The 60,911-nt window shown below is 35.6% G+C and overlaps 5 protein-coding genes across 10 annotated transcripts; 3 read left to right on the top strand and 2 right to left on the bottom strand.

Annotated features, from left to right (window-relative positions):
• The first annotated feature begins 9,009 nt into the window (after positions 1-9,009).
• On the top strand, positions 9,010-17,691 carry LOC108986180 (hydroxyproline O-galactosyltransferase GALT3). 4 transcript variants are annotated; one of them, XM_018958705.2, is made up of 8 exons: positions 9,010-9,364; positions 10,004-10,927; positions 11,272-11,507; positions 11,629-11,907; positions 12,403-12,531; positions 16,192-16,352; positions 16,452-16,559; positions 17,071-17,180. In XM_018958705.2, exons 2-8 carry the CDS (start codon positions 10,156-10,158, stop codon positions 17,081-17,083), a joined length of 1,698 nt encoding a protein of 565 aa, XP_018814250.2. In that variant the 5' UTR covers positions 9,010-9,364; positions 10,004-10,155; the 3' UTR covers positions 17,084-17,180. The 4 variants fall into 4 exon arrangements, with proteins under 4 accessions (XP_018814250.2, XP_018814249.2, XP_018814247.2 ...); XM_018958704.2 differs by having other exon boundaries at positions 9,012-9,364; positions 10,126-10,927; positions 16,192-16,368; positions 17,071-17,691; XM_018958702.2 differs by having other exon boundaries at positions 9,012-9,364; positions 10,038-10,927; positions 16,192-16,368; positions 17,071-17,691.
• A 3,729-nt stretch (positions 17,692-21,420) lies between these two features.
• On the top strand, positions 21,421-24,265 carry LOC108986182 (probable protein phosphatase 2C 47). The gene is made up of 2 exons (XM_018958709.2): positions 21,421-21,880; positions 22,943-24,265. The coding sequence occupies exons 1-2, from the start codon at positions 21,701-21,703 to the stop codon at positions 23,921-23,923; spliced, it is 1,161 nt and encodes a 386-aa protein (XP_018814254.2). The 5' UTR covers positions 21,421-21,700; the 3' UTR covers positions 23,924-24,265.
• A 258-nt stretch (positions 24,266-24,523) lies between these two features.
• On the top strand, positions 24,524-28,646 carry LOC108986181 (dihydrolipoyl dehydrogenase 1, mitochondrial). Of its 2 annotated transcripts, XM_035692619.1 has the most exons (3): positions 24,524-24,593; positions 25,715-26,128; positions 27,098-28,646. In XM_035692619.1, the coding sequence occupies exons 2-3, from the start codon at positions 25,847-25,849 to the stop codon at positions 28,346-28,348; spliced, it is 1,533 nt and encodes a 510-aa protein (XP_035548512.1). In that variant the 5' UTR covers positions 24,524-24,593; positions 25,715-25,846; the 3' UTR covers positions 28,349-28,646. The 2 variants fall into 2 exon arrangements, with proteins under 2 accessions (XP_035548512.1, XP_018814251.1); XM_018958706.2 differs by lacking the exon at positions 24,524-24,593 and having other exon boundaries at positions 25,709-26,128.
• A 991-nt stretch (positions 28,647-29,637) lies between these two features.
• LOC108986183 (craniofacial development protein 1) lies at positions 29,638-33,113 on the bottom strand. Of its 2 annotated transcripts, none has more exons than XM_018958712.2 (5): positions 33,022-33,113; positions 31,631-31,720; positions 31,426-31,550; positions 30,938-31,120; positions 29,638-30,467 (listed from the first exon to the last, which is right to left on the bottom strand). In XM_018958712.2, the coding sequence occupies exons 1-5, from the start codon at positions 33,056-33,058 to the stop codon at positions 30,102-30,104; spliced, it is 801 nt and encodes a 266-aa protein (XP_018814257.1). In that variant the 5' UTR covers positions 33,059-33,113; the 3' UTR covers positions 29,638-30,101. The 2 variants fall into 2 exon arrangements, with proteins under 2 accessions (XP_018814257.1, XP_035548611.1); XM_035692718.1 differs by having other exon boundaries at positions 31,631-32,293; positions 33,022-33,082.
• A 2,102-nt stretch (positions 33,114-35,215) lies between these two features.
• Positions 35,216-36,693, bottom strand: LOC108986184 (stress-response A/B barrel domain-containing protein HS1-like). Its single transcript, XM_018958713.2, has 2 exons — positions 36,394-36,693; positions 35,216-35,832 (listed from the first exon to the last, which is right to left on the bottom strand). The coding sequence occupies exons 1-2, from the start codon at positions 36,531-36,533 to the stop codon at positions 35,643-35,645; spliced, it is 330 nt and encodes a 109-aa protein (XP_018814258.1). The 5' UTR covers positions 36,534-36,693; the 3' UTR covers positions 35,216-35,642.
• Positions 36,694-60,911: the final 24,218 nt, after the last annotated feature.

Below are 60,911 nucleotides of genomic sequence, written 5' to 3'. Positions count from 1 at the left end.
TAATATGCCCAAGATTATTTTTGTTCCAGACTTTTAGAGTTTCTTTGGTTGATTTGATTTTCTTGCATAGAATGTAGGACGGATTGCCCTAGTGGCGTTTGCTCCATGCTTCTTCTATTATCTATTATTTGATGGCTTAAGGGCTCACGGATCCAGAAATCTTCAAACTTGAAAGATGGGGCTTGACGATTATTAGCCGTAGTATGCAATAAGATTGGATGGTGGTCTAATGCTGATGATGCTAGGTGCTGAAGTGTTGCATCTGAGAAAAGTAGTCTCCATTCTTGCTTTGCTATGACTTGGTCTAATCTCTCTCTTATGAGCGCTTTCCCATGTCTATTATTAGTCCATGTGAATTTTGGACCAATGTAACCAATGTCAATTAGGCCATTTCTATCCATCCGTAAGGGCCTCGTAAGGGCCTTGAGGCCCTTATTCGGGTTATAAAAGATAGGTCATCCTACAAATTTTTCAGACTGATCAATGAAGTCGTTGAAATCTCCCATACATACCCAAGGCCCCGGGAAAGCTTGATATAATGAGTCCAAATGACTCCAAAAGTTAGTTTTGTTGTTCCATTGGACCGGTGCAAAATCATAAGTAATTAACCGTGGTTGGTGTAAAGGAACAGAGTAGACTAAAATTGACATAGCATTCATATTTATATCAATAGGTTCTATTTCTACACTCGATCTCCACAAAAATAATAGGCCCATTTTTTTACAAATAGTTGGATAATGAACAAAATGGTAGAAACCTATGCTATTTACAATAGATATGGTGCGATCATCCATACCAAGGTTTCCAACAAAAAGAATACAACTGGGTTATACTTCCTAATATTCAACCTTAAGTTTCTAATTGTTTTGGGTCGGGCTAGACCCTTGCAATTCCATGCCAGTGTTTTCATTTGGCTGGTGGAGGCATTTTGAAGCTTGTCTTGCTAGCTGATTTGGACTTGCCTTGAGAGTATGAAGGTGGCCTACTATAAGGATTTAATCTTGCTTTCCCTTTTGATTTTTTTTCCTCACCCATTGTGTCTGAATGCATTTCTAAGAGAGTAAGAGCCAGTGATGATTCCTCTGATTGTGGCTCTTTATCTGTACATTCATTGGACTCTTTTTGCTCCAATTTTAGAAGACGTTGGGATTTCCTTTTTGGAGCTTCAAGAAGCTCTACATCCTTTTGCCTCTTAGAAGGGAGAATTTCTTGAGGCAGTTGATGCATTTGTGTACTATGTGCCGTTGGAATCAAATTGGAGTTGATTTCACTTTGAGTGGTTTGTAATGCTTTTATGGGTTCAGTTGGTGCTTTTGTTGGTTCTACTTGCATAGGATTGATCTAATCCTGAGGGCTTGATTCTTCGAGCAGTTGGAAGGTCAACTGAGGTTGAGTCAGTTCTGCGATGTTAATGGGTGGTGGGCTTGGAGCAAGCAATATATATGGACTACCTGGAGCAAGCGACTCAAATGGATTGCTATCCTGGACCAGTTTGGGGCTACACTCAACTGAATAATTATGTTGCTTTGGGCCAACTAAGGTTTGTATAGGCTTGTGGATGATTTCAGCCTTTTTTTTCAAATGGGTACTGATGAGATTGGGTTGGACACATGATAATGGGCCTATTAGTATGAAAATCCTGAGGGTCCATAAATAGAGGCCTTGTCTCAGTTGGGGATGAAGAATTAATAATGGGCTCACCTTGAGGGGCCTGATGGAGTCCAGTTTCGTATTTTTGCTGATGTGTCTTATAACCTTGCATTGCCGAATAAATCTGTCTCCATTGAGACTTCCATGGAGAGTGTTTTCTAGCAGCCTAGATCTATGATGTGATATCTTGAGAGCTCTAGACCGATGACTTTATTCCTTTTGCTACCTGTGCATCTGGACTAGAAGACAAAATTGAGATCTAGCTGTGGGATGAGGTAAGGTTGCTAGATTCAATTCTTGGCTCAACAGTGAATATATTTACTCTTCTTGGTGGAGAATTAAATGAGCTTGGGTCACTGTAGCTGAATAGTGCTTGGGAGCTTGTAGGAGTTGTTCGCATGGAGTTTTTGCCTAACTTCTAGGAATTCGATGGAGAAGGGAAGAAATGCAGCAATTCTGGTTTATTGGCAGAGATAGTCTTGAAATGACACCACTAGTAAGATTTTGTTGGCCTCTCAGTGTGATTTGGTTGATTTCGTTTTGTTTACTGGCAAAGCTTGCTTGTTTCCCTTTGTTGAATTTGTTGTAAGACAATGTCGTTGGATTGAAGTTTTCCATTTGCTCTACTTTTTCATATTGCCCACTGCCCGTTTGTTGAAATGACTGAGTGTTTTCTTGGTTGCTATTATATTCAGCTATGATCCATGGACTATATTTGAGTTTTGTGAGGGGTGAGCTTTGGTAACCACAGAATATTTGGGAGTGACCAAGCCTTCCACATGCATAGCAGAAATCTGACAGTTTTTCATACTTGATAACCACCCATGTTTCATGGTTTCATAGCCTTGGCATCATGAAGACTTGCTGAAGAGGTTTAGTGATGTCTAATTCAACTTTAATTTTTATGAATTTTCTAAAAGCCAAACCGTAGAGAGGGTCTTCTTCCACCTTGATCAAAGTACCAAGCGCTTTCCCAATCTCAACTGCATTGTTAAGAGTTATATGATCTAGAGGTAGACCATGTATTTGCACGTTGAAAGTTGCATGATTTAGACTGATTTCATGAAGCATAGCACCAGGAGACCAAGGTTTTAGAATTAGCATATGCCATTAAGGGGCTTGGTTAAGAACTCTAAACTTATCCGGGGAGGATCTAAAAGTGAATATGAACTTGTTTGTATCCATATCTTTAATGAGAAAGTTTTGAATGAAGTTCCATGAAGCTTTAATACTAGAGTGAATAGCAAACTTGTTCAAAGGTCCATCTGCTACCAACGTTCCTATCAAGATTCTGTCTGAAGTAGCGTTTACTAACTCTGGTGTAGGGTGGAGGTTGAGATCATGCCACGACAAAACTTCAGTTTGGGTGATAAGAGAGTCCATATCCATCGATGATAGTTTGCTGCAAAAACTTTACTAATCTATGATTGAAGCTATTGTTGGGATGGTTGATGACCGAAGTGTTGTAGAAGAGATTATGAGCAACAATGAGTGCAGTTAGCTTGAGATCTGTTATGTGTATGTGATGACTAATTTCATAAGTGAGCAAGAATATGTGCATAGAGTTGTTTTCCACCTCCTAGAAAGAGAAGTTTTAACTTCTCTCTAGCCGATATCCCTAGATTTGGGATAGGTATTGTTAGGAAGGCTCAAAGGATTTGTACCTGATTTGCAAACATTGAGCTTGCAAATAAGAAAAAAAAAAGTATTCAGCACATGACATTTGTCTTCCATTATTAGTCCTCAAAAAACTTACACAAGAGTTGTCCAATTTGCACAAGAGGACCAAATTCCAAACAAGACAAGATAACCCCACTCTAGCTAACCCAGACCGCCAAAGAAGAACCCATTTGGCAAGGTATTCTTTTCCTCTACAGAGAGAGAGAGAGTGCTAAGGTTGCATATCGATTAAGTTAAAGTCAATATAAGTTGGTATCCAGGAAATCTAACTCCAACTATGACTTTGTCGAAGTTCAAATCCAAAATCTGACTCCAACTCCTACTTACATAGGCTCCAATCTGACTCCGACTCAGATCGGAGTTGGAGTGAAGTCGGATTTAAACTTTTTTTAGCTTTATATTCAACCCATTTTAAATAAGACTTTACATATAGTAGATCATTTTTTGTGGGCTTTCAAGGTTTAAATTTACTAAAAACATTTTAAAAAAACATATTTTAGATATGAAAAAATTAAAAATATTCCATATGCTATGCAAACCTAAAAAATAAAAATATAAAAGTTAAAGAAATTAAAAATATACAATGCCCTTTAGACTATTCTTGGATATACTATCATTTCGTATTAGAGTCTCAAACTCTCAAGTCAACTAAAAACAATAAAATGATTGTTCAACCATCTAGCCAAGGTCCAAGCTAACACCCAATGCCCCAAATAAGAACTAACAAGTAAGAGCAACATGAGCCATCATGGTCCAATGGCACTTGATGCAGGGGAATCCGAGTCAGATGTTATTGAGCTATCAGATTGCATGTTGATGGCACTGAACTACCTTGAGACGACAGTTCAGCACAAGTCAAGCAGGAAACAATGATTTTTCCTTAATTTGGGGCAGCTTTGAGCACGTGTCAAAAATTTTGATCATAACTTTAGCTACGGGTGTCGGATTCGTGCATATGACCCCAATTCGAAAAGATCTTTTTGGCGCGCGCACCATGGTCACTGAGCTAACCTCTGTGTGCATAATTTTTTAGTTCAAAATCAGTTGTTTTCCCCTTCAAATCCTTAATATTAGATCTTTGTTACCTTTTCTGGTAATATTTCGTTTCTTGGTTAGGAAGTGATTTTGAACTCGATTTTAACCATATTTTTGATAGATTTCTTCTTTAATTACGTATTTATTTTTTGTGTGTTTATTGTAATTTTTCTATTTTTAGTAAAATTATGATATTTTTTGATTTACAGCTATTTCGGCCCGGCTTGTGAGTTGGTTGGAGGATTCTTGACTTTTGATAATTTTCAATTCAAAACAAAGTTGTTTTTCTATGTTGTGGGTGAATCTCTTGTCTTCTCTGCTTTGATTATCTGTTGAAACTAGCTGCCAAAATTAATCTCAATTTTGTTCGGTGTCATACTGTCCATCATCTAATCATTCATTGCTGAATAAATTACAAATAGGAAACACAACCAACCACTCAAATACAAGTCAGATATTATATTAGAATCTAGTTACACACTACTATATTAGAATTTGGATAATAAATTAATAGTTTTACGATATATATTATACACAGTACATGACTCAATATTAGCTAGTCAAGTCTCATCTATCCTAATATATGTAATATGTATGATAGTGATACTATAATGTGTAGTGTGTACATATAATTGATTATTAGTCTATTAATATTCATGAATTTAATTGTATAAGTTCTATCATTTTATATGAGTAAATAATACATATTTTTATTAAAGTTGGAGTAGCTAGAGGTCAAAGTCAGATTCAAAGTTGGAGGTAATGTCAAAGTCGGGTAGAGTCGGTCAGATATCAAATCCAACTCCGACTTTAAATGCAAAAAGAAAAAAAGAACTTTGACTCCGACTCCAACGGTGCTAAGTCAGAGTCGAATTTTCGGATTTTTGTACAACCCAAGAGAGAACGTAGGATTTATTTGTTGTTCTAAATTTGGTTCATTTTTGTTTTTTGTTTTCTTTTCATTCTAGTTGTTGATATTGTTGTTCTTTGATATTGCTAATTTGTTAGTTGTTGATTTGTTGTTTACTTCAAGATTTATTTGTTGTTATGTGTGTGTATATTTGTGTATATTTGTGAATATTGGTTCATTTCGGTTTATTTTTCTTTTCAATCTAGTTGCTATATTGTTTTTTGAGATTTATTTGTTCAGTTTTCACTAATTTCAAACGGGCAAGCTTTACATCCCAACTAGAGTTTGCTCAATTATGGATGCAAACTTTGCAGTTGTTGGCTGGAAAACTTGTTTGATGGGGAAAGAGGGAGATGAAAGGTCACCCAAACCTTGTACGTGAATGTCATTGTTGCAGATATCATAGTTGTTCCCATTAAACCGCATTACTTTTTATGTTCATATTTTAACAATTCCATCTTTATATTTTTTGTCATTATATTTTTCATTTAATTTTCCTATTGTTTACTTGTCATGAATTATAGGGATATTATGGACTCGTACCTCCATTGTACCCACCATTTATTATTCTTCCAAATACATACCCAAGTCTATATCTCTACCATATCCCTACCCTTGGGGAAGCTAGGTAAAAGCCATTTATTTTCCTCTTTTTTTTTTTTTTTTTTTTTTTGCAGTATTAATCGTTTGACACATTTATAGTTGCCGCATCTATTATTGCCAACTCTTGGACCAACTATGCCCTAGCTTTCGTCAAGTAAGCCTGAAACATTGAGAAGTAATAAGAAACCGTACAACACGTAAGTGATACGTTGGGTAGAAGTGTTGAATGGACCATACAATGAGTAAGTTATTCATCCACCGTGCCTAATAGTACAAAAAGTGAGAATATTGAGGGTGCAACACATGGAAAGGATAAAGAAATAGCATTCAACATACAAGTAGTACACAAGTAGTACAGGCTGATGGTGCTAATGATGGTGATGATGAGGAACAAGTTGAAGAGCCAAAATCTGGTATGACTTTTACCACTTAAAAAGAGTTTTTGGCTTATTACAAACAATATGCAAAGCAATAGAGATTTAGTGTAAGGACACATATGACGAAGTGAGAGGCAGATGAGAGTGTAAAGTATGTCACAAGTAGGTGTGCACATGGTGACAAGTATAAAGCTAGCCATAGTAACATTTCAAGACCACACCCAATAATTAAAACAGATTGTAAGACGAAAGTAAATGCTTATTTGGTGAATGAGTTATGGGTTTTGACGACCGTTGAGATTGCTCATTGTAGATGCAAGAGTTTGGCTAGGTATAGGTGACTAAATTGATAAGTTTAGATAGGACTAGATGATTAAGATGATAGACTTCATCTTATGTTATGTTTTATAATTTGGATGAATGCTTTGAGTTTATCTAAAGTTATTTTGATTTTATCTAGAGGTTGTTAAAAAATGTTTTAGATAAGTTAAAAGTGTAGAGGTCGAGTTCCAAGAGTTTTTGTCTTTTCAAGAGAAGAGTTTGAAAGAGCAACTTGAAAACTGCTTCCAAAAATATATTTAAACTTTCCCACTCATTAGAAACAGTAGAGATTCAACTCTAGAGGTTTTTTAGAGCACTTTTCAGTGCTTATTTTGGTGAGATTTTCACATTGTTTCTCTCATCAAGGGTGATCATGCTCTATGTTCGAGACTTACTTGTACTTATATTTTTAAATAATAAAATTGATTTTTATTTTTTGGTTGTCCTGTAGGGTTTTACTTTTAAATAGTTCTTTAAAAGGTTTCTTTTTGTTACCAAGATTGGTGTTATGTTATTAATTTATTTTAAGTTATTGTTTGGTTATTAGATAATTGCATGATTGACGACTAACAAATTTGTTGAGTGAATTAGTAGATCTTTGTATTACTATACAAGGATATTTGAATAGTTTCACTCATAATCATTCGTAAGCCCACAATAGTCTAGATTTTTTAGATATAATAAGTATTTTGATGAATGTAGTCAAAGTTTGCATGAGTTGAATGATAAAATAGATATTTGAATGAACACAAATTTCAATGCTCTTGTTATTGACGCATGGGTATAAGAATCTTGAGTTTGTAGAGAAAGGAGGTGCCGAAGCACTTAGTAACAAATGTTTCTCTACAAATAGGACCCCAAGAAAGAACTATAAATGCAACTATCCCTCGTGCTTCCAGACTAGCTTTAATCACAACTCGGGTTTGATTTGTGGCGTAGAGCTTCTTTGAGGAGGGTGATAAAATAAGTTTTGGAAGTCAATATTCCTTTAAGATTTCAAAATTCTAATCTCATAATACACACGTTTCGAGATTTTGCATGTTTCTTGAGACACCACCTTCTAAGATGCATAAGAAGAAATTGGCAGTGGCAAACTAGTTTTGCATCATATTGAAGGATAATACTTCCTTGACATATTTGTCTCGCTTTGGCATCAACAGGCAGAGAGAAGAGGCATTTTCTCAAAACTTTCAACCATCTACAACAATTTTGATGAGTAACTCTTACCTAAAATGACTCCATTGTTTGACTACTACCATTTTAATTTCCCACTTTTAAAATAGTCTTGTGTTTTCATCTCACTTGTGCTGAGTATTTAAATACATCGATGATAAACAATTGCGTATAAATCACAAGCTAATAAGTAGAGGCCGTTATCACAACAAGAAATCAAAGAGGCTATAGGTGAAGGCAAAAATAAGAAATCAAACATAAACCACAATAAATCATCCCCAAATCACATTAAGTCACCTAAATATCACAACAATGACAAGAAATCACCTCTCCAAGTAGGGTTCCTCTTTCGTGCTCAAATCAAAAATCTAAAGAGATTACTCTATTGAATATGCAATCTATGGATTCGAATGGAGAGTACAATCTAGATAAAGAAAATATAAATATACAGTCTCTGAGTAACCTTGTGAAGATGAGTGTGATGTTTGACCAGAAAGTGAAGCAAACGAAAAATCGAGTGAGAGAGAAAGAGAGAGAGTCGACTTGACAAGGAGGAGATAACATAGTTACTCTTTTCTTGATTGTCTTATGGTCGGCTTGGATTCTTAGAATATTTTAAAATATCTGTAAATAATAGTGAAATAGTTTAAATTAAGGTATTTTATTAAATTTTAAAAAATAAGAGAAACAAAGTTGAATAAAAATATTATAAAATTAAAGATTATTTGAAAATAATTTTTAATATTATTTTTATTTTGAAATTTGAAAAAATAATATTATGTTTTGTATTTTATTTGAGAGTTTAGAAAAATTATACTGATTAGATGAAAAAATTGAAATTTTGAGTTGAAAGATATTTTATATTTAATTGATATTTGGAAAGAAAAAATCTAAAAATATTTAAGATATATTACGTTGCCGAACCAGATAGGATTATTCTCATAGTCTTTAGACCCATAATTAAGGTGTGGTGTGTTATCTTAAACCGATTTTGTAGAATAATTTTTTTAGGTTCTATTTGGATGCAAGAAATATTTCATTTCATCTTATTATTATAAATTTTTTAAATTTTTACATAAAATATAATAAATAATTAAATTTTTTAAAATTTTAAAATAATAATAATATTAAAAAATAATATTTTAAAAATATTTTATCTAATTTTTAATTTTAATTTTAATTCGCTATTAAACGACGTCTAAAGGAAAAGCTGTTCAAAATTTTCTTTCAAGAAAAGGAAAATCTAACAGTCACTCACTTCCATACGTACGCATCCACAGCACTTGAATGCTGCTCCTTCACCTTTTCAACCTCCAAGTTCCGACAAAAGCAGTGATCATGAGACTTCGACCTGACAAGCCAACCGTCCAAGTTGATAACAAGCTGGAAGCTCGAACTGGAGTGGTTCTAGAAACCTGAAAGTTGAAAGACCTCCAAACCCACGCCCCCACCCTCAATTCCCAAGACAAATAATCTGAGAAAAACAAAGAGCTCGGTTTCCTTATTTTTTTCTTTTATTTTATTTTGGGTTGGAGATTCGGTTTCTTCATTTGAGTTCGGATCTCAGATCCCTGGGTTCTTTACTGTTGCACGCGAGCTGGAGGATCCATGTCAGGTATGCATGCATGATTCTGTACTGTTGAAAAGGGTTTTTAAACTTCGTAGTATACACTTATTTCTGACCACACTTTCACGGATTGCTTTGCTTCGTCTAATATTAACTAAACATGGACTTGGATGCTTTTTTTTTTTTTTATTCGGGTGGTTCAATGGTTGATGAACGTAAGTTTTGACCGTGCAATGTTGCCGCTAATGTTCCTACTTACCTAATATGGAAGTTTGTCGAATTTTGGTAGATGGAAGCTAAGCTGTTTTCCTAGTTTAAGTTTCTTTATTAGCTCTGAGATTATTAAGACCATATGAGCACCTATTGTTTGGTTATTGAGAACACGAGAGGAAAGAAAACTGAAAATTAAATTTTATGTACTCCATTTCCTTTTATGTTTCAATCAAATACGCAAATTTAACTCAACTAACTCAAGTAGCTTTCCCAATCTTAGTTGAGGAAATCTTGAGTTTTGATAACATTTTAAATCAAATTTAGGATGTCTTTTTGGCTTTCTACACTTCCCCAGCAATTAAACAGAGCTTCGTTAGTTTTCTCAGCCATTTTACCGCCTGAGACAAGTCCTTGGGGCTTTTGGTTTTGTAAGTTCCTGACAGTTTGTTTTAACAATTTGAAACTGTTTCATAGCTCCATTATGATCGAGAATATATCATGATAACAGAAGATGGCAATCCAAGAAGTGGAATACATACTATTTGCATTTATTCCTTACAACATGGATAAAAGAAGAGTTAAAATGGTTTGTGCAGCTAGTTATCTAGTTTAGCTGTAAGTTGGAAATGAAGAAGTGGTTTGGAGGCATGTTTGTCCTGGCTCTTGTTATGATCTTGGTTCTCCGTTACAGCCTCATGGGAATCCAGCCAAAGAAGCAGTCGGCATATAGTTTTTTTAAAAACCATCCGGCCAATGAGTCTCAGAAAAAGGACAGTGGCTCCATTAGGTCTTCAGAAATGCAAGTGAAGAAAGTTGCAAAGCCATCAATAAAGACCCCACTTGTAAATATTGAAGGACTCAGTGATCTCTATTCTTCCAAGAATCTTTCTGAAAAAGAGTCAAAGGCCTTGCTTGTATGGGCTCACTTGCGTACACTACTGTCCAGATCTGACGCTCTGCCTGGAACAGCGGAAGGGGTTAAAGAGGCTTCCATAGCATGGAATGATTTGTCCTCAACAATTGAGAAGGAAAAATCCTCCAAGTATAGCAACACTAACGGCTCCAAAGATAGAAATTGTCCTTACTCTGTGAGTATACTTGATCAGACAGCGCTGAATGGTGTAGTCATTCTCGAGATCCCATGCGGTTTAGTTGAGGATTCTTCCATTACTTTAGTTGGCATTCCTGATGGGCACCATGGAAGCTTTCAAATTGAACTTGTAGGCTCACAACTTTCTGCGGAGCCCACGCCTCCTATTATCTTACATTTCAATGTCAGTCTGCCTGGAGATAATATGACAGAAGAGCCGTTTATCGTTCAGAATACATGGACTAGTGAAGCTGGGTGGGGAAAAGAGGAAAAGTGTCCTGCTCGTAGGTCTGTTAACATTGTCAAAGGTATGTTCCATTACACATTTTTGTCAAACAGATTTGCATCATATGAGAGCGTAGTTAATATAACGTGATTAGTCCAAATCAATTCTCTGGCAGCTTGCAGGTGCTTTAGACTGTAATTAGTTTTATTGGTGATGGAGCCATACTGTCATCATTTAATTTGGCACAGAACGAACACATAAGTCACATATACAAACTTACTCAACTCATGTATTTTCAATAATTGTATAATGTTTAAGCCATATATTTTCAAGACCATGAGCTTGTTATTTAGCTCTTTTTTATCTTTAACAAATTCGAAGTAGTTCCTGTGGTTAGTATCTAAAATATCTTAGCATATTTTACAGTTGATGGACTCGTTCTTTGCAATGAGCAAATTGTCAGGAACGCTGTGGAAGAGAATTCAAATGCGAGTCATCCTAGTAGTGACATGTTGAACAGTGTTTCCCGGGGAGTTGCCCATGGAAGTGCTAGTTTCCCTTTTGTTGAAGGGAATCCTTTTACTGCCACATTGTGGGTTGGTATAGAGGGGTTTCACATGACTGTGAGTGGAAGGCATGAAACGTCCTTTGCGTATAGGGAGGTAATGTGCTAGATTATGTCTATGATACATAATAAAATGTGAAGCTGGGTAATACTGTGGAATTATGCATTTTTTATAGGAGTGATCAATCCTACCCTGGATGCAATTTCTACCAATGCAGAAACTTGAGCCATGGTCAGTTAGCAGAGTCAATGTAGCAGGTGGCTTGGATCTCTTATCTGCCTTTGCTAAAGGCTTGCCTGTTTCTGAAGATAATGATTTAGTTATTGATGTGGAGCATCTCAAGGCTCCATCAGTTTCCAGAAAAAGATGTGTAATGTTGGTTGGTGTGTTCTCAACTGGAAATAATTTTGAGCGTCGAATGGCACTGAGGCGGTCTTGGATGCAATATGAGGCCGTACGTTCAGGGGATGTGGCTGTTCGATTTTTTGTTGGCCTTGTAAGTGATAAAACACATTCTGGATCGTGTTACTTTGTTCATATCAAGATGGCATTCATGCTATTACTTTGCTTTGGCCATTCACAAAAAGTAATCCTAGGCTGTAAATTTGTTTTTCTATTTCTTGCTTGTCTGTTGAATGAGGAGGGTAATTATCATAAGTTATTGTTTATTATTGTTCAGATGGTTTTAGAAATTCTCACAGGTGGTGCCATTATTGTGTTTATGCTACCATACTTGGGAATTTAGACTAAAATGTATCCCATAGGACCAAGCTCCTCCAGTCAGTCAGCTTGGCAAGATTCCTTTGAAAATTGTATATATGATATATTAGTCTTCTTTTAACATGTATAATATCTGATTCTAGCCTATTTCAGTACCCCTTGTCATTAGAGTTATGCTATCTATTGAAATGGTCAGCTGGTGAGAAGGATGGTGTGCTAACTTTGATTCCTTTTCTTTTTTTTTTTTTTTGGGGGGGGGGGGTACCTGCAGCACAAGAACAACCAAGTCAATTTTGAGCTATGGAGAGAAGCTCAAGCATATGGGGATGTCCAGCTGATGCCCTTTGTTGACTATTACAGCTTGATCGCTTTGAAAACAATAGCAATTTGCATCATGGGGGTGAGTTAATCTGATTTAAATATTAAACAGAGATAATCATGTTATTGCAGCCATTTATTGCTACAAGAAAAATTATTCTCCTAAAACTTCCCTTATTTCTGTGCTCGTTCATATTCAGGTTACCTTAGAGAATTTTGTTTTCCTTAATTGCAGAAGTTTACATCGTTGCATATGATGCTTTATTACTTTGAATAAAAAATAAATAAAGCAGCCTTATCTTTGGAAGATTACCGAATACCATACAAAGAAAACATGCAACATATGACTTCATTGCCTAATCTATGAACCAAAAAGGCTTGAAAATAATAGTTTTAGGCTCTGTTTGGTAAGTGAAGTAGTCTCAGATTACTTTATTACTATCCACTACTATTTATAAATAGAACCCCAAGGGGTTGGCCCAAGTGGTGAAGGCCTTGGTCTTGGGGTATCACTCCCTTCAAGATCCAAGGTTCAACACTTCATGGGTGTAAACAATCATTTGGGGTCATACCTCCTGGTGAAAAGTCAACGATTTAACCAGTTCTGTATAGGGAAACTTCCGAGGGTGCGGTGTGCGGAACCGGGGTTTTCTCTGCAGGGATGGGTACAAAGGGCCTTGTCTTGTGAATATAGTAGTGAAGTAGTTTGAGAATATTTGAGAACAGTTGTGTTCCCAAATAGCCTTGTCTTGTGAATGTATTTAAGTGATATTTGGGAAAGAAATTGTGAGAAGTTTTGAGAATTTCTCATCTCATTTCATTTCATTACTCAAACGTACCTTTAAACTAGTTTATCTTTATATACTTCTAAATGTAGCCTTTTTGTACAATTGGCTTTCCCCCCTTTTTTCTCGCCCTTTTCTTTCTGCCATCCCTCAAAATAGGTTAGCAGGGCCCTGTACATAGAACTAGGGGTGCTACCTGCACCCCCCGAGGCGGGGGAGACTGCATCCCACACCCGCCCTAGCAGGGGGTGTGGTTTCCCCCTGGGATCTGGCTCCTCACCCTAGGGGGCCCCCATTTGGGGCAAATGGGCCCAGGGCCAACTGAGCTCAGAACCTCTTTCTGGGCCATTTTGGGCCCAGTTTTTATTTTTTTTATTTATTTATTTTTTTAAGTCCTAAAAAAATTATATTTTACAATTTACATATAACATCAAATTAAACAAAGGTTTTTTAAAGCATAAAACATAAAATCTAAGTATTCTAAACTATTACAATAATACAAATTAATCTAAAAATATTACAAATTGTCAAATAATTGACATGAATAATATTACAATATTAGAAAGTGTATCTGGCTGACTAACAAGATGACTTTGAGTATTGAGATTGGAATTTGGGGGTGGTGGGCAAGTGAGACCGAGAGAATATAAAACCTAAAACATTAATAGGAAAACAAATTAGAAATACAAATAATGTAATGATATATACATATCTTAAAAAAGTTAAAAACATAAAACTACAAGTACAAACCAAGTGAGACTATAAAGGATTGTAGATTAGATCATTGGGAATTTGCGATTAGGGTTGGAACTTGGGCAAGTGCGGGTGTGAGACTATAAAACTTGAAAACAATTTCAATTGTTTTCTTACTTGGTGGGCCTATGGGTGTAGGGTTAGGGGTAGGGGTAGTGGTAGGGGGGTCAGTAGGGTCAGGAAAGCTAGTACTAAGGCTAGTGGTTGGATTTGCCTCTCTATCCATTCCCGTTGGCTAACAAAAACTTGACATACATGATGACACGATGCAAAAACTACAACACAATTTCATAAAATCATATAGTGATAAACATCACGGGGTTTCAATATTGAAAATTTGAAACCCCATTCTATTTTGGGGTTTCAATATTGAAACCCCAAAATTAACAGATTTGGGGTTTCAATATTGAAACCCCCAAAACAGATTGCTAAATTAAATTAGGGGGGTTTCAAAATTGAAACCCGAAACTGTTTCAAAATTGAAACCCCTAATAGTTTGGGGTTTCAATTTTGAAACCCCCTTAATTTAATTTAGGGTTTCGGATTGAAATCCTAGATTTACAATTTTACATCCCAAATTCCACCAAACATCATCACAATTCACACGAATATCTCCATAAATCACAACCCCATCCTCCAAATCCATTTATGAATCCCATCCTCCATAGTCCATAGTCCAATGAGTCCAATCCAAAAACTAAAAATTAATTTAGGGTCCTCGAGATACTTACAAGATGAAGACGTTGGAGACACAGACTCGGCAAGGGCGTCAGCGTGAGGTGATGGTGACAACAACGGCAACAAGTGAGAGAGAGAGGTTTGTGTGTGGGTCGTGAGGCAAGAGAGAGCTGAAGGAGTCTAAGAGAGTGTAGTCGAGAAGGGGGGGGGGGATTTATGCATTAAACAAAACGGCGTTGTTTTAATTAATGTATAAGTTTATATATATTTATGTATATATATATAAAGGTGCGGGGCCGGGTAAATGCGGATTGGGGCCAAGCTCGGCCCATCCCCGCACCAGCAGGGGTGCCCGGATGTGGGTGGATTGCCCCGCCACCCACATCCAGCTGATGGGGCCACCGCCCCTCCCAGGCAGGGGCAGGGCGGGGTGGGGTGGGGTAGCAGGGGACAGGGCCCCGCTGCCCTCCCCTGCATAGAAGCCGAGCATACATCTAAAGCATAGCATTACTGTACCTTCCCTTTTCTTTGCGGGTTGGTTATTCATCTAGCTTACGATGTATTTGGAAGCCCGCGTCCAAACGAGTATCTTACACAGAGTCGACAAGAAATTCTATTAATAACTGGCCGTTTTGATCTTTTGGAACAACTCAATGAATTTAGTAGATCTTTTTAGGAGGCCCCAATGACCATAGATGGAAACTATTTAATTTTCACAGTGCGATGGTTGCCTACATTCTAGTGCTAAACTATAACAGAAAAATGTCAGTTCAGCATCTCATATATACCTACATGGATGTTGGTCTTAATTCATAGGTTCAGGAGTTAAAATAAGTACTGGATCAGTTTGGAAACCTGAGCATTGTTTTCTCTATTATTCTTTCTAGATGGTGCGGAGGAAGAGAACCTAACGTTGGTTGCTGTTACATGGAGTAATCAGATTTTTTTTTATGTCATAGGCTGCATGGAGCGATTAAAGATCACTCATATGTCAGGAACGGCCCTTTAACTGATGGTACCACACATCTGACTTTTTCAGGATCATGCATATCTATGTCAATTTTTACTGCAGAAATTTGTTCGAAGACAAAAAAGCCAAGTAAACTATTTTTTAAATGAGACACTATTCAAACTAATACAAATACAGCCATTAAGCTGAGGAATGGAAGGAGCTTCAAATATTGTGAGTGGTCAATGGACTGGCTTAGAATGTTTTTCTTTAATACTTTATTCCATTAATCAATTGTAATAAATTATAATGGCCTGAACATTCAATCTTTAGACATCATGCATAGGTGTTGCTCCTATATATGTCCCATGTACTTGGGTTATGTCTATTTCTTTCATCAATAAAATGCTTCTTTACTGATGAAAAAAATGGTCTGCTTTAGGGCTTTTCACTAATTTATGCTATGGCTTATCTGATGTTACCTATATGCTCTTTAGAATTTACTATTAGCTGTGGCACTCCAGCAAATGAAGATTTCATATTTGCTTATCAAATGTCTTATTTTCTAAATATGCAGACCAAAGTTCTTCCTGCCAAATATATTATGAAAACAGATGATGATGCTTTTGTTAGGATTGATGAAGTTCTCTCTAGTCTCAAGGGAAAGGCAGTGAATGGCCTCTTGTATGGTCTTATTTCTTTTGAATCAGCACCCCATAGGGACAAAGACAGCAAATGGTATATTAGTACTGAGGTATCCATCTTTGTAAAGTTTCTATTTTATATGAATTATATTGTGCTTTTTTACTTGAATTTGATAATTCTCTCTCATTGAAGGAATGGCCCCATGCTTCATATCCACCATGGGCCCATGGGCCAGGATATATTATCTCTCGAGACATTGCAAAATTCATTGTCCGTGGGCACCAGGAAAGAGGCCTTAAGGTAAAATGTACTTAAAATTGTTCTATTTGTAAAGAACAATTAGATAGAGACACGGGCAGATATGAAGGTTGAGAAAGAAGAAACACGGGCAGATAGATAGAGACAGTGTTTAGGGAGTTGTTGGAACAATCAATGATTTGCAAATCCCATTCATATTGATAGGTTTTGAACTTCATCACAAGGACTGCTGAAGTCTGTAGCTTCATTTATGCTATACACGTGCGCGAGGATTGAAAATTTTGCAAAGCCTGTAGTTGTACCTGTCTGACAGGGGAAGCTGCTCTAGTTTGTTACCAAGATGCATCAAGATAGCCCTGTTCTTAAACAAACCTTTGAGTCATCAGTGTTGCTATGATACATGTCCCCCAGGAATAAACAAATTGTCATAGAACCTACATTTTTGTGCTAGTTGCTATGTTATTCTCACAGTTATGGTAGTTTCTTTTCTGTCTTATAAAAAAAAAGTTATGGTAATTTCTTCTTCTTGACACTTGTCATTACACTTTTTCAGCTTTTTAAACTAGAAGATGTGGCGATGGGCATATGGATTGAACAATATAAGAATAGCGGTCAAGAAGTGCATTACATAAATGATGATAGGTTTTTCAATGCCGGATGCGAGCAGGATTATGTTCTCGCACATTATCAAGGCCCAAGGAAAGTGTTGTGCCTTTGGGAGATGCTTCAGAAAGAGCACCGGGCCATTTGCTGCGAGTAAACATCAAGTTTAATGACCGCATGAATGATGAGCAACTCAACTCTTTGATGTCAGAGTCAAGTCAAAAGCAGTTTGGTAACTGGAATTTGAATTGCTTTTCTTGAAACTTTTGGAATTCTATTCTTTGTTGCATGCCCCTGGTGGCATGCAATGCCTAGATATTCCCCAGTTTGGCAATGAGTTCCGTACTCTTTCTTCGTGTTATTTTCTACTGATATTTTTGTTCATTTATTATTTTGTTCATTTGTGCCAATTTTTGACCGTTGTGAAGAGGTCAAAGTTTAGCATCTAAGAGAAAAAAAGAAAAAGGGTGACGAGCTTTTTGGTTGTACTCTTGTAAGAAAGGATGAATAGATAGAACCCCCGCTTGATTCTTTTTTCCTCGAATAAAGCACAACAAAGTGGGTTTATTTCTGCTGATTACACCTTTGTATTCCCATATTGGGCTGGCTCAGCCCATTATATCAAGAGTTATAACATCCTTTGCTTTTACAACCATGGCCCAACAAGATTTACATTCTAATATTTTATATTAAAATTACGTTATATACAGTTATTTTTATATATTTTTTATGTATTTTATTAATATGATTGGTCAAAATAGTTATTTTATATTAAAAAAATAATATAATCAATCACATTAATAGAGTGTGTAAGGAGTACACAAAAGTGACTGAAATATCTATAGACGTCTGTCTCTCGCTTCATATATAATTTGTTTCCCTTCCAGAAATGTGTACAAGGACTGTAGGGTGGTGGGTCACGTGGCTCTATATATTTCATTATTTATTTTCCTGCCGTGTACACTAATAGACCACGTTTGCTTAAATCTAGTGGCATCGCCAAGACCCCAACCACCCTACAATATTATTCTATTATATATCACTGTAAATGTGATAGCTGCACTCCAAATTCCAAAATGTCTTCACTTTTCTGTTGTTCCAACAAGGAAAATGTGATTATGTCAAGACAAAACCAAGGAAAATGTGATCATTTTCCCATTTACAGTAACTTTAGGAGTGATAAATGCCTCTTAAATATTATTGCCAACCAGACCCCACACTGAACGTAGCTTGCCATCCCATTCACATTTGCGATATAGCGCATGTACCTGCTTGCTTCACATGCATTCTACCCTTCCATCTCTTTATATTATATCCTATTTGGCACTTTCATAGATGTTATAATTTATTGGAAACCTTACTTGTAATTAATGCTAGAAGTAAATGATATTATCATCCAATCAAATTCCACGAATTCAAGTATATTTTTTTAGAATAATACTAAATACAATTTTAAGGTATACAAGTCTCGCGTATTCATTTCAAAAAAAATGAGTAAATTTGGAATTCATGTGAAAAAATATTCTTTTAACAGTAGATCCCATTTTTTTCAAATTAAGTATACGGGAGGGACTTGCACAACTTAAAATTGTATATAACATTACTTTCTCATTTTGTTTTCATCCAGTGTGATAAAACAAATATATATATTAATCTCATGAATATTCTCTCTCTCTCCAAACTCCTCTTTTTGCACAGATATAAGGAGGGAGCGAGCTTTGTCTCTTAAATAATATTATACATCATATTCTTATTTTATTTTTATCTAACTATATAAAATATGGCACATATATCATCATTAAATGATAAAGAATCATCTAATAAAAAATTATTAAATAATGATAAATATATCACATTTTATATAATAAGATAAAAATAAAATAATAGTATAGTATATAGAATTTTCCGTAACTCCTACCTCTCATATTTCCTTCCCTATCCCATTCCAAGGTTTAGAAGTTAAAAACTACTTTTATAAAGGTTTTATTTGTATATTTTTCTCATATACACTCGAGTCTCACGTGCCATTCAAGAGGCACGAGGGCCTTACCTGGCGGCATCTCCAACTCTCAAATCTTTAAACGTTTCGGAATCAAACCGTGATTACCCCTCCCTAATTTACATGCCAGAGTAGATTTTTTTGTGTTGGGTCTACTCACCTCTCTTTTATTGTTATTAATTTATCAATTCTTCTAGGGAAGTCGGCACTTGCAAATGCATATGGAAAATGGTTGTATTTGACTAACGTGTTACCTACGCTTCACCCTTTAAATTTTATTTTATTTTACTTTCATTGGTTAATATCTTTCTCAAAGCATCTACTTCCAGAACAAAAAAGGAAAGAAAACTTGAGAGGTAAGCTAATATGATTGGTCTTTGTCTTAAACAAATTAATTGCGACAAGTGTAGCACGAGACGGCCCGATAAGGGAATAAAAGCTTTTCTTTTTTAAATTATTCATTTTTTATACCTTTTTAAATATATATATATTTTAAAAATATCTACAACATCATTAAAAAACATTTCTTTAATTATTAAGTTAAAAATTTTTTTATCGAAATCCAGAACCCAACCGTCGGTTAGAGTAGATTTTTCTTAATTGAGTCTGGATCTGATTGCAATTGGAACCCTACTGTCGGTTAGGATAGATTTTTGTTAATTGAGTCTGGATCTGATTGCATTAGTTTGGATCTGGCGACGGCCACTTTATAAAAGTCCCCACCAACTACAAGCACACGTACGTAACCCCCATCTTGAGTATTAATGCACGTCACCGAGAAACAAAAAAATAAAAAACAAAAGGAACTTTAATCATTTTGTTTTCCATAAAAAAAAATTGTAATTAATTCTGATACGGGATATATAAGTTTCAGACACTCATTTTGATATGAGTTGAGTGTACTATAAAATAAAAAATAAAAAATTTATATAAATATTAATTTTGTTTTTTTTTTAAATATACGAGATTTTCGTACTCTAAAATTATATAAATTATTTCATTTTTATAAAGCTGTTATTTTCAAGTGAATGCACATATAACTGCCATTGAAAAATAAGGTGTAATAGAAAAAGGGAGAGCAATTGCGTCTACGTTTTGTTTCGAACTTTCTTCTCCCATTATAGAGATTAGGAACTACATTTCTAACTTTATTGCCTTGAGGGTTACGTCATTTTACTGGGTTGCATGCGGGACAAAACATAGTACTTCCTTTTAGGATTTCCACCAAACCACTGTTTTCTTTTGAAAAGTTATCCAATTAGGATCGCTTTTGAACGAATTAGAGATTAGTATTAAACTTTTATTGCATTTAAAGTGTTGGATAAAACTTTTATTGCAGTACTCGCGTGAGTTTCCCAGCAAAACATTTCAAACTGTATTTTCAGATTGAGTTAGTTACATATAATCTATATACAGTCTGACTGCATGAACAGTATATTTTCTTGATGTAATTTTATATAATTATATTTAAAAAAAAATTATGATAATATTTTTTTTAAATAATATTTTTTTTTTCATTTATCTTTATTCGTTAATAGAACTGTATACACAATCTCTTATTTAAAATTATAAATAAATTTTTTTTTTCAGACTTTTTTATTATTATTTTTTATAAATTATTTTATTACTATTTATAGATAATATAAAATATTATTAACATCCAATCAGAGACTTATAGTGCCCAATCCAACCTTATCGTGCATTCTCACTATCGTAAATCATTTCCTTTCGTTAAATAACATCCATAATTTGTTATCCAACGTATTTTTTATAATTTAAGAAGATTAACATCATCAAATATATCTACGGGGAATAAAAATCTCATATTAAATATTAGAAAAATATTTTATTTATAAAAAAATTTTGTAAAAGTAAACTTAATAACTTATAAAGTGATATAATTTGATGTGATAGGTCAGATTGTAAAATTATTTATATTATAAAATACATTTAACATATTCACATCTATTTATAAGCTTACTATAAATTAACATGATTTGATATGATAAAACAGACAATAAATTTTTTTTTACTATAAAATAAATTTAATATATAATGTAAAATTACTTTTATTTGTAATTTTGTCTTTAAAGAAATGATAATTACAATCGTAAGTATGTAAGCGTCGTGTAATTATTTAAAAAAAAATCAATAAATTCAAATTTGCATGAAAAAAATTAATTTCTTAATATTAGACTCTATTCTTTTTTAAAATAATTACTTGATATATACGCACTTTATGATTATATATAATATTACGTTTTTTTTATAAAATCTTTTTTATCCCGTAGCAATTGCGTCATTCGTGACATTCTCCAGGCCGGTTCACGCGGTTCTATTTGAGCTGGCAAGTGTCGGTTACAAAACCGGTTGTGCCGGCCCAACCGGTGTTTACCTCTCCCAAGTCGACCTGATTATAATCTCCACAACCCAATCCAAAAACCAAAACAATCCAATCCAAACCCTCGCAATATAGCACGTAAAAATTCCTTGACAGAGCAAACAGAAAACGCTACTAATTCAGTTCGCAGAAAATCCCAAACTCGTGCAATTCTCTGAGTCGCAGATCACCCTAGCTGAGATGATCGCTAGCCAGAACATGGTGGCTGAGGCTGAGGTTATCTGCCAACCGAGCCTCCCCGTGCTGGACGTGAAGTATGATCTGCGCGTGGCTACCACCCAAGAACACAACCTTCCGATCGACATGTTGGCCTCCCCTTCTTCTTCTTCGATCTCCGCCGACATGTCACGCTTCGATTCCGTACGTTTCTTGAATTCCAAAAAGCTGTTCTTGTTTTTTGATGTTATGGTTGTCTTGGTTTTATATTTATTTTTTTATCACGGGTCCATTAATCCCTGTAGTTGAAGCCTTATACTTGTGTGCTGGTTTAAGGTTTAAGCACGATTCGTTGCTCGCATACTTTTTATTGGGGGACGATTACAAGATGTCTTATATTCATGGAGCTTGGAGTTCCAAAGTTTTTGGGGTTTTATTTGATGGTTGAGAGAATTGAATTACTTGATTTTATGTTCTAGATTCTGATCCTTTCTCCAAAAATCGAAGCAATCAACTGAGGTTAATTGCAGAAAAAGTTTCAAATTCTTGTTGGTTTTCCGTTGCAGTAACCCGACACAAACTTTTCTTGATCTGCATGATTCTTGATTTGAATCACGATACGGTATCTGGTTCTGTACTTAATTATTTATTTTTGGCCTTGTTTGCTAATCTAAGTTATACATATATAGTTTTTGTAGATTTATGGAAAAAGAACTTTGCCTTCCTAGAAGTTTTAGCATTGGGGAATCCGTTGAATGGTATTAGTACTTTTATGATATCAGGCATCGTTTGTATTCGTAACCCATCTCAACACATCTCAACTCATCTCATCATTACAACTTTTTCAAATTCCTACAAAATATAATAAACAATTCAACTTTTTCAAATTTTAAAACAACTCTTCTAAATTTTCACACAAAATATAATAAATAATTCAACTTTTATTCTACTATTCACAAACCATCTCAACTCATCTCTGAATCCAAACCACTCCTAGCGTCTTTTCCTGCACATTTGGTAACATAAGTGCAGGAAAAGAACAAGGCAATATTTTTATAGCCTTGAAAGAGAATTGTTACAATTGGTGAAATCAGATCAATTTATGTTTCTTTCAATGGATTTGATATGGGGCACTTCTGTTTATGCTTTCTTGTTCAAAGTTATGTCATTTCCTTAACCTTTTTTTTTTTGTTCTTTTACAATTTCCTTGCAATGCATTAAGTAGATACCTTTGTGATTGGCTAACCTTTGTAATTCTTCGATCAGGTGGTTAATTGCTCAGACGCCATTAAAGATGCCGTCATCATAGAAGCTTCTGCCGCAAAGTTTGTTCCAAATATTCGTTCTGGTAGCTATGCTGATATTGGAACAAGGATATCCATGGATGATGAACACATTCGAATTGATGATCTATCTTCCTACATGGGTTCCTTGTTCAGGTGCCATATGCCTAGTGCTTTTTATGCAGTATTTGATGGTCATGGAGGGCCTGATGCAGCTACTTATATTAAGAAAAATGCTATGAGATTATTGTTTGAAGATGCTGATTTGCCACAAACATCTGATATAGATGCCATCTACTTAAAAGAGTTGGAGAATTCTCATCGAAAAGCATTTTTATTGGCAGATCTTGCCTTGGCCAATGAATGCAGTGTTAGCAATTCCTGTGGAACAACAGCACTGACTGCACTAATACTTGGAAGGCATTTACTGGTTGCAAATGCTGGTGACTGTCGAGCGGTACTCTGCCGGAAAGGACTAGCAGTTGAGATGTCTCAAGATCATAAGCCTTCTTATCTTCCAGAACTAAAGCGAGTTGAGGCATTAGGTGGCAAAATCAATGGCGGGTTTCTCAACGGTCTCAGTGTTACCCGAGCCCTTGGAGACTGGGACTTGAAATTTCCACCTGGTTCTGCATCACCTCTCATCGCTGAACCAGATGTTCAGCAGGTTGTGTTAACAGCTGATGATGAGTTCTTGATTATAGGTTGTGATGGGATCTGGGATGTCATGTCTAGCCAGTATGCAGTCAGTTTTGTCCGCCAAGGATTGAGGAAGTATGATGATCCACAGCAGTGTGCCAGGGAACTGGTCATGGAAGCATTACGCTTAAATACAATCGATAATCTCACCGTGATTGTTATCTGCTTATCTTGCCCTTCTCGTCCTAGACGACAACGGTGGAGGCCTTGTTGTCTTTCTGAGGAGGCACTACATAAATTGAAGAGCTTGCTAGAAGGGAACTGAATTTAAAGAATCCATTTTATTTACTGATATTTTAATGAGAAAGGATTTTTTTTCCCCCAGTATCGGCTGTTTCAGATTGTTCAGAAAAAGCGGCCAGCAATTTTGCCGGGGTTGAAAGAGAATTTGGGTTTTGTCCGAACCCTTCAATTGGAAGCTGTGTTTGCCATTGCCAAACATTTTGAATTGGACTCATTAGATGAGGTATATGTCTCATAACAGGATCTCTTATGCAAGAGATTCAGTTTCACAGTTCTAAGCAAATGGACACATGTCAAGTACAAATGTGATAGAAGTGTCATTGATTGTATATTTGTGATATATGTATGTTTCACTGTATATTTAGGTCTCTCTCTCTCTCTCTCTCTCTCTCTATATATATATATATATAGGTTATTTCTCAATAATGCCTTGCTTGCATATCAGCGTATGTGATATATGGATAAAATGTGAGTGGGGCCATCAGTGTGGGTTAAAATATAGCTGAAGTGAAAGTTGCTTTTGGAGGCAAGAGGTTCGTCCATTTGTGATAACGTACTATAACGTTATCTTCCCAAGCTCACCGGATAGAATGAACCCCTGGAATTGGATATGAGCCAAGCTCATCATGTTTCTAGGGAAGCAATCGTAATCGTCGTCCTCCACCAAACATCCAGATGATGATGATGATAAGGTGTGTAAGGCTAACATTCTCTACCATTTCTATATATATATATATTTGTTCCAACATCTCTTAAATAAGAAGAAAATAAAGTTATATTCTTTGAGAAGGAAATGAGAAATTCCCAAAATACATTGCGCTTTCCTTCGTATCTTAATTATTTGGTAACACCGCAGATTTAAACATGTAAGCACACACAATACGACCATTTCTGTATATCATGTCTCGTGCTTACATGTTCCCCAATCCTCATGATCTCATCAGTGGGATATTTATCAACGCTTCAGATTCTTCTCTTCTGTACTGTTTTTTTCAGTCAACGACCCAGATGGAATGCCATTTTTTCACGATTCTCATTCGCTGTAAAGTCAAAAATGGCAAGCGACAGCCCAACATTAGAATGAGCTAATTCTAATTATCATTTCCTTAAAACTTTTCATATATTTATGCAATATGTCTTCAAATAAGGAACATTAACTTATTATACGGACCATAAATTTAATACATACATGCAAATATACTATCACTATGCCAAAGATAAAAAGTAAAATAATATATATTTTTTTTAATTTTAATTCTTATTCTCATTTGACACATAAAAAAGACTTACGTTTAAATGCTAATTAGTTACAAATCAGTGTGTAAAAATACTATTTATTGTAACATTACATTAATCATAATTTTTTTTAAACATACTAATATTTTCTATCAGTATCTGACAATAGATTTCTATCTCAAAGAGTATTATTATATATTAATTAATAATTTGTATAAATTCTAAGTATACAAGTCTCGCATAAGATTTTTATAAAAAAAATCCTATTATAAGAAAAGTGTAAAAAAATATTTTTATTTTCTTCTAATTTTTTATAAAAAAATTAAGTGGGACTTTAACTTTTAAAATTTAGCATTACTCTTTTTATATTTTATATTGAAGTAATATAGCATTAAATCCTTTAATGTATTTTATATCTGTTTGTACGTAGATCAGTTATCCACAAACCGAAGGTGCACCAGATAAAGATCATGCGGAGTGGTATTTATTTTGTTAAAACTGGGTTTTAGAATACTTATTTCTTTTAAGAAAAAAACCGATAAATAATATTAATAATTCGTATTTCGTCGTCCCACAGGCGCATTAGCCAGCCAGAGCCATTGTATTTGGAAGACCCAACAAAGCAAAAGCAGAGCAGACCATACCATACTATATTATACCAAACCCACACCACCTGGCTTCTTGACCGAAAGTTCTCTGAGAGAGAGAGATGGCTCTGGCAAGCTTTGCGAGACGGAGGGCGTACTTGCTCTCAAGGAACCTCTCGAATTCCACCTCCGATGTGTTCAAGTACTCCCACTCCCTCACTGCCTTCTCCAGAGGATTCGCGTCCTCGGGATCTGATGATAACGACGTCGTCGTTATCGGAGGTGGGCCTGGTGGCTACGTCGCCGCCATCAAAGCCGCCCAGCTTGGCCTCAAGACCACCTGTATTGAGAAGCGTGGGACTCTTGGCGGCACCTGCCTCAACGTCGGCTGCATCCCTTCCAAGGTAGGGTTTTTCTTTCTTATTTTCTATTCCTTTTATGTTTTACAATCCTTTCCTTTTGTAATCTCTTTTAACTGCTTCTTTCCCCTCCCCCTTCCCTTTTTCTTTCTCAATTTTATGTATAACGATTGTGTTGTTCGGTTGAATTTAGTGTTTCTGAGATGATGTGGCATCAATATATCTATGTAACCTGAAAACTATAAAGAGAAGTTTTTTAAAATTTAGTGTAATCACATCAACTGTAATTACTTACAAAAAGAAATTAGATAAACCATAATTTATCCTACATTTCTTTGTGCCCTTGTTTTAGTGGATCCACTAAATGATATTGGATATGATGTTTTTGGAAATAGTGTCTAAATAATATTGATTTCCGATTGGAGTGGTTGGGCATTGAAAGTGCTGCAATTTGTAAGCCCCAAAAAACTCCAAAAGGAGGTTCTTCATGGCTTGGGAGAGGCTGTTTTTATATGGTGTAACTTCTTAACATATTAAACAAGTCGTTCTTACTTCCGTTTTCAAGTCCTCTGTTGGTTTTCCAAAAATGGATAACCTACCTGTGCAATCAAGTGCACTATTCAATTAAGCTTACTAAGCGTGCTGTTGAGTGGTAGATATTGTGTTGGACACTCTTACGTTTGCAAGTGTCCACTATAGTGAGAGAGTTTGGTGTCAGAACTTTGCTCAAATAAGGTGTTCCCGCAAGATTCATGGTGGTATAGTTGAATTAATCACACTACTAATTTGTTCCCTGGAAATTGGATTGCTAAGGTTGCTTATTGTACAGTAGGCAGGTCTCTATTCATATTATCTAAGTTACTTATTGCCCAGTAAGGTTTCTTTTTACCTATAAAAAGAACTTATTGCCCAGTAGGGAGTTCTTTATTCATCTCTTTCAGGTAAATAAAACCTTTCTTTTTTGTTTAAAAACCTTTCTTTATTCATCTTCCTATTTTATTTTCTTATTTTCAGGCTCTTCTGCATTCCTCCCACATGTATCATGAAGCCACACATGCATTTGCCAACCATGGAGTGAAGTTTTCTTCTGTTGAGGTTGATTTACCTGCCATGATGGCCCAAAAAGATAAAGCTGTGGCTAATCTTACTCGAGGTATTGAAGGCTTGTTCAAGAAGAACAAGGTGAACTATGTCAAAGGTTATGGCAAGTTCATTTCCCCCTCTGAAGTTTCTGTGGATACCCCTGATGGTGCTACCACCATTGTTAAAGGCAAGAATATCATAGTTGCTACTGGTTCTGATGTCAAATCTTTACCTGGTATCACCATTGATGAGAAGAGAATTGTATCATCAACGGGCGCTTTAGCTTTGTCTGAAATCCCAAAGAAACTTGTGGTCATTGGAGCAGGCTACATCGGCCTAGAGATGGGTTCAGTCTGGGGCCGTATAGGCTCAGAGATAACTGTTGTTGAGTTTGCCCCAGATATTGTCCCAACCATGGATGGGGAAGTTCGTAAGCAATTTCAGCGTTCCCTTGAGAAGCAAGGGATGAAATTCATGCTCAAGACTAAGGTGGTAGGAGTTGATACTTCTGAAAATGGTGTGAAGCTGACCCTTGAACCAGCTGCAGGTGGTGACCAGACCACACTTGAAGCTGATGTTGTTCTTGTCTCTGCTGGCAGAACTCCATTCACAGCTGGACTTGGACTGGACAAAATAGGTGTGGAAACAGATAAGATTGGACGGATTTTAGTCAATGAAAGATTTTCTACAAATGTGCCAGGTGTTTTTGCAATTGGTGATGTAATTCCTGGACCAATGTTAGCCCACAAGGCAGAAGAAGATGGGGTTGCTTGTGTAGAGTTTATAGCTGGTAAGGTAGGTCATGTGGATTATGACAAGGTCCCGGGGGTTGTCTACACTCACCCTGAGGTTGCTTCTGTTGGAAAGACCGAGGAGCAGGTGAAGGCACTTGGTGTTGATTACCGTGTTGGAAAGTTCCCTTTCATGGCGAATAGCAGGGCCAAAGCAATTGATGATGCAGAGGGGTTGGTCAAGATACTGGCTGAAAAGGAGACAGACAAGATATTGGGAGTCCATATTATGGCGCCCAATGCAGGTGAGCTCATTCATGAGGCAGCGATAGCCTTACAGTATGATGCATCAAGTGAGGATATAGCGCGTGTTTGCCATGCGCATCCAACAATGAGCGAGGCATTGAAGGAAGCTGCCATGGCCACTTATGACAAGCCCATTCACATTTAGAAAGTTGTTTATTGTTTTTCTTTTATTTTTTGTTTCAAAGATTTTGGAATGACTGTGAAGACTTTCCATTTTCTGAATCTTCTGCTCGTGGAAGTAGATGAAGTCTCTGAAATAGAAATGAGCTGCTATTTCTCATTGTTACCATGACAGAATAATTTTGTGTTTTAATAACAACATGAGAGGGGTTTGTTGATCCAGTTGGTGTCTGACTGGGGTTACTGCAGGCTTGTTGGATGCGACTTTATTTTGTCTAATTGTTGTATTCGTATATAAATGCATACATTGATGTTTCTGTAAATTATCCTTATTTTTCATAGGTGCAAGCCCGTACAACTTGCCTGGAATTTCCTCTTTCTTATTCATTCAATAAACAGATAAGTATTAGAATCAAAGTGCTGTTTATTTTTATCTGATGTGAATTTTTTCGTTCATGTGCTCTTTATCCCTTTGGTAAATGTTTTTCTTAAAACTTTTCTGTATACTACACACAGGCTTCTATCCATCCATCAAATTATTCTGTCAAAATGTGTGAGAAAAAAATGTGGGAGATGGGAGTTCTAGTTTATACCGATGAAGTTGTTACAATTCTAGAAACTCCTCTTCTTACTCTATTCTGTCAAAAAATAAAAAGAAAATGATCATAGTGTCGTTTCTACATTTTACCTCATTCTTTTGGCATTGGATCTCTAGTTGCTTGCTTTTTTTGGTCAACTTGATTGCTTCGGCTTTCAGATTTTTTCCATGACTGTCTCTGACGACCCAACTTCATTATACTTTCATCATCCTATGATGTGGTATTAGATGATTGGACCTATCATTTGTGAACCTATCATCTAATGCCACATCATGAAATGATGAGAGGATGATAATGAATAGCATTACTCCCCATCAGTACTAATCTTTGGCGTCCTTCCATGTCACTTCTTGTCACTTTATAATGTATTTCTATAATGCTCCCTTTTCATATAACATGATGCTTGTAAGTGGTTTGTTTCTCGCTAGCCTCTAGGTCCGTGGAATTTAGCTTCTTGAAAACTAGTGTTGCTAGCTCCATCTATTTTGTAATTAACGAAATTGACCGTTAAATGAACGTTGGTTCCATGTGTCTCATATTCTAATTGCAATCTACGCCTTCGAGCCTTTAAAAATACCGATTTACCCATTGCATATTTAATCACTATTGAACAAAGCTCGCAGCGGAATGGGAAATGGTAAAATCAAAATCAGAGTTATATTCTAAATTCTAATACCGGAGAAAAAGCAAAGAAAAAAGAAGGAATTCTGAGGGGTTAGGCGAAGGAAACAGCACTTCGGTCTCTGTTTCATAAAGTGGCACTGCATGCTCCAATGTCTTAAAAACAAAGAGACCTACAACCCACCAAATAAAACTAAAATAAGAAGACAAATCTAAATATTTTTTTTTTTAAGTACTAATAAGAGGACAAATATATTTTGCTGATATACGATAAAGCCTATTCAGTTCTCAGAAAGAACATGTAAAATGAAATCCCCATTCCTGTTAGGGTATCTAAAACCTACAGACTTTGCCCAAATGCATCACATCTCCACCAACAATATAAGAGGCCTTCTTTCCTCTTCAACAATATCGAGGGTCTTCTTCCCTCATTAAACAAGGCCGCCAGGAAAATTATAAGGCTATCAGCAACTCCAACCCCCCTACTTATCTTTGTAATCTCTAGAGTGAAATTGCACAAACTCATCAAGAGGGGAGAAACTCAAGAGAGTAAAACAGTCATAGGTCCTCTCGCATATCTGGCTTCCTCCTGGCCTGCAAAGCTAGTCGTGCATCTCTCTCCCGCTCAAACTCCCGGTAATCAGTTCGATGCAAAAATGATACCTTTTCCAAATACTGGTTTGAGCTCTTTTTGTAAGCATCCAACTCATCTTCCAAGCCCTTGTTTTCTTCCTTGAACTCCCCCCAATCCTGTTTTGTCTTGTCAAGCACACTGAGCTTTTGTTTCTTCTTGATTTGTTCAAGCACTGCATCAACAGCAGAAGGTGCAGGACCTTTGGCTTTTTCAGAAGCTTCCTTTGAATCAGCATCGACAAGCTTCTTAACTTCAATTTCTTGGCCAGCAAAGTCCCGAACCTCGGTGATCTATAGAAGGAGATAAATGTGTAAACATATAACTAACGATTGACCATAAACAAAATGGGGGTATTCACCAACGTAACCACCAAAACACACGAAAGAATTTCCCATACTTTCTAGCAATCTATGCCCATGGAAATTGATCTAAATGCACAGGCAGTCTTGGCATAATTTCCAGTGTTTTCGAGCTAATTAGCAGAAGGCCAGAACTGATAGTTAATGTGTTAAAGTCTACCTACTAATTATTTAAACAAAACTACTTATAAAAAAAAAAACTATTTAAACAAAACTGGTTCTCAAAGAAATTAGGAACTAGACTATGAAGCAAAAGTCCACCTTAATATTATCAACACAAACCACACCCATTTGTAGCCACAGTGATTTCACGACTATGAAGGCAATAGGAAATACCAGAACATGAACAAATATCGGAGTAGGCCAATTAAAAAAAAGTTACTAATCAAAGAAGTGCTTACCTCAACTTTCCCCCAGCCAGCTGCGATAGCTGTAGCATCCTTAACAGCAGAAAGTGCAGCAGCAGCAGCAAGCCTCTTGGCCTCATCACTCGTGCTGTCCTGCATGACACTAGGTTCCTTATGTGGTAAAACTTGTCTGAGGGATCCTGTATTTGGTGCCAGTCCCAGATATGCCATCCAATTCTATGAAATAAAAACCAAGCAAAAAGAAATAAACAGATGATCTCTAGGCAGCTATTGGACAAGTAATTCCATTATTGAAAATACTGTCTACGACAGTTCCATTAGAGAGAGCATAATGATACTCTTACAACTATTTTACAACTCATTTATAACCACCCAATGTGATAGTGCCACTTCATTAAAAATACTAAGGTTTTTTTTTTTTTTTTTTTTGAATTTCAAATTTAACATAACTACCCCTCCAAATAAAAGCGAGTTATAAAAAGAGTTGTATATCATTACTCTTAAAAGAATAAAATCCTCACCTTGGAAGAATTCTTTGTTTTCTTACTCTCGGATGGACTACGCTTGTTTGGAAAACTTTTGAGTGTCTTAGTAGGTACGCCTTTATTCATCTGCTCCCACATAGCATCTACCCGAACTTTAATTTCTAGCATTATGAAATGAATACATTGCTTTGTTAAGAATAGCCCTTCACTTCCTGAAGAATACAAAATCATAAATACCAACCATTTTCTTCAGGTTTTGTCTCAGATTTCGAAGTGGGATCAGTTGCTTTTGCAGATTCATTTGATACACCATCCCTTTCATTTAGAGTACCTGAAAAGCAAAATAGAATTGGTTATGAGAGGAAACAAATAACACCCATAATATGCGCGATTGGACTCCTGAATTAATTATTCGGATCATAAAACTCTTATGCAATGAAGATTTTGGATAAGAATGAAATATGCCATTTCCTTTCTAAACATCCAAGATGACAGCAGGTCTAGCAAGGACAAGTACTCATTAGCAATTATTAATAAAAATATATCTAGCTGCTCTTGTATATGTCCGGTGTACACGGGCTATTATTGCCTATCCTTATTATCAATAAAAAAAAATTTACCAATTATAAATATAAAAATATATTTAGTTCATTTTATCATATCACCATTCTTCGGAGGTTTGGATTTAACCAACTGTAGCCTTGTGGGTGTACAATTAACCACATTGTAGAGGAACAAAATGGCTAGAGACTAGAGTCTTCCAATATCTGTAGTTCCAGACAATCACAATTGATGAGTTAAGATTAATTGTAAGCAGATTCCAATTAATGTATAAACATTCACGAAAGCAAACAATCTAGGTGAACATATTCTTCTGATCCAACTACTGCCACTTGAATAGAACCTGAGAGAGATGGTGAATTGATTAGTCTAGGATGTGCCTGCACTAAATAGAAAAGTAACTTAAGTTTCATTCCACTCTTAAACGCCCTCATCTAATTTCCGTACTAACTTTTACGAGAAGACCATTAATCTTTCATAATACAGTAAAATAACTAATATATAATAAGCTGCAGACACAAGAACGCAAACCCTGTATCAAGGATTCGAAAGCAGTTGTAAAGCGAAGTTCTCATTAACTAAAATCGTCCAATGAACTGGTATAATGCAAAAGAAGTTGCAAAATTGACTTCTTTTGCCAAAAAGGAATTCCAATAGTAATATTCTACAATCGTATTACGAAGCCATTGCAATTAATTATCTCTAATATTTTCAGCTTGGGCTAATATCGAGTAAAGGCCCAACTCTATAGCTCATGAAACTTCGGCTACCAAAAGATACAGGAAAAGAAAGAAAAAAAAAAAAATCATCTTGAAGGCAACTCAAAATAAGTGCAATCACGAAAAAAAACCGAGTCTGAGTCGAGTCGCTAAAATTAAACCCGTTTAGCTTAAAATCGTTATGAACGCGATGTATGCATTTTACACGGGGAAAAAAGGATCTCCTAATGTTCCAGGAAAACTTACAGAGCCCGAAAAAAAATTATTGCGTCGGGAGTTTCATAATGAGATATTAAAACCCAAAAAGGAAAATAGAAACTAAAAATATAAAAAGATTAAAAGAAAAAGGTACCTGTTCCTGAGGTGTGGGATCCGTTCGTTGTAGCCATTAAAGAGAGAGTTCATGGAATGGAAGCAATCTCGCTGCTGATTTAGGGGATTTTGTTCTTACTCCGTTCGATCAGTCCGTGATGGGCCATTCCGGGTCGGAGTGATCCGGGCTTTACTCAGTTAGGTTAATTTTGGACCGTGCCCAGCCTGGGCCCTAGTGTAAGTCCAGTCGAAGCGAAATTATAGTACTTAATAAGAAAAATTATACTCATCATCTTCATACTACACACCACATATAATTTTTTTTTTTATTTTTTTCTTTTACTAAATGTGTGGTGTATAGATGATGAGTAAAATAAATCAATTATTTTAGGAATAATAAAATCAAAATAAATTTAAAAAAAATTTAAAAAATAAAATTAAGTATGGTGTGTAATGTGTGAGGATGATGAGTAGTAAAACCAATTTAATAAAGTGATATATTTGTTTGATCTTGATAAAATTAAATTTATAAATTAACATAACTTGATATGTATGTCAAATTATAAAATATATTTTTATTATAAAATAGATTTAATATATCACTTCAGACACATTATTATGTAAGTTTGCTTTTGTAAGATCTATATAGATCTAGTTCTTATCTTCAATAAATAGAATGTTTCAAGATGATAAGTATTCAAAAAATGTCATTTTCTTTACTACTATAAAGTCTTACACCTGAGTGACTATAGTGGATCAAGTCTATTTAAGAAAAGTAATGCTATATATAGTTGTGGAATACAACCACACAATCGTTTTGAAAAAGAGTGGAGTCTACTGTTAAAAAAATATTTTCTTTTCATGTGAGTCTTGTATTTACTCACTTTTTTCAAAAAGATTGCACGACACTTGCACACTCTATGACTGCAAATATCATTTCTCGTTTAAGAATATCCTTTAATGATACTATATGATCATCTTCTTGCATACTATGATGCAAGAAATATGTTTGATCTACAAAATTAAACTTACAAAGTGATGTAGCACAATGTGATATATCATATAGTAAAGCTTTTTTTTTGCTATTAAGTAGATTTGATTTATCATATCAAACTGCGTTATTTTGTAAGATCTATTTACAGACCCAACAATTTTCGTAACGCAATCAAATAAAAGAAAATGGATTAGTTACACTTGAGGCTCGTTTGATTATTAAAAAATATTTCAGAATATCTATGAATAATAGTGAAATGGTTTGTGAATAGTAGTGAAATGATTTGAGTTAAGATATTTTTTTTGAGTTTCAGAAAAGCAATGAGAAAAGGTTGAATAAAATATTATAAAGTTAAAAAATTGTTTGAATTTTATTTTTGAATTTTATTTTTATTTTGAAATTTAAAAAAGTTGTATTGTTTTTTATATTTTGTTTGAAAGTTTGTGAAAATTGTAATGATTAGGTAATTATTAGATACAAAAGTTCAACATTTGAAATTAAAAAATATTTTGTATGTGAGTGATGTTTGGAAATGAAATATTTGAGAATATTTGAGAACAATTGTCTTTCCAAATGAGCCCTTAAAAACTACAAATTATCACCTCTTTTTCAAAATTTTGTGCCTGAACTACAAAATACTTAAATATGCATCCTACATTACTCATATCTTTGACCTTTTTTATGCTCAATTCTGCCAAAGAGGAACTATAAGGAACCAGATCATATGATAAGAAACCAGATCATATGATAAGAAACCAGATCATATAGTGCTGAACCATATCAAAGACTTTTTTTATGGGCAAGGGAAAATATTGTAGGTGTGGCAACGCTCTTCTTTTGGGTTTTATTTTTTATTTGAAAAATATTGTTATTCGTCCTAAATTTAATTGTTCTCAGTCACACTTGTTGATTAACACATTTTAAGTAACTGTCCATTTACATATAGACATTGAAAACCACTTAAAGTATACAATATCAACAAATGTGACTGAAAATGACAAAATGTAAGATGCATTGACCGGGAAAAGCTTCTTTGAATGCATATAAAAGTTCTTTCCATGGTGGGTGGCCATTGGAAGCTGCACATTAGACGAGTGCATGAGCATGGCCTAAGAGATTGCAGTAACTCCAAAAAATCTTTTTATAAAAAGTATATACGAGACTTGCCAATCCTCATTTTGGCCTGAATTGCAGAATTGGTTATGGATGGATTATCAAAACAGAGTAGACCTCTCACACATGTCGCAATCCAAGATTCTTAAAACACTTGTGATTCCTTCAATCTTAATAACGCAGCATGAGCTTCGTCAACCATATATTGTTTGTGGGCAATGACTCGATCTCAAAAGCTGGATGGGCATTCAATCACATTGGTGAAACATATTCAGCCTTTGCAGGTTTTTCTCAATAGACAAATGATTGGGCTCAAAACAAAGTTCAGGTATCTGCAAAGAGTACAGATTTATATTTTATTTCAAACAATATCAATCACCATGGCATAACTAAAATACAGCACAGAAGAGTTCATCAACATCAGTTTCGCATGGCATGTGAGTTCTTCAAATATCACCTATCCATGAAATGGACCTGATTTTACACCCTTATGCATAACAAAGCTCCACTGAAAAGGCAGCATAACAGGATCAAGAATTAATTGCCTTTTCGATTCAGATTTGAACGGTTGTGGGTTTGTAGTCGATTACAAGGACTTTATCCAACTTGGGAAGGAACAAGTTTGAAAATTCAACATGGGCAGGATGAGCTATATACTCAGCAATACCTTCTGTACTCTCGAAAGTAGACTCAAAAACATGAGTGAAGCCTTGATGCAGGCTTTCAATGCTCACATCCCCGCCCCTGTTAGATAAGAAACAAAAAATTGAGGGACAAATTTAGGACTTCCCTATCGATCGATTGACGATTCTTGACAGATTATAAGCAGTGATCCAGGAAAAGCACTAGCCACTCCAGAATGACTAATCAATTTAAAACGAGGAGATATTTACCACCTTATAATCTGCTCATTATGTTCGTATTCTCAATTTGGGACACTGGAATGTCTCAAGACTCAAATAGAAATCAGGGTTCAAAAGCTCTATGTGCCATCATTAATAAGCCCTAATCACCTTCCCACATCAAATTGCGTTCTTCGTACAGTCTGGGACCATAAAATCCAGAAAATGGTTTCGCTCGAAACAATAAAAGAGTCATCTTTGTAAAGATTATGTAACACATTATCTAATGGGGTAAAATCTCTTATCCAACTCCCCCATCTAACTTTTACTTGAAAAATAACACAAGTAGAAAACAAACATGGGATCCAGATCCAAACCAGAACAAATGAAGAAAACTGTATTTTTTTTCCCAGAAGTAGTTGGAAATACTACATCTGAAAGAACATTGTGAGAGTAAATTTACCAGTGGAAGGACTTCAAGGGTTCGACGAGATTGACGAGGTTGGCATAACCCTTGATGAGTTGATCGATCTCGTCCTGTGGCGTTTCATCTTTGAACCTTGCTAATAGAACGTGTTTCACCAATCCCTCCGCTTCCCCCATCTCTCAGACCGACTCTCTACGGATCCTCCCGTTTCTCCTCTTGGAAGTTATATTAAAATAGCCGGTTTGAACTTGATCTGGTTGTTGGGACTTCTGCCAGCTCTTCTGGTGACGATGCGAGATTGTGGGAGGAGCATCTATTCGAAAATAGTTCCTCTTCGGAACAGCCCATCTGCACTTAGCAGAATAACAGCCCCCAATTATAATTAGACACGTAGAAAGAAGGCTAAATGCACAATACAGAAGCACACACCTGATTACAGCCCGTACCCCTTCTTTTGAAACCCCTTCTCATTGGGAACAGCACGTACCCGTTCCCCGTATCACAGCTCCATGAACGACGGCAATTGTGAGAAATGTTTGGACGTCGCCACCACCAAGCTCCATCCCCGCCACCAAGATCTGTCGCCCACCACAGTAGCGTCGCCCTGCCACCAAGCTCTGTTGCCCACCAAAAGTTGTCTTCATAGTTTTAACACACTCGGCGTCGCCCACCACAGTATAAATCATTGCGCCGCCACCAAGCTCCATCACCCACCAAGCCATCGCCCACCACAGTTCCTGTCGCCCATTCAATGGTTTGATTTTCACCACTTTGTAATTATTATAGTATGCTTGTAATCTGGGTAATATGTCGGTATTGTGTTGACCATCACATCCACGGAGGCTTTGGGTAGCAAGTGTTTGTAAAAAAGACTCAAAGAAATCTAGCTTGGGTGTGTCGATCATCACATCCACTGAAGCACATGCACTAAGTAAATTTTATAACCATGAAATTTTTTATACTGTTTTACTAATTTGAATTGGAGAACCACTAATTACAGTTTTTTTTTTTTTTTTAAATAAGAATTTGCTAGTTAGCTTCAGATTTGCATGTACTTCATATTGTGCCTAGCTTCAACCTAAAGAAATCTGAATGTATTGCATATTGTGTTTGTAAAAAAGACTTAAAAGAAATCTGCATGTATTCCATATTGTGCCTGGCTTCAGATTTTTTTTTTCCTTGTGTTTGTCCTCATTTTGTGTTTCTTATTTTGTAACAAAGGACCAAATTTGGAGTTTCGATAGTGATGAAGTTGAGAACATGATGAGTCACACATGCGTAGAAGGTAATGTTTTGAATACCGTACCGGAAATAGTACCGGTCAAGGCACCGGAATGAAATATTTCGATACCGGTACCGTTTCGTGTACCGTTTCAGAATAATATTTCAGTACCTGTACCGTTTTGTATACCATTTCGGAATAATTTATACTTGGATCAATTATATATATACAAGCATTAACTGTATTCCAAAATAACAACAACATAAGTCATAAACTCAATACTTCTCAATACAAGTATTAAGTTTTAAGTTACAACTAACATAAAGTTATAAACACCAACATTATCATGGTAAAATCATTAACGTCACCATGTTATAAAAATACTCATCCTCATAAAAAAGACAATAAGGATCAGGATTCGACATGTTAATCAAAATATTTTCATCAACGTCATCACCGTCATCAACATCAACACCAACATGATCATTGTCTTCCTCATTTAGTGAAGGCTAATGGCTCTTCAATACTTGCCTAATCCAAATCTTATCCATCAAGAAGTTTAGATTCTTCACCCATCCATTCTTCTATCAAATCAATGTTTTCAAGATTGATTAGATTTAAAGCATCTCTTCCTTTTTTTATGCTCCTGTCAAAATAAAATTAAACATAAGTGAAAATGTTATATATTTTTCAACAGTGAAAACATTAGTATTAAAAAAATTTACCTCTCTCTCAGCTTCAAATTATAACGAATAAATACTAAGTCATTCAAACGTTTATGCACTAGTCTATTTCTCTTATTCGAATAAATAAAATAAAATGTGCTCCAGTTTCTCTCACATCAAGTTGTACTACAACATTGACTTAGTACTCGAACAACAAACTTTTGAAGCATTGGAACCTCGCAACCAAATTGGGTCCACCATGCAACTATAACAATAATGCAATTATAAATTATTAATTAAATACAAGTAAAAATAAAATAAGATAAAATTTAAAGTACAAAGTCACATTATTTGACAAATGATTTTGATAAATGATAACACATGGATTAATCTTATCATGCTGGGGAATTGCTAAAGAATGAATGTCCAAACTCACCTACTGCATTCTTATACAAGTCAAGTTCTGCAATGATCGTGTTTTGATTATCGAGATCAAGTTCCATCTTCATAACACAGCTGTTGAAGCCTCTTACAACAACATTTTTATTTTTAAAATTGGGGCTATAGTAAATTCCAGGATTAAGAAAATAACCCGCCGCATGTAATGGATTGTGAAGCTACCTATCCCATCAAGAATCAATGATCCTGGTGAATGGACTAAATAAACTAACTTTGTTATTGCATCTTGCTTTTATGTTCTCTTTGGCTCTTTCCATTGCATCATACAAGTATCTCATTGCAGGCTTCTCATCCATGTCAACAAGTCGTAGAACATGAACCAAATACTCACTAACTTTAACAATAAATTGACATTGAGCCAAAAACTCTTTATCTTCTAAAACGATTTCAGCTATCTCCTTCCCTATGTTGCTCTTAGAATGACTTGATGCAATATATTTATCACAAGTAAATATTTGTCCGAGTTCTTTCTTAAACAAGAGCAAGTATTGGATACTTAAAAAATTTGTCACAAACCTTGTAATTGCAGGATGACACAAATCATGACCTTTGGTAAAGTCTTTTCTCATCAATGCCAAAATCCAACCATGATTATAGATGAACTTTGTTATCTTTTTTGCCTTTTTTATAGTATCATCAATAAGGGAAAAATATCTTGGATCAGAAAAATTCTCCAACATTAAGTCTATGCAATGAGCTACAATAGGGACCAGTAGAAAGAGCCATACTTCTGTTGTAACTTTTTTTTTCTGCAGCTTTATAGGTTGCATCATTGTCCGTTATGAACTGCAGAAAATTCTCAGCTCCAATTTTTTGAACAACCTCATCAAAGATATTAAACAATGTTTCAACATCTTTTCTAAGGCCAGATGTATCAATAGACTTCAAGAATATTGTACATTTTGGACAATAAACTAGAAAGTTGATTACTGATTGTTGCTTCTGATTTGTCCAACCATTTACCATTAGTGAACAACCGGTCTCATTCCAAACATTCTTAATTTGTTACAAATAATCTTGAACCTCATTCACAGCCATTTTTAACAAATTTCCTCTCAACTCATATAAAGAAGAGTCCATGGATCCTAGCCCGATGGCAGTCATGACATCAATAGCTGGTTGATAAAACTTAGATTGAACCGCATTGAAAGGCAGATTAGCATCATACCACTAGCGTGCTATAACCATCTTTGCTTTTAAAATTATCTCATTTGAATACATAAAACTCTTAATTGAAGGTTGAGCCCCGGGAGTTGTTCTTGGAGCAGAAAATCTACTCAATCCCCCCATTGACTTTCCAGTTCCAGATTCTTTCGACTTCCCTTTACCTTTTGAAAGCTGAGATTGTCTCTCCATACTATTACTATCATCAATATCATCAGATGTTAAATCTATATCGCCTCCAATATCTGACCTTATCTTTCTTTTCTTTTCTTTACTCTTTTTCATTTCATCAAGCGATTCCTTCATTTGCCATTTTACATCTTCAGAGACCTTTTTACATGTTTCTACATCGCTTGGAATCACAGCTAAATGATACTTCAACCGAGTGATTCCGTCATCTCTAATTACTTTATTACAATATAAACATTTAGTTTTATTTATTGTCCTTGACACTGCACGTGCATGAGTCTATGCTGGATCTTCTGATCTTACAGGAGCAAGTGTTGGAGTTGAAGTCATACCACTGGTTGATTGACAACTAGACATTTTTAACTATTAAAATATAAAAAATTAACACTTATAAGTAAGTCATTAAGAAGAAACTCATCAAATCTATTAAAATATGATCTAAAACATCTATAAAAATATAATAAAAAATATTTATAAAAATACCAACAAACACTATAACAATATAATCTTAAACATCTATAAAAATATAATCTAAAAGACTAAAATATCTATAATAATATAATCTAAAACATCTATAAAAATATAATTCTGATTTATTTATTAAAAAAAAGGAAACCAAAAAATAATCAAATTAACCAAAAAATACCAAGACGATGGCAGAGTTGGTGGACGGCGACGTGCGACGAGCTGGCTGGCCCTCTGGTACTCGGGTTCAGGGGTGCTACTGCTGCTAGTTGAAGGAAATGGACTTGGGGCATTGGGCGAAAGTGAAACCGAAAAAGAAAGAAAACCTAAGTATATGTTACGTGAAATTCCAAACTTGCCCCTAAGAGGTTACTGAAATTTCAAAAATGCCATCGATTCCAAACAGTTACCGACTGCTGAATTTTGTACTGGCTGAAATATATGTTTCGATCAAAACATAAAATACCGGCCGGCACAGGGCTGTACTGGCCGGTACACTAGGTATTTTGACCGGTACAGAACGTTTATATTACCGGTATCGGCCGCGTGGCCGGTACGGTACCAAAAACTTTGATAGAAGGTGAAGATGTATAAGTTGTGAACGTGGAAGATGTTGTGAATATGAAAAATCACGTTTGTGTGGATGATGATGTGAATGTAGAAGATGAAGTGAATGTGGAAGATGGAGTGAATGTGGATGATGGAGTGAATGTGGAAGATGGAGTTAGTGTAAATGATGAAGTGAATTTGATTTCTTCTTTGAGTAGTGGTCCTTTGGAGCCATTTATCATTATGGTATTTGATGATGTAGAAGACGCCCAAACATTTTACAAGGCGTATGCAAGAAGAAAATTTTTTGTCATTCGGACCAATCATACTCGATTGTCAAAAGAGGAGAAAAAATTGATTGCATTTTATCGGTATTGGAAGAATTTTGACGAGAAATGAACAAACAAAAAAAATGAGCAATTCCAAAACCTACTGAGACAAAGACTAGATGTAAAACAATAATGGGGATAAAAAAAAAAAGGTAAAAAGTGGATAGTATGTAAGTTTGTAATTGAACATAACCACGTGTTACTTACATCGAGAAGTACTACTTTGCTTCGTGGACATAAGGGAGTCACACGTGTAAAAAAAAAACTTATTATGACTTTGAATGAGTCCGGTGTACTGATAAGGAAGATAATGTCGGTGTTGAGTAAAGAAGCAATTTGTGACTTTAACATTGGCTGTATTGACAAGGATGTGAAAAATTCACAGATGATATTGGATCCTTCACGGGTCCCAATGAAAGGGCACAAAATTTTTTAGAGCAAAGAACCCAAAAGAGATGCAATCAACGAAGGAAATGCGTTGTAGCATTTACAAAAATGAGGGACATGTTAGGAACAACTGTCATTCAATGAGGTATTGTAGCTTTTGAATATCATGATTTATTGGTTTTTAATCAAATATCTAAACTTTTTATTTTTGGTATTTTGTTGTTGTTTATGTAAGGATATTGGGCATATAGTTATGGTCGATAACACTAACTTGGATGCTTAATCGAAATTTGCTTATGTATGTGATTAAGACTTTTGTTTTTTTGTTATATTATGGATATAAGCCCTTAAATATAATGTGATTCTTTTGGTTTTCTGATTAATGTGACAGGAGGGTTATGAAGCTTAATAAAACTTGTGAAGCGTTTGTGGATTGAAGCTTGTGAAGCTTTCTTTCTGAAGCTTATTCTTTTGGCATCAAGTGTTTTGAACTTATGTAATTATGAATATTTAATGGAGGATTGCACTTATGTAATCCTGAGCAAGAGTTTCGAAATTCAATTATTAGTTTTGAGTTTATGGGCATCTTATTGTTTAGTTTTTAGCTTTATGTAGTTATTGCAAAACTTGTCCATAAGTTGTTCAAAACCTGTCCATAACATTTTAAAACATTGATAAAAACCTGTCCATAACAATAAAAAACATGATCTTCCAAAATCTGTCCAAGACATGTCCATAACATTCCAAAACATTGACAAAAGCCAACTTATTACATCACATGTTCATTAAATTCACTAAACATGACTAATTACATCACATGTTCATTACAATTAGTTGTCCAAAGCTAATACAACTTATATGAGTCGAAGCACTGCCCGGCATACATAAATGTTTTTGGGATACATAAAAATTACAGCAGAAATCGCAATAAAAAACAACCACGATGTGAACAATGCTTTCAAAGTTCCCACTTATACTTCTTCTCTATTGCTTTATATTTGGCTTGTTCGATCGTTAGATGTTTATGAAATAACCTTTCATTCATTGATTGAGCTAACTCCAACGTCATCTTGCAGCATAAATCTTGTTCACTTTCAAGATCAATTTATTCAAAAATCCACATTGTTTATTGATCTTATAGTTGGGGCAGTTGTAAAATCTTCTGACAAAAATTTTAGGTTTTCTAGAGATTCGGAGTTTCGATGGAATGCCACAATAGCAAAGTGGCATTTCCAAACTTGCTTTGTCTTTCTCTCTTGAAGTCCATGTATTTGAACCAAGATTAGTACTTGAACTTGTCATTTACTGAAAAAAAGATAAACATAGTCCACAATAAAGAAAACATAATCCACAAGCAACACTATGTGGTAACCTAACAATCTGGGCCATGCAACCATCTCTCAATACAATAAAATAAATCAGATATCTTCCAAACCATGCCACCTCACTACTGATAACTTGCATAACTTGCATAATTTCTTATATTTTATCACTTATTAATTTTAAAATTTAGTCTAAATACTTTATTATTGGACTAAATTGCTAAAATGGTAATAGAAATAATTAGAATTAATGTGTATTCTTGAATTGAGTTTCTATTTGCTTTGAGATACTCCTTAGCAGATTTTTATGTTTAATTTCAGAATTTATAAAAGAGCAAGTCCAAACCCATTCTAATTCAAAGGACTTTTAAGTAGGCAAGACGTTGGAACAACCTAAGAACTTTCAACGAGTGTAGGACTCTTCAAATAAGGATAATGATGGGGTTTGAGAGTAATTCGGATCTGAGTCTAAAGCACGCTAGCAGACAGTATGGACACACTTTAGTATTTTAATCATAACTTTCCGCTCCAATATCGGATTGATGCAATTCTTGATGCGTTAGAAAGCTATCTTAAAGGGCTACAAAGTTGCCTCAATAAGGTTTTTCAAATTAGAACTCCTGAAGTACGTATGTGGCTGCCAAGTTGAGTCCTAAAATTTAGATAATTTTGTGTGCGGGAATATGAAGACATTAGGGTTTCTTTTCTACCCTATTTAAGCATATCATTAGCACGAAATTGGATAGTTTTTCAGAGGGGCATTTCTTTGGAGTTTTTCATTTCAGACGCTGTGGCTTGCGAGGGATGACACTGTGGACTGCGAGGAGCATTTTCAGTGTTCATTTTCTTCTATTCTTCTCTCAGAAAAATTATGGTGAATTCGTTTATGTTGAATTTAATTTTTAGCATGAACTAGATTTTCTTTATTCTAGGGAAACAATATAATCTAGTTCCGAACTATGCTTGCTTTTCTATGTTAATTTGAAGTAATTATCTTCTATGTTTGTCTGATTTATTCTGAACTTATTGCTTCTAATTAACTGGCCATTAATTAGATGATTTTAATCTTGTGATTTGCTGTTGAAAGAGGAAATTATAGAGATCAAAAGACTTGTATGAATCTATGTAGTATTAAAATCATTGGTCTTATTGCTTTACTAATTTGCATACTTTTGTGTAAAATGATGAATAAGAATAATTTTCAATAGACTATCGAAAGAGGCTTTTGGATATTTGTGTAGATTTGTTAACAAACAGAGAGAATTAAATTTAATTAGTTAGATGAGTAAACCATAGTGAGGGATTAGGTGAAATCGATTTCCTAGAAGTTTTCTTTCCCATTGATTTGATCTTCGAACATTATCTTTTTTTTCCTTTATGTATTTTCTTTGAATTAATTTTATTTTAATTTTCAATTAAAAAAATCTTAGTATTAGTATAATTTCAGTATTTGTCAAAAGTAAGGTACCAATCCTTGAGGACGATACTCTTCTCATCACTTTACTATAAAACTACAGTATTGTGCAACTATAGCAGGTGATGCTTTTTGCGGCGCAATTAACTCGCCGCAACAAGGTAGCAAACTGTAGAAAATACCCTTCAGCCACGTTTATTTCATCGCAGACAAAACGCTACGATTTTACGCTGACATTTGCTCTGATTTTCGCCAATACTAGAATTGCCGCTGATATGCGATATTTTCGTCGATTTACACGGCGGAAAAGCCAAAAACTTAGCCGCCGTTGTTCCCATCCAATGGAACGATTTGGTCGCTGCAAAACTGCAACAGTACTCCTTATGATTTGAAGTTCGTTGCGATGTTCACCTTTATTTTGGTGATTTCAAAAACCGCCAAGGAAGTTACTTGCAATGTAATCAGCAGCCAGAGGAAAGTTGGGAACCCACGGGTAATATTATTCACGGCGTTTGCCCAAAATGCCGATTCCCAAAATCAAGTGAGGTTAATGTTTTAAGGGTTTTTTGGCGTATTAGGGATTTTGTTTAGGTCGCAAAATTTTTCCTTTTCTAACGATTGTTAAAGTAATTCCCTTAATTTGGGTTTAAAATTTCACAAAATTTCTTATATTTTATAAAAGTTCTATATTCATGATCTGTAGTGTATAAGCATGATTTGCGCTAGATGGATTACAAATCAATTACTTGCAAGTAATTGGCACCATAAACATTCAAGGTACATTTGGGCATGTTATTCTTACTTTTTTAGCTCCATTGGGTCTGCAGATTATATGGTTTTCCTACACATGATCATGACACACACACATACACACACACACACACACAGGCTTTATATAAAATACATCCTGATCAATTTTGCTGCGCTTGTTCTGGCCATAACCAAGCATACAAAACCATGGTTTAAACCAATGTCTGTATCGGGTTTTAAAACATGCCAAAAATGAATATTAATCTCTGTATGTACAACATTCAACCAAATTGCATGCATATAAAACCAGTAGAGAGGATGCTATAAAAGAAACTGGAGGGCAATTTCTACTTGATGAGATGATCATCTTATCAGCTTGAAATTACTCTTTCAAAGGTTTACATTTGATAACTTGGTTTAGCAATCCCACAATGCATCCATACTTGCTATTTCAACATGCCAGCAATTATACTATCTCTACATGTACATCATGTACATGCTCTACATGAATTTTTACACTTAGAAATTGTTTGGGGTATTGGCTAGCACATCCCAAAAAAGCTTTGCCCTTAGAAGATGGATTGACTTGTTACAAAACACATCAATGTCATAAAATCAGACCATATCTTGCATCCAATTCCATACAACACCAACTTAGAATAAGTTATAGTCATCCCTATACCATGCATCATGAAGTACTTACAATGGCCAAAAGAAAAAAACACTCATATTTTTTCTTCAGCCTAAAACAGCCTAAACAAAATTCCTTAAAGTACCCTAAAATTAAATTGGTATATATTTTCCTTCATTTGCCGCTGTGATTGATTTGTATAAACAAATGAAGGGGCCATATGTCATTTAGTTACAAGCGCAAAATTAATGGCCTTTTCCAAAATATTATGATGATGAGATAATTTGAAAGTCATGAGTTTAAATTTACCTGATGTTGACAAGGCCAAGACCAACCTCTTGTGTACCACCTCGACTGGAATCATAACTTGTTCCATATGTAATATTGCCTATACAAGAACCCTGTGTATAATAGCAGTAATTTAAGTTGAAGTCTGGTTTTACAAAATTGGCTAATGTTAATATATCAAACTATTTTACTAGAGCACTATAACAATAGTTCTGATCTAATTACACTTGTCTATCTTATACAACATTAAAGCAGACCTACAAATGAAAACATTAAATAATTAAGAGGATATTTCCATGCAATAGGCTACAAATTCAAAGTTGGCCAATTTAGCTATGACCTATGAAATTTAATAGCATGCAATAATATATGTGGGTCAATTTCTCTAATCCAGTTAGATTATACAACATGTTATCCTCACAAAGTGTATTCAATGAAACAATTGGAAACTTAAAACAATATATAATATCTCTTGATTATTTGAGATATATATCATCACTGAATGACTCATACATGAGCTGTCAAAGCTGGATAAAATAGTAGTATCCCTGTTCTTACTATTTTTACTTCATTCATCAATGAATTAGTAGTTTCCCTCCCTTTTAACAGCATTTGAAAGACTTACTAGTACTTTTGGATGGACTGATCACAAAACCAAGTAACCAGGAAAAAAATTCGGGAAAAAAATTATTAACTCTTCAAGTTCCACATTACCTCCATGAGCTTCCTTCATCCTCTCCAATAGCTCCATTTATTGCAGCGATCATGATATCGCCGCAATAGCTCAATTTATATGTTGCGTCTAGATTTTTGCCGCATTAGCTAATTCTTGTTCGTTGATTTTGTTGGCCATAAGGAAAATCACAGCAATCGGTTTTTAATGGCATAATTATACTTGCCAAAAAATCTCATTGACAAAAAGTTATGCATTACCTTATTTCCGGCAACACTGTACCGCATCAAATAATATAAACCTTCGACAATCAGGAAAAACAACACATAAACCCAATTCATATGCGGCGATCTCATTAGCTGCGCCTCACTAAAGCCGCAAGAACTCTTAATTTCCAGCGATCTACTTAAGCGACAAAATATCATTCGATGTTTTGCAGTTGGTGCTAAGTTGCGACCAAAACTAGTTGCGAGAAAAGAAAACTGCAGCAAAAGCTAGGTTATGTTGTAGTGCCATCATGATACCAAATCTTAACTTTAAAGAAAGGTCATAACAAGAGTTATCAATATACAACAAGGTTTTTAGTGGTGGCCATTGGGGAAGCAACCAACCCTTATACCCCCAATAAGATCGAGGGATTAGATACATTAACTGGGAAAGTTCTTCATTCTACTCAGTTCAAATCTATCTAGGAAGGACTTCCAAAACAAGAATGTTTTGGTTGTTGGGTTTGGGAATTTGGGCATGGAAATTGTTCTACCCTGCAGTAATATGATGTCACTGAATTACATGATCAATAAACATTTCATTTAATTTGTGAACTGAGATAATTATAAGGTCATGAACACACAAGATTGATGATCTAGACACAACTCAGTACAATTGATCAATCATGTCTAGCTAGAGGCCGGATTCTACACTAACAAATGCCATATTGGACAATTGAGCTAAGTTTGGTAGTAAAATAAACTATAAAAGTTAGGTTGGTGGCCACCTTCAAACTGAAGGCCAGACACCATCAATCATTATCATAAACCATTGGAATTAGAAAATACAAGGAAAGAAATAATATAAGGGTTTTCTTCATCATGATCATATTCAAGTTAGTACTACATAGATTGGTACCTTTTGGATATTTTTGTTTATTAATAAAAGAGATAATATGATGATCATCATCTTCTCAAACCAAAGATCACCCATATATTCAACTCATCATATAAGCAAAAGGTTGGAATACATCTGATCAGAAGAAACTTTGTATATAAAGCTTCTTTATAAACAATGGATTGAAGTCTTCATAGCCTTATTAATATAGGCAACAAGATATATATAAAAGATCAAAAACTTCCAATATATATATATACATATATATATATATATATGTACATGCTCCAAACCATACCCAAATATTAATGCACCAAGGACATATATAGTGAATTAACATTGATTAATGCATATCCCTCCTTCGCACTGTGAGTATTCAATAACTGAAGTGCAGAATGTTTCTTTGAATCTTTTTTACAAACACTTGCTATTCATTTCTCTACTACATTATCAATCCATATGCCTACATATTTCCATTGCTCAAATTACAATCACCATAACAATGAGATTTACCTCGAAGACAAGAATAAGCATGATATTAAAAAATGAGGGTACTTTACACGGCATTTGCAAAAATGAGATTTACTCGCCTTTGTGAAGAATATGGGCAGGAAGCCCCGTTCATCATGGCTTTGAGATTTACTCCCCTCTGGGGGTTGAGCTCTGTCTGTTGTGGTTTTGGGGGTCGAGCTCCATCCTACACTTGGCTCGGGGGGTCTAGTTGCTGTCGTGGCTCAGGGGGTCGAGATCTCACTTTGGTTTGGGATGGAGTGGAAGAGGAAGAGGGCACGACTGGGTTGTGAGGAGGGCTGTGTGTGAGTTTTTGGTTAGGTGTAGGCAGGCGCAAAAGATGTAAAATGAAAGACTTATGTGGAGGGTTGTTATTTTACTATCAATAGCCTGACTGTTTAGAAGGTTTTCTCATTCGAAAATCATATATGAGTAGTGCTAAACTCGATCTGGTTCGATCCATTCGGTCCCTAGGGGATTTTGAGGACCGGACTGAAGGAGTTTTTTGATCTAGGGTTTTCCCACCCTAGACCAGACCAAATTGGCATATGGACCAGATCGGACCGTTGCCAATCGGTCCAGTCCGGTCTGACCCTTACCCCGATGGGTCACTTTTCCAATTTCGGCCCAATTGACTTTACTAGTCAAATTTTGGCCCAAGTCCTATTTTGAGACTATTTTCAACCTAAATTATTATTAACAATTTAACATACAAAAAAATAGAAAAAAAAAATTAGAAGAAGATGCCAAATTCCAATAACATCCAAAATATAAATAAAATAAAAATCTAGAAAAAATGAAAAAATACTAATAAAACTAAAAATCTCAATCATCCAAACTCCAAATCAAAGAAAAAAAAAGTTACAAAATAAAAAAGTAATGAAAATACACAATAAAATTTACAAATTACAATCCATCCATCTAAGTTGAAATTACAAATTATAAATGGTTGAATAGTAGTACAAAAAAACTCCAACTCCAAAACTTCAGGTATTCACAACTTAGCAAACAAATATTAAATATCTTAGTTTAATAACAAAAATAACTAGTATAGTAGTATAAAAGTATATTCTAAATTGTGGATTTTGGGACAAAGTTGTTTGTGATGTGAAGTGTGTTGTACAGCATGTACGGGATTATGCAATTTGAAGAGTTGGGATGGTTACGTAGTTGAAGTGTTGGGCATTACTGTGCGGTTTGTATCATGGCCATAAGTAGTGTGGAGTGACGGGGCGTTGTGCCATGTGATGTAGTTGGTGATGTGGCAGTATGCTGTGAAGTGATAGGACTAGGTGTGGAGTTGTGATGTGATGGTGTTGTGCACAGTGACGTGATCACTACGCAATTTGCGTAACAGCCAGGTGCCATGTGAGGTGATGGGATCACTGTACAGTTCGGGGTTACGAATTGTGTAAAGTGATTGGATGCGGTGTAATCATGACGTGGTCGTATGTCATGTGGGTCGAGTGAAGTGTCGGGATAAGTTATGTGGTTTGGAGGTGCTGTGTACCATGAGGTGTTGGTTGGATTTGAGTTGGATGTTAGCGTCAGAGTGTATTGAGGCTTGTGTAAACAAGCAGACGTTTTAGTGGATTATATGTTGAGGGTGAGGTACATGTATAAATTAGTTGGACGCATGTGCCAGATAGATTTACCATATGTAATAGATAGTCTGTCCTAAGCATGAGTACACGATATTTAAGCCTCATGGTTAGCTTAAAGTTGTGTAATATGCATGGTTAAGATTTCAAGGAAGTATCTGTTAGGTTGTACATGAATGAAGGGAGGAATGTATGTATTGGCTAAGGTTGAGATGTGTAACTTGGTTGGTCCAAGTTATGCATTGAAGTGGATGGTTCGGTAGGTAGAGAGAATGATGGAGGCGACTGTGTATCTTAGCCTTTAAAGTGAATCAAGGAGGTTCACTTTGAAGGATAAGAATGTGAATTAGGAGACTCTATGTTTGAAAGATGACCTCAAGTAGGTCACAAGTTACGACCCTGAGATTGAGGAAACGTGATAAAGGAAAATATAGAAGATGGACTGGGATGAAAGAGTATGTTTGGATGAAAGAAGTCCAAGTCGGAAGTAGTTTATGTATTTTCTAAATTTAAGTTATGCACTTGAGGAAAGGAATAATGTGAGGTTATGTATGCATGTAGGTTGCCATCTGACACGCATATAAATGGACTGCATGAAATGAGAATAACATGGAGTCTAGGTAAGTATTACTTTTATACTTTTATAGAGTTTTCTAAATGATATGAAAAAAAAATGAAATGTTTTCTTTATGATGTTTTATGAAATCAAATGAATGATGTTTTATGAAAATATGCTAGATATGAATGTTTAAAGGTATATGTATGTATGGCCTTCCTTGGCAACCCTTATTTGTAGGGGTGTAACCGGTCCCATCCGGTCTAATTTTGGACAAAATTTAGGATTGAACCGGTATATACCATTTTGCATTTTTGAAAACTGATTACACACAAGTTACTATCCTAAACCGGTACTCTAGTTTTTCAGTTTTTCGATTTTAATAAAATGTAAATTTGTCATAAAAAATCTGTTTATTAAAAAATAAACTGCTTTAAAAAAAGTTGTTTTATTAAAAATCCATTACTATTTATAATATATATATATACATATTATAGTGATATAGTGATACTAATACTATATGTTATACATTATGGAATATATATTATATATTATATAATAATACATTTGATATTTAATTATTACTAATACTATATACTATATTAATAGTGATATTAATACTATATATAGTTATAGTGATTTAGTTATAGTATTAGTATTAGTATTATTATTAGTATTAGTATTAGGGCTGTGCAAACTTCCGAAAATTCTAACTCTGCCTGAATTCCACTCCGATTCCGACTCTGAAGGAGTCGGAGTGATAGGAAATTGGAAATCGGAGTCGGAGTTGGAGTAGTTCTAAAAAAAGCATCGGAGTCAAAGTCGGAGTCAGAGTTTGGAGCTTTGTTTTTTTTTAAAAAAAAATCCAGAGTCGTTTTATATCTTGAATTTTTTTTAAAAAAATATTAAACGACACCGTTCCACATTACGCCGTTCCACTTAATGTGGAACGGTGTCGTTTCATCACATGGGGGGTCTAAAACACAGGACCCCCCTTCCCTTCTTTCTTCTTCATTTCTTCCTTCTTCCTTCTTCCTTTATCTGAACTAGACTACAAGTGAACCTCTCGCCACCTCGTTGCCTCTCTGTTGCCGCCGTTCCTCTTTGCAACTTCGTAGTGCGTAACACTCTGTTCCCCTTCACTTCTCAGGCCAGCCTCCATAGCCTCTGGTATGTTTTCGATTCCGAGCCCTAAAGTTGATTTAATTTTATGTTTTTTTTCCATGTTGTTGGGTTGCCTAGAAGTAGTTGTTTTGGAAATTATGTCTTGTGAATTTGTGTTGTTGTAATTAAATGTAGCAAAAATTGAATATGGTTGATGCCATTCGGACTATGCAAATTAGTATGCATGCAATGTGTTTGATAAAATGTGTAGTAAAAATTTACCATAACAATATCAATGCTAGTGAGTAGTGACACAGAGTAGTGCATTAGGACAAACAAGATACCCAAATGACACCCACTCCCGTTATCTGTTGATAGGAAAATAAGAGTTCTTCTACTCAACCACAACTGTTCACGCAACCTCCCCACTCCATTCGACGTGGCCTTTTTTTTTTTTTTTTTTGGGTTAACATAGCACGTTTTTGTTTTCAATTTCTCCCAGCGCTTTTGCTCCCCTGTTTCCCCCGCATTCTCTCGTCTCTCGTCCCCTGGTTCCCCCGTTTTCTCTCATCCCCTCCACTCCCCCAGCAGCTCGTTCGCCCCTCAGCCTCTCCCCACTCCGTGTGGCTACATTACTCCGGAAGTTTGTGGCTCCATTACTCCGGCACCGTGTAAAAAAGAGTCCCCACTGTTCACGCAACCTCCGCACAGTTTCTCCAGCTTCACCACTGCCGCACGGCTTCTCTCCTCCGCTGGGTGCTGTATTGTAGCTGCCGAGAGCCACCGTACGTCGTACAAGGGTAAGAAATAAATTAAAGGGTATTTATTTTTCTGTTTTGGTTTCATCTCCCATTTATAGCAGTAGGGCATTTTGTGTGTTTATGCGTTTATGGATCTGTGATTTTATGTTTGTTTGATCTGTGTTTTGTGGGATTTTTTGGTTGTTGATGTTCTACGTATACCACTGATTTTTTGGTTGTTGATAACATTTGAAACCAGAACGAGATTGTACTTTGCAATGTCCGGGCTTGCTAAAAGAAAGATTAATTTTAATGGAAGGATTAGTGTAAAGAGTGATGCTCTGTCGGAGTTTTTGGACAAAATCATTGAAGAATATTAATTAATTTTCTTACGAAATTGTTGCAGTGGAGGGTCATGGGTGCAAGCCAGTTCGAGGAATCTGGATACAATAAGACCAGAAATGCTGCCATCTCAACTAAGAATATCTGGAGACCAATTTGAGGTAGCTAGCTAGCGACCTAATTAATGCTAGATCATATTTAATGATACTTTTAAAATTAGGCAATTAATTTATATATATTCCCTAGCCTGCAAGGAATCATGTGCATGCTTATATATTATAAACTATCATCTGCATGCATGCCCAAGCACCCTCAAACAATACATACATGTCGGCCATGAATCATGTATACATGATGATCATGATCTTTAATGCATCATGTCTTACCATACACTCAAGCTGCCTTTTGTTTTATATAATTATAGTTTGGTTTAGAACTTTTAAATGATATAAGATAACTCCACTTTGATGAATTATGCATAAAATCTCCCATGATCGTTTTATACAAATCTGGTTCTGTTTTAGTACTATATATATATATATATATATATTCTTTTTAACAAATGGTTGCTTTTTGGAGTACTTTTGTGACCTACAATTAACTGATATCAGTCTCTAAACTCCTGGCTGCAGGTAAGTGATCATCATTTTGCCCAATCAAGAAACTCCACAAGATCAAGTTTTGATCACCTCAAGAATCCTAGCTTGGAGTTCACTTTAGGGAGACCCGACTGGCAGATCAACACGACTAATTTCAATTAATGGTATGGCTGGCCATATATAATTATTGTTTTAGTATTTCCAAGATAAGGAAATAGGGGCAGAAAAAAGCAGTACTAATATATAATATTAATATAGGTAGTACTACAGTTAGTGATCAGCCACTAAGAAAAATGATGATCATGATCTCTCTATTAAGTCTGTTTTTTTTTTTTGGGGGTTTATCTTCTTGATCTCCTGTAACTTGGTTTGAAGTCTGTAAAGACTTCTTCATGTGCTAAAAGCTGCTCATGATGGTTGTGAGGTGATGTGAATCAGTAAATTTCATGAATGAAGCTGCAAAAAAGCAGAAGAAAAGAAAAGAAGAAAAAAAAAGGAAGGAAATTATATGGCTTTTATTCTCTCATGATCTTTTTCAATGCCCACCTCTCTATCTCTTCAATCTGTGGGGTCATTTTAGGGGTCATTTCAAGTGATAAGTGTGTGAAATCTTGACTTTTATGGTGTGATCTTTTGTTTCTTATGGTCATTAAGAGATTCATGTCTGATTTGTCCATGGCTATAGCCATTGGCCTGGTTGGATTTATATAGTAAAATAATGTTTGAAAAAAAATGTTGATTGAACTAGTGGGCACGCCCAATGATAAAAGCTTGGTGGCATAGCAACATTATCATATTTTTAAATTATTTTACTACTATCTACAAGCTATTCATTACTATTTACAAATGTTTTGAGAAATTTTTAGTATTCAAACAATGCGTATGTGTGAGATTTTGTAACTTAAAGTGGGTGATTATGGATGATGTATTAGAAATTTTGAGAAAAATATTCCTATAAAGATTTAACAGATACATCTTGACAATTTGATCCATCTAGCGAGGTTCAAATTGACAATTTTAGGATGTGGTTAAAAAATAGTTGTCTTACATCACTTTGCATCTGAATGAAATTAAAATATGAACTGGCTTGTTGCTCGCATTTACAAGTGGCCTCTTTCTTCTTGAATGGGAATACTTTTAGTGACTTTTTATGCAGGTTTTTCCTGCTCTTAACTTCTAATTATATGTCTCCCTAATTAATTATGAGGATTAATTATTCAATGCATAGTTGTTAGATATATGGGATATTTCCTTCTTCTTTTGTGTATATAAACTATACTTTGTGCTTTATGTAGGTTGAGGGATTGCTTATGGTAATACACATTTTGTAACACTCAATAGTTATTGAGTAATAGTGTGATGGGCGAAAAGGAAGATGGACCACCCAGGCCTTCTACATCGATTGGACTCACCCAGGTATGATACACATTGGTTATTTGAAAATATCGTAGCTTCAGATATTTTGGTGGAGAATAGTTAATCCATGATTTATTTGTATATTATAGGGATATTATGGAGCTGTAAATCCATATAACCTGCCATATATGATGCCTCCAAATACATATCCACATCCATATCCATATGCTTGGGGTAGCCAGGTAAAGTTATTTTAGTATATTACATTTTTGTTTTGTTTTTTTTTTTGTTGTGTTGGTTTGAGTCATTCTAACGAAGTGGAATTTTTGCAGCAACTGCCACGGCCACCCTTTGGACCAAACATGACATCCCCAGTGGAGAGTAATCTGAGGGAGTTGAATAGAGGTGAAGATAGAACCCAGGTAGTTCATTTCAGTCTCTTTTTATGATTTTTTCTTCTACCTTCGTATTTTCTTGAATAACATGCATAGTTAAAAATGCAGCATTCGGCGATGCCACCATGTGGGCCAACTATGCCCTACCCATATTGCGCAAGTGAGTCATCAACTACGCCATCCAATGCTGCAGGTGAAAAGTTTTTAGGAGGTACACTTTTATCCATATGGTTTAACCTCCATTGTATATATATGTTAAAAATAGCAATGTTCCTAACCATGCAATCCCTCTTGTCAGAAACATATTCATATCCACATCCATATCCATATGCTTGGGGTAGCCAGGTAAAGTTATTTTATTATATTGATTGTAGGGTTGTGCGTGGGTTTGAGTCATTCTAAGAAAATGGTTTTTTTGCAGCATCTGCCACAGCCACCGTATCTGCCACATCCACCTTTTGGAACAAACATGCCATCCCCTTCCTCGACTAATCCGGATGAGTTGATACGAGGTGAAAATACAACTCAGGTAGTTCAATTGACTCTTTTTTTATGATTTTTTCTTCTACCTCCGTATTTTCCTTACTGAATCAACGTGCATTCTGAAAAAATGCAGCATTCGGCGAAGTCACCATGTGTGCCAAATATCCCCTACTCACATTGCGCAAGTGAGTCATCAACTATGCCATCCAATTCCGTAGGTGAAAAGAATTTAGGAGGTACACTTTTTTAACCATATGAGTTAACAAAGCTAGTATATATAATCATTTGATAATGTTCCTAACCATGCAATCTTCATTGTCAGAAACTTCATCCGACATAAATATAGAGCCAGATGCAGAGGGGATGAATGAAGTATTAGATGATGATAACAGAGTCGAGCCTCCAACATCTGGTATGCAATTTTCTACTGATAAAGAGGTTTTAGACTATTACAAACGATACGCCAAACAAGAGGGTTTTGATGTTATCATAAAAAGGACGAAGAGAGATCTGGATGGGGATGCGAAGTATGTGACCATTGGTTGTGCACGTGGCGGCAGGTACTATCATAGCCACAGTAATTTAGCAAAGCCACGAGCAACGACCAAAACTGATTGTAAGGCAAAGATAAATGCTCGCTTTGTGAATGGGGTATGGGTGTTGACCAGTGTTGATCTGGTTCATAATCACAGTACCGTTAGCCCACAGAAATCTAGATTTTTTAGATCACACAAATGTTTGGATGAATATAGTCAGAGAATGCTCGATTTGAATGATAGAGCGGGTATTCGGATGAATAAAAATTTTCAAGCACTTGTGACTGATGCGGGGGGGTTTGAGAACTTAGCTTTTCAAGAAAAAGATTGTAGAAATTTTATTGACAAAGCTAGATATTTGAGAATGGGTAAAGGAGGCGGTGAAGCACTAAACGACTATTTTAAGAGAATGAGGAAAATTAATGATGACTTCGTCTCCGTCATGGATGTGGATGATGAATCTAGAATTAGGAATGTGTTTTGGGCTGATGCACGAAGTCGGGCGGCATATGAGTACTTTGGAGACGTTATCACGTTCGATACAACGTACCTAACAAATAGGTACGGGATGCCCTTTGCTCCTTTTGTTGGAGTAAACCATCATGGGCAGTCCATACTCTTGGGGGCAGGCTTGATTTCAAGCGAGGACACAAGCACCTTCGTGTGGTTGTTTGAAGCATGGTTAGAATGCATGAATGGCAGGGCACCCGCAGCCATCATAACAGACCAAGACAGGGCAATGAAGAATGCCATTCAAATTGTATTCCCGAATGCAAGACATAGATATTGTCTCTGGCATATAATGCGGAAACTGCCTGAGAAATTGGGATCCCACTCGGCATATAACGCAGGCTTGAAGACTGCAATTCAGAGTGCAGTCTATGATACACAAACTTGCGAACAATTTGAGGAGAAGTGGGTGCAGTTAATTCATAAGTATGATCTTATTGATAATGCATGGTTGCAGGGGTTGTACACCGAGAGGTCCTTTTGGGTACCAGTTTACTTGAAAGGTGTATTCTCGGCTGGTATGAGCACTACCCAACGGTCTGAAAGTATGAACGCCTTCTTTGATGGATATGTGCATTCCGGTACGACATTGAAAGAATTTGTCGATCAATTCGACAATGCTTTGAGGAAGAAGGTGGAGGCAGAGACGACATCTGATTTTCAGTCCTGTAACCAAACCGTCCCATGTGTATCCCTATTCAAAATTGAGAGCCAGTTTCAATCAATGTACACAAATGCAAAATTTAAAGAAGTCCAAGCGGAGGTTTGGGGGATGCTTTTATGTAACCCTACACTTGTGGGCACTGAAGGGTGCATTTCCACCTTTGATGTTTTCGAAGAAATCTCTACACCTGTTGGACAGTCCAAAATTGTGAAGTACATAGTGTACTTCAATGAAGACGAATGCGAAGTTAAATGCACGTGTGCCCTGTTTGAGATGAGGGGGATTCTCTGTAGGCATGGATTGAAAGTATGTCAAATGAAGTACATTCATGTGTTGCCAGATAAATATGTGTTGGATAGATGGAGGAAAGACTTAAAGAGAAGATACACACTTGTTAAGAGTAGCTATGATGATTTACGGGTCAATGCGGATGCACGACGGTATGAGCTTGTCGTTAAAAGATGTCTAAGATTTGCGACGCGTGTATCTCGAAATGAGGACCATGTGAATGCATTCTTCCATATGTTGGATGAGTTTGAGCATAAGTGTGTAGGATTAGAGCCTGAGTCCGGTTCAGCAAAGTTAAAAGAGAACGTGGTTGCCGATAAGGATAAGAAAATATTAAGCCCGAACGTTGTTCGGAGGAAAGGGAGACCGCCAACGAGAAGAAAGGTCCCAATGGTTGAGAAGGCTACAAGGAAGAGAAAGAAGACACAGGTATTACATTTTGCATCGTCAGTTGTATAGAATTCTGGTGGAAGAGTTACATATGTTGTTCCTAATAGATGTAAATTTTTATTTTCCAATTTAGACATACAGGAATCTATTTGACGAAGACTCCACTAATATCGACCTGCCGGTGTCAGAAGTTGGTGCTACCGTTGACGAGGTTGTTATCCCAATGCAATGTAGTACTCTAACACAAGTAAGGCCTCTGGCCGATGACGAGGTGTGAGGTTATTCCTACCTCTTGGCATATATATTTTTCTGTTTTTAAGCAAATTCTGAGAAAATATTTTGATATTTTTAATATTTTTCAGGCTACGCCAAGCTTGCCCCATGGAACATAGCGTACATACTGTCCTCTTTTTTTGATTAGCATTGGCCTGCTAATTGTGTATATGTGTTTTGGAGATCTCAGTCTTTTGGGAAATATGGGCATTTTGGCTGATAGTGAATATGGTGGAAGCATCCTGAGTTCTCTAGTTTGCTATGGATGGATTTTGCCATGAGCATTGGCCTGCTGAATGCGTATATATATTTTGGAGATCTCGGTCTTTTGGGAAGTATGGTGGAAGATAGAGTTTTGGGCATTTTGTTTGAAAGCGAATATGGTGGCAGTTCATAAGAGATTCTGTATTTTACTATTTCCAGCTACATTGCAGGGTAGCTGTTTACAACACTTGTTACTAGCTTTTTCTGCTGTTGGTAAGTGTGAGACATGTTGCAAATTATTTGGTATGAGTTTTAACTAATTCAGACAATAACATTGCTGACACAATATTGTTTTTGTTAGGCTCTCAAAGTTTATACAATATTGCTGACACCCAAATCTATGTTTCTAGAGTTCAGGAGAAACACTTATGTTTCTATCACATTATGACGTGGAAGGAGTTCAAGTTTCAGGACTGATAAAAGTAAGTTCCCTAAACCATGCCACCTTGTTTCGTTTAATGCTTTTATGTTTTATTTGTTACTTAGGCTGTGTATCTTGTTCTTTGTAGTTTTCTAACTATTTTCATTTTGTCAAGATGCCACATCAGAAGTAAATGATGTCTCATATGCGAAGTAAAATTTTTCTGGAGTGTTTAAAGTGGTCCAGATGCCACATCAGAAGATTTGGACTTACATGCTTGAGTATACTGGAAGTGTGAGACCAAAGCATACGAGGCCCTAGCAAATTCTGAGAAGGTATGGATGCACTCATGATGTTTTCGAAGACATTTTTTTTAATGAGTCAGCCACTCTTTTTTTTATTCAAGTTATGATTTTTACAATAGTTTGGGGCCATAGATGTGAAGGACATTCTGAAATCCTAAAGTTGGGTGAGAAATGCATCCTAATAGATGCAGGAGTTGTTTCTGGAGTTGAAATGAGACATATGGAAAATGAGAAAGAGCATGTGGGCTTGGTCAAAGTCTGTAGTTTCTGAACCTTCATTGCTTATTTCAAAGAAAAGTAGAAGTGGTCTTTATGCTTCCCTTCCAGCACTTGTTCAATGGGAGGCAATGGTTATTGCTCTATAGGTGTGTAGCTCATATGCATAAAAGAAATGGATCTTCCTAAGGTTGTACCGAAGGAGCATGCTTTGGCCCGGGCTCATACTCACGCTGGTAAGTGCTTTTATTCATTGTTTTTTTGGATATTAACTTGAAGTTTGTGGATTTTTGGATGTAATACTGCATGGAGAAATTGAAACGGTTGTGTATATGTAAGTCTGTCTTCTGGAAGTTTAAATTCTCTGGGACATCTTGCAAATTAAGTGGAGGCAATATTGGAAATTGAAACGGTTAATTAGCTGAAAAAGATAGCCTTTTTATTTCTATTACTAAGATAAATCTGCTGTTGGTAAGTGTTTTTATAAATCATTTGGATGTCACTATATAAAAGGATCATGTTAGTCATACAGCCTATTATAATTCACAACTTGGACTGATTAAATTATAATGAACAGGGCTTGGAGACTCAATGTATAAGAGGATTACAGTCTTCGTCTCATGATCCCGGGCAATTCCTCCCAAACTCTTGTACAACCATGGAGATGTTTATTTGGTAGAGTGCTGAATGAAGTATTACATGCATGATCCCGGGCAATGAAATGAGACTATACTGATGGAGTAGAGTCTGGAGCTGGTTTTGCCTTCTTTGTAACAAACTCTTGTACAAACATATTGAGTAATTTTCTTGCGTCAATCCTGAGTGCTTGAACCTCTATGGACATGGGTTGTGATGGTACATTGACTATTTCATTTTAATGGTTGCTTTTATATTTTGAAGCAACTGGAACCAGTTTTACAATAGTTTGTGTTTAATTGAATAATAGCTGATGTTTGTGTTAGGATCTGGGGCCATTTATGTTTACTTGAATAAACTCATCTGTTTGTGTGTTTGGTAATGTTTTTCCCTAAACATTACCAAACACAGCATGATTGGTATGATTAATGTAGATATTTTATTATATGTTTTTCACTAAATTCTTTTACTAAAATCTGGCTTTGTGGTTTGGCCGTAGCTTTCTGATGAGATGAGTTTTTAGTTGAATCTGCCTTCATGGCTTTAGGATGTGGTTTGGCCGTAGCTTCAGATGATTTACGGGTAGCCAGTTTCGTGATGTTAATCATTTTATAGGAAGAAAAAAAAAGTCAATGTATTAATGTATTAACTCTATAGTTTGAAGCTTATCCACCAAAAGCTTCATTTAAGACAGGTCGTGATGATGATGAATAGCTGTTTACAGCACTTTGTTTACACTTTCAAGGATGTCCCAGACCATTACCTTTTGTGGGTGTATCGTTAGCAACCAAAGAAGGAAGCAGAAGAAATGGGT

The sequence above is a fragment of the Juglans regia genome, chromosome 7, assembly GCF_001411555.2.
Source record: "Juglans regia cultivar Chandler chromosome 7, Walnut 2.0, whole genome shotgun sequence".
Classification (NCBI taxonomy): domain Eukaryota; kingdom Viridiplantae; phylum Streptophyta; class Magnoliopsida; order Fagales; family Juglandaceae; genus Juglans; species Juglans regia.
The sequence above is the reverse complement of the archived record's forward strand: the minus strand, read 5'-3'. Positions and strand labels throughout refer to the sequence as shown.

What these genes read in the sequence shown, in the direction of transcription:
- LOC108986180 (XM_018958704.2), top strand. Translation starts at nt 10,156, where the DNA reads ATGAAGAAGTGGTTTGGAGGCATGTTTGTCCTGGCTCTTGTTATGATC. An exon ending in AATGGTATATTAGTACTGAG is followed by an intron (nt 16,369 to 16,451) that starts GTATCCATCTTT and finishes CTCTCATTGAAG; the next exon opens with GAATGGCCCCATGCTTCATA. An exon ending in ACCAGGAAAGAGGCCTTAAG is followed by an intron (nt 16,560 to 17,070) that starts GTAAAATGTACT and finishes ACACTTTTTCAG; the next exon opens with CTTTTTAAACTAGAAGATGT.
- LOC108986182 (XM_018958709.2), top strand. Translation starts at nt 21,701, where the DNA reads ATGATCGCTAGCCAGAACATGGTGGCTGAGGCTGAGGTTATCTGCCAA. An exon ending in ACATGTCACGCTTCGATTCC is followed by an intron (nt 21,881 to 22,942) that starts GTACGTTTCTTG and finishes TTCTTCGATCAG; the next exon opens with GTGGTTAATTGCTCAGACGC.
- LOC108986181 (XM_035692619.1), top strand. Translation starts at nt 25,847, where the DNA reads ATGGCTCTGGCAAGCTTTGCGAGACGGAGGGCGTACTTGCTCTCAAGG. An exon ending in TCGGCTGCATCCCTTCCAAG is followed by an intron (nt 26,129 to 27,097) that starts GTAGGGTTTTTC and finishes TCTTATTTTCAG; the next exon opens with GCTCTTCTGCATTCCTCCCA.
- LOC108986183 (XM_018958712.2), bottom strand. Translation starts at nt 33,058, where the DNA reads ATGGCTACAACGAACGGATCCCACACCTCAGGAACAG. An exon ending in ATCCCACACCTCAGGAACAG is followed by an intron (nt 31,721 to 33,021) that starts GTACCTTTTTCT and finishes TTTGCTTTTCAG; the next exon opens with GTACTCTAAATGAAAGGGAT. An exon ending in CTGGCTGGGGGAAAGTTGAG is followed by an intron (nt 30,468 to 30,937) that starts GTAAGCACTTCT and finishes CTCCTTCTATAG; the next exon opens with ATCACCGAGGTTCGGGACTT.
- LOC108986184 (XM_018958713.2), bottom strand. Translation starts at nt 36,533, where the DNA reads ATGGGGGAAGCGGAGGGATTGGTGAAACACGTTCTATTAGCAAGGTTC. An exon ending in CCCTTGAAGTCCTTCCACTG is followed by an intron (nt 35,833 to 36,393) that starts GTAAATTTACTC and finishes CTTATCTAACAG; the next exon opens with GGGCGGGGATGTGAGCATTG.